The sequence below is a fragment of the Trachypithecus francoisi genome, unplaced genomic scaffold, assembly GCF_009764315.1.
Source record: "Trachypithecus francoisi isolate TF-2019V2 unplaced genomic scaffold, Tfra_2.0 Lachesis_group14, whole genome shotgun sequence".
NCBI lineage: Eukaryota > Metazoa > Chordata > Mammalia > Primates > Cercopithecidae > Trachypithecus > Trachypithecus francoisi.
In genome coordinates, this window is record NW_022681459.1 from 6,326,140 (window position 1) to 6,398,228 (window position 72,089).

Below are 72,089 nucleotides of genomic sequence, written 5' to 3' on the forward strand. Positions count from 1 at the left end.
AAATTTATATGGAAATGCATAAGAGTAAGAATAGCAAACACGATTTTGAAGAAAATATAGTTAAAGAATCCATATTTTCTAATTTCACAACTTGTTATAAAAATACAGTAAACAAAATTTTGTGATAGCAGCATAAAGATAGACAAGTTGGTCAGTGTAACAGAACTGAAAATCAAGAAATAAACCTGCTTTGTATGAGGAATTGTTTTTGACAAAGTATCAAGAGATTACAGCGAGAAAAAACCTTTTTAACAGATGGTGCTGGGACATCTGTACATCCACATGTAAAGCAATGAAGTTGGACATCATACTCCACATTATATGCTAAAAAGGATAACTCAAAATGTATCAAAGACCCAAATATAAGAACTTAAACTATAAAACTCTTAGTAAGGCTGGGTATGGTGGCTCAAGCCTGTAATCCCAGCACTTTGGGAGGCCGAGGTGGGCAAATCATGAGGGCAACAGATCGAGACCATCCTGGCCAACATGGTGAAACCCGTCTCTACTAAAAATACAAAAAATTAGCTGGGCACGGTGGTGCACACCTGTAATCCCAGCTACTCGGGAGTCTGAGGCAGGAGAAACACTTGAACCTGGGAGGCGGAGGTTGCGGTGAGCCAAGATCATGCCACTGCACTCTAGCCTGGTGACAGAGCAAGACTCCAACTGAAAAAACAAACAAACAAACAAAACTCTTAGTAAATAATATGGACGTAACTCTTTGTAATTTTGAATTACACAGCAATTTCTTAGATATGACATAGAAAGTGGAAGCAGCAAAAGAGAAAACAGATAAAGTGGACTCCATCAAATTTTAAAACTTTGTACTCTGAGGAATCTATCAAGAAAATGCAAAAACAACCAACAACATTGGAAAAATTTGGTAAATAATATACAAGATAATGGTCTAATTTTTGAATATGCAAAGAAGTCTTACAAATCAAAGACAACCCAATAAAATTATGCAAAAGATTTGAATAGACATTTGTTCAAAAAATATATACAAATGCTTAACAAGCAAATGAAAAGATGCTCAAAATTATTAACCATTAAATAAATACAAATCAAAATCACAATGTGATACCACTTCACCTCATTAGTGTGACTATTATTTTTTAAGAAGCAGATATATCAATTCCTGGCAAGGTTGTGGAGAATTTGGAACTATCATACCTTGCTGGTGTGAAATGTAAAATAGTGTAGTCTCTTTGGAATATGTTTTCCCAATTCTGCACAATTATACATTATTACAGTGTGATTCCGTCTTTCCAATCCTAAATAAATAGCCAATTGAAAACATATATTCACACAAAAGTCTTTGTATTAGTTTGTTCTCACACTGCTATAAAGAAATACCCAAGGGTGGGTAATTTATAAAGGAAAGAAGTTTAATTGACTTACAGTTCTGCATTGCTGGGGAGGCCTCAGGAAACTTGCAATCATGTGGACGGCACAGGAGAAAAAGCAACCTTCTTCACAGGGTCCCTTATAAAACCATCAGAACTCGTGAGAACTCACTCTCAAGAGAACAGCATGGAGGAAACCATTCCCATGATTCAATTATCTCCACCTGTTCCACAATCAATAAGTGAAGATTATGGGGATTACAAGTCAAGATGAGATTTTGGTGGGGACATAGAACCTAACTATATCAGTCTTATATATGGATATTCATAGCAGCATAATTTATAACAGCTAAATTGTATGAACAAACAAATGTCCATCCACTGATAAATGAATAAACAAAACACTACATTTCCACACAATGGAATATTTTCATTTAGCAAAAGGAATAAAGAACTGATTCCTGCTAAAATATGGAGGCAAGTTAAAAGCACACTGAGTAAAAGAGACCAGCACAAAAGGTTAAATATTGTATGATTCTATTTATATGAAGGGATCAAAATAGTCAAATCCACCAAGTCAGAAAATAGGTTGTCAGGTTTGTGGGTCAACAGGGAGTTACTGCTGATGGGTACATGTTGTCTCTTTGGGGTCAAGGAAATATTCTGAAAAAAGTATTGTTGGTATTTGCACGATTTTATTAGTACACGAAAAACCACTGAATTGCACACTTTAAAAGGAGAAAATTTATGTCATGTGACATATCTCAATTAAAAGCATCATACGTGTAAAGCTGGATTTGGCCCAAAGGCTGTAGTTTTTTAACTCTTTCATCTCCTTACATAAAACATAAAAAAGGATCTAAATTACTAACTTGTTGTCACTAGGTAAATTCCACAAGAACAATGACAAAGATACTAGAAATGTCCTCGTTTCCAAGGTCTTTATTTTGAATCATCACTTGTTTAGATAGAATCAATCAGTTATTCCTTCTACTTGGTTTGAGTTGTCACATGTGGATTTGCTTTTTATTATACTAGAGTCACTCAAGGAAGCATTATTGCCAGGGTTCATTACATTTTGAGAAAAATTTTCAAATTTTATTAATATATAAACCGTTGTCAAAAATGAGTTGGCATCTTGAAAGCTTCACAATTGAGCTAATACTGAGGATATTTTACCACATCGATTCTCTTAATATCCCAAAGCAATCCACAGATTTAATGCCATTCCTATCAAATTACCAATGTCATTTTTTTTGCAAAATTAGAAAAAAAACCTATTCTAAATTTCACGTGGAGCCAAAAAATAGCCTTAATACCCAAAGCAATCCTAAACCAAAAGAACAAAGCCAGAGGCATCACACTAACTGATGTGAAACTATACTATCAAGCTATAGTAACAAAAACAGTATGATACTGGTACAAAAATAGACACTTACACCAATGAAACAGAATAGAGAACTCAGAAATAAAGCACACCTACAGCCATATGATCCTCAATAAACTTGACAAAAATAAGCAACGGGGAAAGGACACCCTATTCAGTAAATGGTTCTGGGATAACTAGCTAGTGGTGTTTAGAAGAATGAAACTGGACACTTGCCTTTCACCATGTATGAAAACCAAGATGATTTAAAGATTTCAAAGTATGACCTTACATTATAAGAAACCTAGAAGAAAACCTAGGAAACAGAATTCTGGACATCAGCCTTGAGAAAGAATGTATTACTAAGTACTCAAAAGCAAGTGCAAGAAAAACAAAAATTGAAGAAGGGGCCCTAATTAAAGAGCTTCCACACAACAAAAGAAGTTATCAACAATGTAAACAGGCAACCTACAGAATGAGAGAAAATTTTTGCAAACTATGCATGTGACAAAGATCTAATATGCAGAATATATAAGGAACTTAAACAATTCAACTAATAACCCTACTAAAAAATTGGCAAAAGGCATGAATACACACTCTCAAAAGAAGACATACGTGTGGCTAACAAACATGAAAACATGCTATTATCACTAATCATCAGAGAAATGCAAATCAAAACCACAATGAGATACTATCTCACACCAGTCAGAATGGCTATTACTAAAAAGCCAAAAAGCAACAGATGTTGGTGAGGCTGAAGAGAAAAGGGAATGCTCATGTACTGTTAATGGGAATGTAAATCAGTTCAGAAACTTGGAAAGAAATTTGGACATTTCTCAAAGAACTGAAAGCAGAGCTATCATCGAACCAGCAATCCCATTATTTGGTATATATCCAAAAGAAAACAAATCATTCTATCAGAAAAACACATGCCCTTTTATGTTTATTGCAGCACTCTTTGCAATAGCAAAGACATGGAAACAACCTGTGTGCCCACCGATGGTGGACTGGATAAAGAAAATGTGGTACCTATACACCATGGAATACTATGCAGCCATCAAGAAGAATGAATTCATGTTTCTTGCAGCAACATGGATGCAACTGCAGGGCATCTTCTAACTGCATTAACACAGGTACAGAAAACCATGTACCACATGTTTTCACTTATATGTGGGAGCTGAACACTGGGTACTCATGCACATAAAGATGGCAACAATAGACACTGGAGACTACTGGGAAAGAAAGAGGGAAGGGAGCAAGGGTTGAAAAACGATCAGATATTATGCTCACTAACTGAATGCTAGGAACTGTGAAGACCAGAAGAAATATTGAGAAGTTATCCTGGACCCTGATACCATCTCAGAAGAAAATATATTTCTGGATAATTGACAACCCTTGAGACACAGGAAAGAAAAGCTTATGGATATATTTATGTAAAAGAAAAACTAAATTTAGGAAATTTTAGTGAAATAATTAGTCCTAGTATTAATGAGAGAGTAGTTTCCTATAAATGAAGTCACTTTCAGTGATGTAATATGATTCTGAATTGTTCAGAGAATGAACAAAGGATTCTAAACTCACTTTTAGATGAGAATATTACTCGCCAGCCAAGAGGACACCTACAGTTTTATTTCTTGTTATTTATGCAAAACTAGGTATGGTATATGTGCTCTTTCAAACTGTATATCTTTGATCTGATATTATACCCTTTTGTCTTCCATGTGCCAGAGACAAATATACCACAAGGTTTGATTTGCTGTAAAAATGCTATTTGTTTTACTTAGTTTGACTTTACACCAATTTGGAGTATTAATAAGTTTGTTTTAGTTCAAATGATCCTGCATTAAGTGTTGATAAGGCAAAGGAAAACATTGACCTATCAACAGGACCAGTAAAATCTGAGAGAAAAGTCTAGCTTCACAAATATAAAAACATATATAGAAAGAACTAAATGTAAGGAGATGGTTGACTTACTGAATCAAGCATAATCTGTTTTAACTATTCTGTGAAGTACTCAAAATCGAAGTGACAAGGACTCAAATTACGGCCTTTGTTATCATTACGATGTTATCATCGTAACTTACGAGTGCAGAGGAGAGATATATCACAGCTATGCCTTTGAGATTTATAAATATTATATGCATACGTATACTTCTACTAAGTCTATAGAATGACTATATCAAGTAATTTTAACATAAATATATTTACTTTAATAATAAATGCACATCCTTTGCATTGATTAAAGATCTCTGACTAATCTGTATCAAAAGTAAGATTCAAATATTTAAATTATGCCTCATTCTAATAACTTAACAATTCATTTGTATATGCATATATATACAAGTACATAAATATATTCCTAAGGGCATACTAAATATCTAATTGTTTCGATCACACATATCATTAGGCCATTTAAATTCTCAGGAAATTACAAGGTGACAATTTAGCAGAAAGTGACAGAGCATAGACTTTGAAAGCAGGTAAGACCAGATACGGACATTGCAATTCATGTCTGGGAGTACCTTTGATAAGTGACTTGGCTTTTATAATCTCCAATTTAATTTATGTAACTTCTATAGCAAAGGCGATAATATTATACATCATTTAAAGTTTGTTGTAAAAATTAAATGAGACCACAATGTAAAATGTGTAGGCTGTCACACAGATTTTAGTATATATTAGCTATTCTATTACTTGTACAATTTTCTATTATTTGTATTTTAATTTTGTATGACAGGTCATATTACCAACATCAAAAAGATGTTAAGGTTTTCCTTTTCTTTTCAGTCAAGGGCAAGTTCATTTTCTTTTTTTTTTCTTTTTTTGAGACGGAGCCTCTCTCTGTCGCCCAGGCTGGAGTGTAATAGCATGATCTTGGCTCACTGCAAGCTCCACCTCCCGGGTTCAAGACATTCTCCTGCCTCAGCCTCCCTCATAGCTGGGACTACAGGCCTCCGCCACCATGCCTGGCTCATTTTTTTGTATTTTTAGTAGAGACAGCGTTTCACTGTGTTAGCCAGGATGGTCTCGATCTCCTGACCTCATGATCCATCCCCCTCGGCCACCCAAAGTGCTGGGATTACAGGCGTGAGCCACCGCACCCGGCCAGTCAAGAGCAAGTTCTACGATAAAAGAAAGAACAACCATTGCATCATTTTTTTAAAACAACTTGAGTTCTGAAATCTTTAATGCCAGTTTTAGGATATCTCTTCACTGCAGTAGCATCATCCAGTTCTCTGTATTGCAGAGACTATGTGTTGCAACTTTCTATGCAAATTGCATTCACATTTACATATTGAATGGACAGATTTGATCATGTAACTTCACTGCTCAAAAAAGGAAAAAAGGAACCCTAGTTTCTTAATGTATAAAACTTGAAATTTAATCCCTGTAGAATCAAATTTAATTATCTTCCCAACTTGGCCCCAATCTAACTTGACTTTGATTTTCTTATATCACTCCTGCCCCCATTCCTGTAACATATGGATAGTTGAATTTTAGTGGGATGATTTGGAAAGATTTAATTGCTTTAATATAAAGATTTCAGGCAAAATACTCAAAAGTACAGGCTGAGAATACATATCTCTGTAATATGCATATCATATTTTGAAAGCTACAGAAACAGCAATTTAATGTTATGAAAAGATGTTTTTATCTTTTTACCTCATAGATATTATCTTTTAAAATTAGAAAAAATCAGTACCCTAAGTCATAATTACACGGTTCTTACTACAACTTGTGATTCTTCTAAATTTATAAATTAAGACTAAATTGTGACTTAAACATAATAGATTTAATGCTTGTATAATATACAAATTTTTAAAAATATACATTAATATTTAAACCTATTAAAGTTAATACTGAACATTAACTTTATTATCTAAAATAAAGTCAATTCTATTATATTTATCTTTTAAAGTGGTTAATTTTGTTCACTAAAGAGAGCAAATTAATGGCATCCTCTACTTTAAAATGGCAATCTTAGTTTGATATTTATGTAACAACCTCTCACTGCAGTTATCTCCTATAAATTATTAAAATCACTAATGACTTTAATATTATCTATTTATTTACGTTATTAGAGAACTGGACACAATGCACACTCCTGAAATTCTGAAAAATATTAACATATGTGACACAATTATATTTATTCATATAAAAGCTCCTATAAGTAAGATAGCATTATAGAAAGGAATATCCAAATTTTGGTTCAATTAATGTTTAAATATGAAATATAAAACAATGAAATATAAAACAATGAAACTTAACTTGCTGGAAAAAAAAGAAAAGTAAAATTAAATAGCAGAATTTAAATAAAGCTCCAGCTTTGATGCAGAAATAGGCTGAAATGAGCAATGTGTAAACGAACAAGGGATGGGAGCAAATAGGGATTTGGTGCTAACCTCTGGGATTTGCATACACAGATGGGTTTCATACTGTGGGAACATGTTGTGGACCCTTCAGGGCACTCCTAGAGTAGACTCTGTGCTGAACAGAATGGGAGTACTCTAGACAGGGCTCCTAGAGATGACAATTATACAAGGTAGAGATAAGAACCTCTTCTTGTGAATAATTTTTGCTAGCACAGTATGTTAGGAGGGAAACTTACGAGTGCAGAGGAGAGATATATCACAGCTATGCCTTTGAGATTTATAAATATTATATGCATACGTATACTTCTACTAAGTCTATAGAATGACTATATCAAGTAATTTTAACATAAATATATTTACTTTAATAATAAATGCACATCCTTTGCATTGATTAAAGATCTCTGACTAATCTGTATCAAAAGTAAGATTCAAATATTTAAATTATGCCTCATTCTAATAACTTAACAATTCATTTGTATATGCATATATATACAAGTACATAAATATATTCCTAAGGGCATACTAAATATCTAATTGTTTCGATCACACATAGCTTTTCTTTTTTTCCAATATCAAAATGTTGATATGTGTTTACTTTGTAAAAGAAAATACCCAGAGGTATATAGTATTGCAAAAACTGGTGAAAAAATATTTAGAGATAAGCTTTATGAATAATCTATTTTATAGAAGTTATTTCTTCCAGAAGTAAGACCCCTTTTTTTTTTATCACAGAAAACCTCCGAGTTAAGTGTGTAAGCACTAGAGTAAGTTATGAATAAATAAAGCGGCACTATCTATAAACAGGTATTTCATTCTTAAGGAGGAAATTTCTGAAATCTCAAAACACATTGTCTAATATCCTTATGAAATAGCCTTAGAAGTAAAAGATAGCCTAACAATAGTTCTTTTTTATTATTTTTAAAACTATGAATGCATTTTTCTTCCTTACATTGTATTTTTATAGTTTAATATTTGCTCAAAGTACTTCAACAAAGATTGGGATTGGTAGGGTAAGGGAAAAGAGTGCCCACTATAATATCCCATCAAAGGTAGAAGAAAGAGAGTGGTTTTGTTAAAAAAATTTGTTTTCATGGTAGAAACTAACACAATCATCCTGCTATTATTATCTGTTGAATTGATGACAATTTTCAAGTGGCAGTTAACACGGACACAAAAGTCATCTATAGCCTTCTCTGGTGTTTACAGGTACTATGGAGTCACTAGGGACTTCATAACTGTCCTTGAGGCTATTACTTCTTTCATTAGGCTTTCCTTTTTTTATTACATTTGGGCTTTGACTGAGTTTTCACCAAAGGTCAAAGTATAACTTTCATGCCTGAAAGCCTTCTTTTTTGAGTACAAAGAACGTGTCAGCTAAAATAAAACATCTTCCACTAACAAACCCATTTCTACTTTCAAGTTTAGCAGGACTTTTACAATGAAACTAGAGATAAATAAATTCCCCAGCTGGGAGAAGAAATACACAGGAATGAGATAGTTGTTATTTTATTTACAATAATATAATAATAGAATAATTGGTTAAAATATTTTAAGCACACTATCATTCATATAAATCACAATGTGAAGAACTTTTCCCTCTGTACTCTCCATAATTTTGGTTATTTCCCTTTTAAAAATAGTAAATTTTATTGTGACATACTGTTCATTCCCCAATTGGGATTAAGCCTGGAGATTTCCAAGCAGGGCTGGTTCAGTTTTGTCAATGTAGCAAGAGCACCATCTTTACTCTTCAAATTGAGGAAATAGTACAAAATTAAGTCCACAAGAAGCGAAGGAGAGAAAAAAGCTAAAATGACCAACAAAATTCCTGTGAATTTCCATACGTTCTCCACTTTTAAACTTCCCACAGTCCTGATAGGTGGGTGGTTTCCCCTACTCTTTCTCTTTTATGTTATGCTACCTCCAAATTTAAATATGCTTTCAGTTAGGGCCAAGATGGGCCTTGACACTTGGAGCGTAAAAAAACTCAATGTCCATACTTCCAAGAGTGTTAGGTCCTAGTTCTAGATGAGACTGGTCATTAAAGTTGTTTGTAAATGATAAAATGTGGTGGAAACAAAGTATAGCCTCATAAAATGGGCCAAAAACACTTTTAAATTGAGTCAGATCACCCAAGTTCACCAAAGCTGAGGTTTAGGGATAGGTTGCTATCTCATGGAAAATTACCATGTGAAATTCTCATGGTGAAATTACCATGTGAAATAGGAAGGACTAGGGTAGAGTCGCCATTGAGCAAAGTGAAGACCATCAGTTTGAGTTAGATAGAGAAGTTCCACCTTGATCATCATAGAAACTTCTCAGTGGCTAAATGTCTCTCAAAGACATATGGGCTATAGTGTGGGGGATGGTAACAACAACAAAAACAATTGTAACAATAGTAGGAACAAACATAAACAGTTCACATTATTCAGACTTCTGGAGATACAGAGAAAACACAAAACTGAAATAAAAAAGACCTAAACTGAAGTCCTGCTCCATCTATTACTAGCAATGCAATATGGATCAAAAGTTTGTAAGTTATAATAATTACACACTATTGTGGCCCATGAGCTAAATTTGCTGACCTGTGTTTTGTAAATTAGTAAACAAATGAAAATCTCTTATTAGGAGAAGTTGGAAAGGCAAGGGATGGAATCCTTCTCAAATAGTTCCAATGCCACTGTATCTTACTGCCTACTTCACATTTCTATTGGTATACACAATAGGCATATCAATCATAATATTCCCAAATTAGAGCTCCGGGACTCCCTACCTTCCAACCCACTTTTTTGATAGTCTTTGTCAACTCAATTTCTGGTAACTCAACATTTCTAGTTACTTAGGCAAGAATCCTAAAGTCTACTATGCCTTCAAAAATTATATCTTTAAATTATTTAAGTCAATGGCAGAAAATATACCTTCTTCTTTTCATAGGAGGGTCCACATAGTCTCATGACAAAAGGAGTGGATACAGGAAAAGGTGAATAAGTAAGGACAAAATGAAATCCACCAAAGGATAATTTAACCTCCCGCTTGCATGCTTATATTTATTCATGAAACAAAAAAATACTGTCTACTCTATGCTAGATTTGTGTATAGGTAGTGGCAAAATATTTTATTTCCTTTTTAATGATTTTTTAAGTGGAAGAGTGAAATAATTGAACAATTTAAAAATCATGTAAGAAATATATAGTTTGTGATAAGTGCTACGAATAGATAAGGAGCATGCTCTGATTTTTTAGAAAACTTTATTTTGCTTAGCCAAGTAGGTGATTAAGTTGAGATATGAAGGATGAAGGGAGAACATATAAGAAAAACTCAAGCAAAAATCACTTAAAGCAGATCAGTGCAAGTAGATGTATACATGTATATTGTAGGAGTGTTTGTGTGTATGTGTCTATGTGTCTCGCATATGTGTGAGATGGGTAAAGCATGAACCATGGCACCAGAAGTACTAAAGTTAAGTCCTCCTCTTTAAGTTCTTGGTGCTGCAGTTACAAGTACTTCATATAATTGCAACAAAAGCAAACATTGACAAATAGGATCTGATCAAACTAAAGAGCTTCTGCATAGCAAAAGAAACTATCAACAGACTAAATAGGCAAGCTACAGAATGGGAGGAAATTTTTGCAAACTATGCATTTGATAAATGTCTAATATCCATCATCTATAAGGAACTTAAACAAATTTACAAAAAAAAAGAAAAAAAAAACCCAGTAAAAAAAGTGGGCAAATGATGTGAACAAACACTTTTCAAAAGAAGACATACTGGTGGCCAACAAACATAGGAAAAATAACTCAAAATCACTGGTCATCCAAAAAATGCAAATCAAAGCCACAATAAGTTAGCATTTCATGCTAATCAGAATGGTTATTATAAAAATAAAATAAAATAAAGGGGTGCTGGTGAGGTTGCAGAGAAAAAGGAACACTTACACACTATTGTTGGAAGTGTAAATTCATTCAACCATCGGGAAGACAGTGTGAGGATTCCTCAAAGACCTAAAGATAGAAATACCATTAGACCCAGCAATCCCATTACTGAATATATACCCAAAGGAATATGAATCCTTCTATTATGAAGACACATGGACACGTATGTTTCTTGCAGCACTATTCACAATAACAAAGATATGGAATAAACCTAAATGACAGACTGTATAAAGAAAATGTGGTATATATACCACATGGAATACTATGCAGCTATGAAAAATAATGGTATAATATCTGTGCAGGAACATGGATGGAGCTGGAGGCCATTATCCTTAGCAAACTAATGCAGGAACAGAAAACTAAATACTGCATCTTCTCACTTATAAGATGGAGCTAAGTGATGAGAACACATGGACACATAGAGAAGAACAACAGATGCTGGGGCTTACTGAAGGTTGGAGGGTGGAATGAGGCAGAGAATCAGGAAAAATAAGTAATGGGTACTAGGTTGAATACCTAGGTGATGAAATAATCTGTACAACAAAACTTCGTGACACAAGTTTACCTGTATAACACACCTGCAACATGTACCCCTGAACCTAAAATAAAAGTTTTTTAAAAGTAATATATTAATACTGAGGGTAGAGTCCTACTTGGATATTGAAGTACAATACTGAAGGATCACTTTTGAATGATCATAGACACAAACATTCAGAATACTACTCTGTACATTATAAAGATTAAGTCAACTGCTTAAGATCAATGTGATCATAATCTGTTTTATAATTCAGAAAATAAAGATTTATAGAAGCTAACCATTTGACTACAGAAACAAGTCTAAGATAGCTGAAATTGGAACTACTTAACTACTGTAGCCTGTATCATTGTATATTACTTTAGAACATTTTAAAACCAGTTTGTATTTGTGTTATGTCACACAAATAAAAGACAAATTTAAAAAGAAACACATTGTTTTTCTACTTTTTTTCCTCACATTTGAGATGTCTTCTGTGGACAGCCTCCACTTGTATTCCTCTAGTCAGAGAACTATGTGGTGCTATGAATTTTACATAGCAGTTCTGGGTACTACACCCTCTTATTTTACTCTAAATTTAATCTAAAAATGTTTCTTCAAGAATTCCATGCTCAGTCTTTTTTTTCTCTAATTCTTTTCCATAGCAATTCCATCTATTCTAACAATTAAATTAATTAAATGCTATTCTGATCCCTTCTACCACTGTACTTCTAGTATCAGTTTATTCACTGAGTTGAGAAGAAATGTGTAATTCTAACAACCTGCCAGATAGTTCCATCTTGAAGGTCTAAAGTCATTTCAACAAGACCAACAGACTGATAATTCTTCTTTTAGCTACCAAAACTTGTTCTTAATAACAACTTAAGAACTTTGTATCCAGTTAAAAATATTAGTGCTGATCTGGCCGGGCGTGGTGGCTCACGCCTGTAATCCCAGCACTTCGGGAGGCTGAGGCCATGGATCACGAGGTCGGGAATTCAAGACCAGCCTGGCCAAGATGATGGAACACCGTTTCTACTGAAAACTACAAAAAAATTAGCCTGGCACCATGGCAGGCACCTGTAATCCCAGCTACTTGGGAGACTGAGGCAGGAGAATCACTTGAACCTGGGCTGGAAATGTTGCAGTGAGCCGAGATCGCATCACTGCACTCCAGCCTGGGTGACAGAGCAAGACTCTGTCTCAAAAAATAAATAAATAAATAAATAAATAAAATAACAATTACTGCTGATCAAATTCAATTTCAGAGTTATCATCAACTTACAATTTTCCTTTCAATATACAATGCCATTTTTGGACTAATAATTTCCTGTTGAAGCCAATAGAAATATTGATATTTATTTTCTTGAAAATTTATTAAAATTGCCATATTTACAAGGCCTTTCTTTATTTTTCCCCTATTTCCATTTTTTCCCACAGATAGTACCCACACCATCTAAAACACAGATGTGATTTTCTTTTTAAAAAAATTTTATTTCTTTTATTTATTATACTTTAAATTCTACGGTACTTGTACACAAAGTGCAGGGTTGTTACATAGGTATACATGTGCCATGTTGGTGCGCTGCACCCATTAACTCGACATTTACATTAGGTATTTCTCCTAATGCTATCCCTCCCCTCTCCCCCCACTCCATGAGAGGCCCTGGTGGGTGATGTTCCCCTTCCTGTGTCCAAGTGTTCTCATTGTTCAATTCCCACCTATGAGTGAGAACATGCGGTGTTCGATTTTCCGTCCTTGCGATAGTTTGCTCAGAATGATGGTTTCCAGCTGCATCCATGTCCCTACAAAGGACATGAACTCATCCTTTTTTATGACTGCATAGTATTCCATGCTGTATATGTGCCACATTTTCTTAATCAAGTCTATCATTGATGGACATTTGGGTTGGGTCCAAGTCTTTGTTATTGTGAATAATGCTGCAATAAACATACATATGCATGTGTCTTTATAGTAACATGATTTATAATCCTTTGGGTATATACCCAGTGAAGGGATCGCTGGGTCAAACGGTATTTCTAGTTCTAGATCCTTGAGGAATCTCCACACTGTATTCCACCATGGTTGAATTAGTTTACACTCCCACCAACAGTGTAAAAGTGTTCCTATTCACATCCTCTTCAGCACCTGTTGTTTCCTGACTTTTAATGATCGTCATTCTAAATTGTGTGAGATGATATCTCATTGTGGTTTTGATTTGCATTTCTCTGATAGCCAGTGATGATGAGCAGTTTTTCTTGTGTCTGTTGGCTGCATAAATGTCTTCTTTAGAGAAGGGTCTGTTCATATCCTTTGCTCACTTTTTGATGGGGTTGTTTGATTCTTTCTTGTAAATTTGTTTAAGTTCTTTGTAGATTTTGGATATTAGCCCTTTGTCAGATGGGTAGATTGCAAAAATTTTCTCCCATTCTGTAGGTTGCCTGTTCACTCTGAAGGTAGTTTCTTTTGCTGTGCAGAAGCTCTTTAGTTTAGTTAGATCCCATTTGTCTATTTTGGCTTTTCTTGTCATTGCTTTTGGTGTTTTAATCATGAAGTCCTTGCCCCTGCCTATGTCCTGAATGGTATTGCCTAGGTTTTCTTCTAGGGTTTTTATGGTTTTAGGTGTAACATTTAAGCCTTTAATCCATCTTGAATTAATTTTTGTATAAGGTGTCAGGAAGAGATCCAGTTTCAGCTTTCTACATATGGCTAGCCAGTTTTCCAGCAACATTTATTGAATAGGGAATCCTTTCCTCATTTCTTATTTTTGTCAGGTTTGTCAAAGATCAGATGGTTGTAGATGTGTGGTATTATTTTTGAGGGCTCTGTTCTGTTCCATTGATCTACATCTCTGTTTTGGTACCAGTACAATGCTGTTTTGGTTACTGTAGCCTTGCAGTATAGTTTGATGTCAGGTAGCATGAGGCCTCCAGCTTTGTTCTTTCTGCTGAGGATTGTCTTGGCAATGCAGGCTCTTTTTTAGTTCCATATGAACTTTAAAGTAGTTTTTTTCCAATTCTGTGAAGAAAGTCATTGGTAGCTTGATGGGGATGGTATTAAATCTATAAATTAACTTGGGCACCATGGCCATTTTCACGATATTGATTCTTCCTATCCATGAGCATGAAATGTTCTTCCATGTGTTTGTGTCGTCTTTCATTTCATTGAGCAGTGGTTTGTAGGTCTCTTTGAAGAGGTCCTTCACATCCCTTGTAAATTGGATACCTAGGTATTTTATTCTCTTTGAAGCAATTGTGAATGGGAGTTCACTCATGATTTGGCTCTCTGTTTGTCTGTTATTGGTGTTTAAGAATGCTTGTGATTTTTGCACATTGATTTTGTATCCTGAGATTTTGCTGAAGTTGCTTATCAGCCTAAGGAGATTTTGGGCTGAGACGATGGGGTTTTCTAAACATACAATCATGTTATCTGCAAACAGGGACAACTTGACTTTCTCTTTTCCTAATTGAATACCCTTTATTTCTTTCTCTTGCCTGATTGCCCTGGCCAGAACTTCCAACACTAAGTTGAATAGGAGTGGTGAGAGAGGGCATCCCTGTCCTGTACCAGTTTTCAAAGGGAATGCTTCCAGTTTTTGCCCATTCAGTATGATATTGGCTGTGGGTTTGTCATAAATAGCTCCTATTATTTTGAGATACGTCCCATCATACCTAGTTTATAGAGACTTTTTAGCATGAAGGGCTGTTGAATTTTGTCAAAGGCCTTTTCTGCATCTATTGAGATAATCACGTGGTTTTTGTCTTTGGTTCTGTTTATCTGATGGATTACATTTATTGATGTGTGTATGTGGAACCAGCGTCACATCCCAGGGATGAAGCTGACTCGATCGTGGTGGACAAGCTTTTTGATGTGCTGCTGGATTCGGTTTGCTAGTTTTTTATTGAGGATTTTTGCATCGATGTTCATCAGGGATATTGGTCTAAAATTATCTTTTTTGTTGTTGTGTCTCTGCCAGGCTTTGGTATCAGGTTGATTCTAGCTTCATAAAATGAGTTAGGGAGGATTCCCTCTTTTTCTATTGATTGGAATAATTTCAGAAGGAATGGTACCACCTCCTCTTTGTACCTCTGGTAGAATTCGGCTGTGAATCTGTCTGGTCCTGGACGTTTTTTACTTGGTAGGCTATTAATTATTGCCTCAATTTCAGAGCCTGTTATTGGTCTATTCAGGGATTCAACTTCTCCCTGGTTTAGTCTTGGGAGGGTGTATGTGTCCAGGAATGTATCCATTTCTTCTAGATTTTCTAGTTTATTTGCATAGAGGTGTTTATAGTATTCTCTGATGGTAGTTTGTATTTCTGTGGGTTCTGTGGTGATATCCCCTTTATCGTTTTTATTTTGTCTATTTGATTCTTCTCTCTTTTCTTCTTTATTAGTCTTGCTAGCAGTCTATCTATTTTGTTGATCTTTTCAAAAAACCAGCTCCTGAATCCACTGATTTTTTGAAGGGTCCTCTGTGTCTCTATCTCCTTCAGTTCTACTCTGATCTTAGTTATTTCTTGCCTTCTGCTAGCTTTTGAATGTGTTTCCTCTTGCTTATCTAGTTCTTTTAATTGTGATGTTAGGGTGTCAATTTTAGATCTTTCCTGCTTTCTCTTGTGGGCATTTAGTGCTATAAATTTCCCTCTACACACTGCTTTAAATGTGTCCCAGAGATTCTGGTATGTTGTGTCTTTGTTCTCATTGGTTTCAAAGAACATCTTTATTTCTGCCTTCATTTCGTTGTGTACCCAGTAGTCATTCAGGAGCAGGTTGTTCAGTTTCCATGTAGTTGTGCAGTTTTGAGTGAGTTTCTTAATCCTGAGTTCTAATTTGGTTGCACTGTGGTCTGAGAGACAGTTTGTTATGATTTCTGTTCTTTTACATTTGCTGAGGAGTGCTTTACTGTAACTATGTGGTCAATTTTGGAATAAGTGTGATGTGGTGCTGAGAAGAATGTATATTCTGTTGATTTGGGGTGAAGAGTTCTGCAGATGTCTATTAGGTCCACTTGGTGCAGAGCTGTGTTCAAGTCCTGGATATCCTTGTTAACTTTCTGTCTCACTGATCTGTCTAATGTTGACAGTGGGATGTTAGAGTCTCCCATTATTATAGTGTGAGAGTCTAAGTCTCTTTGTAGGTCTCTAAGGATTTGCTTTCTGAATCTGGGTGCTCCTGTATTGGGTGCATATATATTTAGGATACTTAACTCTTCTTGTTGAATTGATCACTTTACCATTATGTAATGGTCTTGTCTCTTTTGATCTTTGTTGGTCTAAAGTCTGTTTTATCAGAGACTAGGATTGGAAACCCTGCCTTTTTTTGTTTTCCATTTGCTTGGTAGATCTTCCTCCATCCCTTTCTTTTGAGCCTATGTGTGTCTCTGCAATAAGCACACTGTCTCCTGAAAAAGCACACTGATGGGTCTTGACTCTGTATCCAATTTGCCAGTCTGCGTCTTTTAACTGGGGCATTTAGTCCTTTTACATTTAAGGTTAATATTGTTATGTGTGAATTTGATCCTGGCATGATGATGTTAGCTGGTTATTTTGCTCATTAGTTGATGCAGTTTCTTCCTAGCATTGGTGGTCTTTACAATTTGGCATGTTTTTCCAGTGGCTAGTACCGGTTGTTCCTTTCCATGTTTAGTACTTTCTTCAGGAGCTCTTGTAAGGCAGGCCTGGTGGTGACAACATCTCTCAACATCTGTAAAGGATTTTACTTCTTCACTTATGAAGCCTGGTTTGGCTGGATACGAAATTCTGGGTTGAAATTCTTTTCTTTAAGAATGTTGAATATTGGTCCCCACTCTCTTCTGGCTTGTCGAGTTTCTGCTGAGATATCCGCTGTTAGTCTGATGGGCTTCCCATTGTGGGTAACCCGACTTTTCTCTCTGGATACCCTTAACATTTTTTCCTTCATTTCAACCTTGGTGAAACTGACAATTATGTGTCTTAGGGTTGCTCTTCTTGAAGAGTATCTTTATGGCATTCTCTGTATTTCCTGAATTTGAAAGTTGGCCTGCCTTGTTAGGTTGGAGAAATTCTCCTGGATAATATCCTGAAGAGTGTTTTCCAACTTGGTTCCATTCTCCCCATCACTTTCAGGTACACCAGCCAAACGTAGATTTGGTCTTTTCACATAGTCCCATATTTCTTGGAGGCTTTGTTTGTTTATTTTTACTTTTTAAACTTCTCTTCTCACTTCATTTCATTCATTTTATTTTCAATCACTGATACTTTCTTCCACTTGATCGAATCAGCTACTGAAGCTTGTGCATGCATCACACAGTTCTTGTGCCATGGTTTTCAGCTCCATCAGCTCATTTAAGGTCATCTCTATGATGTTTACTCTAGTTAGCCATTCGTCTAATCTTTTTTCAAGGTTTTTAGCTTCCTTGCAATGGGTTCGAACATCCTCCTTTAGTTCAGAGAAGTTTGTTATTACCAATCTTCTGAAGATCCTTCTGTCACCTCATCAAAGTCATTCTCCGTCCGGCTTTGTTCAGTTGCTGGCAAGGAGCTGCGATCCTTAGGAGGAGAACAGGCACTGTGGTTTTTAGGATTTTCAGCTTTTCTGCTCTGGTTTCTCCCCTTCTTTGTGGTTTTACCTACCTTTGGTTTTTGATGATGGTGACCTACAGATGGGGTTTTGGTGTGGATGTCTTTTTTGTTGTCGTTGATGCTATTCTTTTCTGTTTGTTAGTTTTCCTTCTAATAGTCAGGTCCCTCAGCAGCAGGTCTGTTGGAGTTTGCTGGAGGTCCACTCCAGACCCTGTTTGCCTGGGTATCACCAGTGGAGGCTGCAGAACAGCAAATGTTGCTGCCTGATCTTTCCTCTGGAAGCTACATCTCAGAGGGACACCTGGCTGTATGAGGTGTCAGTAGGCCCCTGCTGGGAGGTGTCTCTCAGTTAGGCTACTCAGGGGTAAGGGACCCACTTGAGGGGGCAGTCTGTCCGTTTTCAGAGCTCAAATGCCATGCTAGGAGAACCACTGTTCTCTTCAAAGCTGTCAGACAGGGATGTCTGAAGAAGTTTCTGCTGCCTTTTGTTCAGCTATGCCCTGCCTCCAGAGGTGGAGTCTACAGAGGCAGGCAAGCCTCCTTGACCTGCAGTGGGCTCCACCCAGTTCAAGCTTCATGGCCACTTTGCTTACCCAGTTAAGCCTCAGCAGTGGTCGACACCTCTCCTCCAGCCTTGCTGCTGCCTGTGGCAGTTTGATCTCAGACTGATGTGCTAGCAGTGATCAAGGCTCCTTGGGCATGGGACCCACCAAGCCAGGCACTGGATATAATCTCCTGGTGTGCTGTTTGCTAAGACCATTGGAAAAGTGCAGTATTAGGGTGGGAGTGTCTCATTTTTCCAGGTACCCTCTGTCACAGCTTCCCTTGGTTAGGAAAGGGAATTCCCCAACCCCTTGTCTTCCTGGGTGAGGTGAGGCCCCACCCTGCTTCGGCTCACACCCTATGGGCTACACCCACTGTCCAATCAGTCCCAGTGAGATGAACCCAGTACCTTAGTTGGAAATGCAGAAATCACCCATCTTCTGCATCACTCATGCTGGGAGCTGTAGACTGGAGCTGTTCCTATTTGGCCATCTTGGAATCATCTCTGCCGGCCCGGGCACTGGGCACCTACGGCTCCCTACAGGAGATAGGCCCCCCAAGTCCTCCAGGTTTCAGCATGCCCCCTGGCAGGCAGCACAGGTGGCTGAACCCCACTATAGCAGCCTCACACCGGCCACTTGGTGCAGCTCCCCAGGCTGCACACTGGGTAAGGATCAAAAACGAAATCGATGTGATTTTATTTCTATGTTTAACCGTTGTGTTAGACTAAATGTGTCCCCACAAAATTCAAACGTTGAAATGACAACCTTCAATGTGATGGTCTTAGGAGATGGGGTCTTTAGGAGATTATTTGATAATGAAGATGGAGCCTTCATGAACACGATTATTGCCCATACAAAAGGGACACCAGAGTTCTCTAGACCTCTTTCTTCTATGTGAGGATACAACAATTCTATGGCTACCTATAGGAACCAAAAAGTGGGCCCTCACCAGAATCAAGCCATGCTGACATCTAAAATATCCAGCTTCCAGAACTGTGAAAAATAAATTTATGTTATTTATAAGCCACCCAGCCTATGAAATTTTCTTACAGTGCTAGGACTAAGATGATGTTTTTCAATGATACCCACTTGTTAATGCTCACTGTTTAACAAGTAAATAAGCAAAGAAAACAAGCTTAACATATAATATATGATTCTCTATATTTTGCTCCCAAACTTTTCTGAAGTTTCACACGGTGTTTCTTCTAGTATGGGAAGACTAAAACCCTTTGCTATTAATGGTTCCAGTAAATTTCCTTAGACTCATCAAATTCCTTTAAAATGATCACTTATACATCGTGTTATAAAGTCAACTTTTCAAACGGTGAGTATTTGTATACTTAATTTTATTCACTGGTCATCACAATTCTTTTATTTATAACATATCTTTTATAAATATATTTTTTCCTAATAATCATGTTTACATTCTTCAGTATAGTTCACAAAACACCTACCTGTTTACATTTCAAGGCATGTTTTGTTATTTGTTTGCTTTTGATTTGTGTATTTTCTCAATTTTACATGTATTTAAATTTAGTGTTATGGCATTAACTAAATAATATTTTATTGAAACTCTCTGAATGGATATATTAATATTGACACATGTATAATGATATATTTTAGTTATCACTGTGCAGATACAAATATTCCTGTGTGTGTGTATTAGTCTATCAGAGTGAACCACTTTGTTTCATATACAAGACAGTAGTCTAATGGCAAATGTTTGTTCTGGTACAAGTCCTTTGCTGGACAATTTTACTTCAGCTTTAATATATCAGTATGAATATTCATAATATGTAGTAATTTTACAAATGTGCTTGAGTAGGCAGCAATAATTGCTGCAATATGTTGAGAATTAAATTAACTGAAGATAACAAAAGTAGCAGGAAGTAATTAAAAAACTGGAAAAGGAATGAATGGAGATCTTTTTAAAGTACCTTATAAAATGTTTAGTAGCCAGTTCATTTCTGAGAGAAAAACATAATTAAGAGATTATTCTGTTTCAGATGTATTAAATATTTGTTGCCTTTACTAATTATTTTGGTGTTAACAAATATATAAAAATAATTAGTTGAAACAAATATATCTCTGGTATGCCTGCGAAATTCTGGTTCTAGGGAGGAATAATTAATAATTAACAAATTCAATAAATATTTTTATATCTACTACATGTAAATAAATAGAGTAAATGATCTGAGGAATTAAAGACTGGCAATACTTTACCTAAGGAATAATGCTATTTACTAGGGAAGATAAAAGGCACTCAAAGATAAGCTTGATGAAAATGATCAAGTAGGGTGTTGAATGATACCAAAATATCAAGAGAGGATTAAAGAAGGGTATTTCATGGAAAGCAAATAGGAACATGGCATTGTGATTTAAAAAAAGAAAAAAAAAGTAATGTGTTCACAGATACCGCATTCTTTTTCTTCCTTGGTACCCAGCAAAAGTATACTCCAGCCTCCGTGGCAGTTGGATGTGTCCATATTACTGGGTTTTAGACTGGGGCCATTTCCAGCCCCTTGTGTAAAGCTTCCTTCCTACTCCTCTCCATGGTCTTTCTGGAATAGAAAGACTCTGAAGCCATATAAAATAGCAGAACTCCACTATGGAAGGATCTTGATTGCATGATGCCTCTGTTTAGTAAACATGGTGTGATAAATACCCATTATAGTTATATGAGTCAGAAATAAACTGTGTGTTAAAACACTAATATTGGAAAGGTAATTTGTTACAACATCAGCTGATTTCTAATAAAGGAAATGTATTCGATTTCACACAAATTCATACAGATCATCGGTAAGATGAAGGAGTATAGTGAAAAGTAAAAATGGAAAAATGGGAAAGCAGACTGAAAGCTGATATGAAGAGAACCATATTCAGGAAAAAATAATTTTTAAATTTATTTTCCAGACAAAAAGACAATGTGAGACAAGTTAGGATGAAATATGATGAATAGAACTTGTGTAACCAAGCACACTCTGGCAGCAAAAGAAATGATGGAGGATATAGAGAAGATTCCAGGAACAAGAAATCAGCAAGTGGTCCATGTTTAGAAGAACTAAATTACTTCAGTTCCACAAAATAGAAGTGTAGGTTTGAAATATGGTTAGGGATAAAGTTAACAGGCTTTGTTAAAGGTATTTGATAAGTCAGATAAAACATGAGCACCAAAGAGTTGGTCAATGATTCAAGGCAGAGCTTAGAAAAAGATAATGAGAAAGCTTAACAGAATAAACCCCCAGCAGGGTTGAATCTGGTTTTGCTCAGGGATGGCCTGACAAAGATATTGACCTTTGATTCTCCCAGGCACACAGTAAATTTTCAGTACTGTGTCAGGATTATTTTACTTATGCCAGTTACTTATGTGTGATGAGTAGGAAACATGGTCAGAATCTCAAGTGTGCAGTGACTGAGGGACAGGCCAAAGTGAGATCATCATGCACGGTGCAAGCCTCATAGTAAAAACTGCATTTTCTTGTGGGAAACTGGAATCTGGATAGCTCCAGGAAATTGAATTCTTATTATCTTGAATCTACTGTGAGTGAAAATCTTTGAATATAAGTATAATTTGTCATTAAAAATATATCATATAACTGTATCTTTTATAAAAAATATTTTTATCATATCTTTGGAAATCTACATAGCAAAAGGAGTAAACAACAAATCATTAGAAAGATGATGTTTGTAGAGAATAATGGAGAGGTTACATTGTTTATTTATTTATTTATTATTTTCTTTTAAGTTCAGGGGTACATGTGCAGGTCTGTTACATAGGTAAACTTGAGTCATAGGGGTTTGTTGTGCAGATTATTTCATCACCCAGTGATATGGTTTGGCTCTGTGTCCCCACCCAAATTTCATCTTGAATTGTAATTCCCATGTGTCAATGGAGGGACCTGTAATTCCCACATCTTGAGGGAAAGAGGCCATTGGATCATGGGGGTGGTTTTCTCCATGCTGTTCTTGTGATAATGAGTGAGTTCTCAAGATAAATAATGGTTTTATAAGCATCTGTCATTTCCCCTGCTTACACTTTTCTCTCCCGCCACCATGTGAAGAAGGTCCTTGCTTGCTCTTCACCTTCCACCGTGATTAAGTTTCCTGAGGCCTCCCCAGCCATGTGGAACTGTGAGTCAATTAAACATCTTTCTTTTATAAATTATCCAGTCTTAGGTATTTCTTTATATTAAATATCAGTGTGAAAACAGACTGTTACACCCAGCTATTAAGCCTAGTATCCATTACTTATTTTTCCCGATCCTCTCCCTCCTCCCATCTTTTGCCCTCCACCCTCCGAGAGACTCCAGCGTTGTCTTGTTTTGTTTTTGAGATTGAGTCTCCCTCTAGTGCCTAGGCTGGAGTGCAGTGGCGCGATCTCAGCTCACTGCAACCTCCGCTAACTGGGTTCAAGCGATTCTCTTGCCTCAGCCTCCTGAGTAGCTGGGACTACAGGTGCATGCCATTACACCTGGCTAGTTTTTTTCATTTTTAGTAGAGATGGGTTTCACCATATTGGCCAGGCTGGTCTCGATCTCCTGACCTCGTGATCCACTTGCCTCGGACTCCCAAAATGCTGGGATTACAGGCTCTGTCTCAGCTCAGAAGCTTGGCCTTTAAAAATATATATAATTTTTTTTTTCTGTGAAGTTTCCTCCGATACGAGAAGTTTCTTGTACCTCTTTATATATATACCTGCAACATTTCTCTTCTCATTTCTAGCAGATCCTTTCTCCACATGTGAATCTATTTTTGCCTTTAATTTCACTCTGCCTATGGACACTTTAGTCTAAGCATAGGAATTATGCAAAGAGTATCACTTTTCAAAATACAGAAAAACAAATAAGCTATCCTCCCCTTGGTCTGGCAACTTTTCTACTTCCCTGCTAATCCTCTCATGTGCACTTCTAGAAAGATTGCTTTATGCTTGCCTCCTTTACTTCTGCAGATACAGTAACTTTTGAATGGATTGTTTTTGGCCTTTTTATTCTCTTCTAACTGTTCTTGCACATATATCTGATATGGTTTGGCTCTGTGTCCCCATCCAAATCTCATGTTGAAATGTGTCTCCCAATGTTGGGGGAGGGACCTGGTGGGAAGCGACTGCATTATGAGGGCAGATTTCGCCATGCTGTTCTCACGATAGTGAGTTCAATCTCATGAGATATGATGGTTTAAAACCGTGTGGAACTTCCCCTTCATTCTCTCTCTCTCCTGCCACCATGTGAAGAATGTGCTTGCTTCCCCTCTGCCTTCCACCATGATTGTAAGTTTCCTGAGGACTCTCAGTCATGCTTCTTGTTAAGGCTGTGGAACTGTGAGTCAATTAAACCTCTTTCTTCATAAATTACTCAGTTTCAGGTAGTTCTTTATAGCAGTGTGAAAACAGACTAATACAATATCCAATATCATACAAATTTCAAAAACGGAAATTTTCCTGTCATATAATTTTACTTTGCTGATAATATTTAACACTTTTAGTTGTTTTTTAAACTTTGTTTAAATCTCTACCTCTTTCCAGCTTTCCTGCCCTGTCCCCTTCAGTTACCATGTGTGTGTTTTTAAATTGAAGTTAAAAGTAGAAAAGACAATTTTTGCCTTTTAATTGAAATATTTTGTTTGTTGGCATACATTGTTTCCTTTCTTATATTTGAGTTTATGTATACTATTTTCCTTTACTGTTTCTCTCAACTCTTTTATTTTCTTTACTATATTACCTCCTTTGAGATTAACCAAGATTTTTTAAATTCCAATTTTTCCTGTTACTACCAATATACATTTTTTAACTACTCTATTATCCCAGCAACATGAATCTTTGACATATTATACCCATGTATAAATAAGAAAATTTACAACTTGTCATATAATATTATGACCTTAAAACAGTTTACTTCTCTCACCATTTATGTGATTTTAAAAATTAATTTTATTTCTCTATACATTTAACACTTATGGGCGCTCATCTGGTTCTTTTCTTCTTAAGTTAATATTAATTTACTTGTATTGTTACCATCCCTATTGTTCTTTATTTCTGTCTGCGTACTTATGCTTCCCTCCAGGATCATGTTCCTTCTGCCTAAAGTGGCACATTAATATTTTTTAAAAAACAGGTCTACTAGGACATTTTCCAGCCTTGTATTGTACCATGCTATAAATTTTATAAAGAGCAGGGTCCTTTCCTCTTTTAGGGAGAGGATAACATTTAACATATTTGAGGAAAACATTACAAATTAAACAGGACACGTACTTGTTGATAGCTTACTTTAATTTCCTTAATATTCTTTGCTTTGATGAAACAGCCAACAGCTCTTCTCTTATCCTACTTATAACAACTCTCTATTTAGTACTACCCACTCATAGAGATCAAAATTTGACGTTTCAACATCACCTTTTTGACCTTGGCGTTACTTAGGGAATGTTTTGGTCCACTTTGGATTGCTACCAAATAGAGCAGTGACTTTAAGTTTCAGCACATTTTGGATCTTGATGGTGACCTGGTGTAGTGGTGATGACCTACTCCCCAGCGGACCAGACTTGAAGTCCAGATGAATGACTGTGGTAGATGGCGGCTATGTGGAGTATAAAGAGCAAACATTTTTGGTATACTTCTCTTGCAGAGAAAATTTTTCAGAGAAAATACATTCTCCTGATTCTTTCAGAAAAATTTTACCACTGAAGGAAGTGGAGGTTGGGGAGTGAAGAGTTTGAAGTCCTCCCAAATCTGGTGTTGTCTTTTCTATTGGTAAATATCTTTCTCCTGGAGTAAAATATATACACAAGTTAGACAATACCTATCACTAATAAGAATAATACCTTACATTATTTCTACAATGTAGGCTACAAAGCATTGAAGGATCAAGCAGTTTTCACATTTTAAAAAATTTTACTTTTAATTAACAAGAAATTATTTTACTGATTTACGGTGCAGCATGTGATACTTCAATAATTGGATGCACTAGGGAATGACCATGTCAGGCTAACAAATTTAGCATATTCATTATCTCACATGCTTATCATTTCTTTGCAGTGAGGAAACTTTAAAATCTACTCTCAGCAACTTTGAAATATATAATACATAATTATTAACTCTAGTCAATTGATTGTGTAATAGATACCGGAAGTTATTCCTCTCATTTAACTGAAATTTGTGAATTTTGAACAAAATTTCCCCTTTTCCCATCAGTGTCCTCCCCATCCCTCAGGCTCTGGTAAACACAAATCTACTCTGTGAATTTATGAGTTCAAATTTGTGATAATTGTTTTTCTGTGTCTGGCTTATTTTACTTAGTCTAATATCCTCCAGATTTACTTATTTTGTTGCAAATCTTAAAAGTTTAATAGTATTCCATTCTCTCTATGTCTCTCTCCCTCTCTCTCTCTCCTTCTCTCTCTCTCTCTCTGTGTGTTTCTGTGTGTATCACATTTTTAAATGTATTTATCTGCTGATGGATATTTACATTTCTTCCAAATATTGCCTACTGTGAATAATACTGGAGTGAATATAGGAGTGCAAACATCTCTTCACCATAGTTATTTCAATGCATTTGAATATACCCAAAAATGGGGTTGCTGGATTAGCTGGTAATTTTATTTTATTTTTTGTGGAACTTCCATAATATTTTTCCAAAATATTTTTCAAAATGTAGATAGTTATATATACCAAAATATATACATATATCAGTAGATATAAACAGCATTGCGAAAGAACAAATATGGAGCGGGTTCTATCTTACTGGATATGTTACCAAAAAGAAGAAGGATTTTTCTGAGAAAATAATGCCTGTTTCTATTTTATGTAGTAAATAAAAGTTCTTCAGGAGAAAAAATTGAAAAAGGGTAAATACAAAGGAATTATTTCCAAAGAAATAAAAATACAAAATAGCCTCCCCTATGTGTTAGTCCATTTGTGTCACTATAAACAAATACTGAGAATGGGAAATTCATAAAGAAAAGCCATTTAATTGACTCACATTCTACAGGCTTCTACAAGAATAGGGCTGGCATCTGCTTAGTTTTGGGTGAGGGTGTCAGGGAGCTTATAATTATGACAGAAAGTAAAGAGAGAGCCACTGTGTCATGTGGCAAGAAGGGGAGCAAGAGTAAGAGCGGGGAGGTGCCACACTCTTTTAAATAGTGAGATCTCATGTGAACTCCGAGTGAGAACTCCCTCATTATTTTGAGGATAGTGTCAAGACTCATGAGTGATGCATCCCCATGACCCACACACCTCCCACCAGGTCCCATCTCTAACACTGGGGATGACATTTCAACATGAGGCGTGGAGGGGATAAATATTCAAACCATATTGCAGCCCTACGTGAAGTTTGGCATGCTCTCTGTATTTCTGGGCAGGCACACCTTTCTGTCTGTCAGAGTGTCATTTTCTATTTCCATTCTGAACTCAGAAAAGTGTGGACTTTAAAATATATATAATTTTTTTCTGTGAAGTTTCCTCCGATACGAGAAGTTTCTTGCACCTCTTTATATATACACCTGCAACATTTCTCTTCTCATTTCTAGCAGGTCCTTTTCCACATGCGAATCTATTTTTGCCTTTAATTTCACTCTGCCTATGGACACTTTGGTCTAAGCACAGGAATTATGCAAGAGTATCACTTTTCAAAATACAGAAAAACAAATAAGCTATCCTCCCCTTGGTCTGGCACCTTTTCTACTTCCCTGCTAATCCTCTCATGCGCACTTCTAGAAAGACTGCTTTATGCTTGCCTCCTTTACTTCTGCAGGTACAGCAACTTTTCAATGCATTGTTCTTGGCCTTTTAATTCTCTTCAAACTGTTCTTGCACATCTCTGATATGGTTTGGCTCTGTGTCCCCATCCAAATCTCATGTTGAATTGTAACTCCCAATGTTGGGGGAGGGATCTCGTGGGAAGTGATTGCACTATGTGGGCAGATTTCGCCATGCTGTTCTCATGATAGTGAGTTCAGTCTCATGAGATCTGATGGTTTAAAACTGTGTGGAACTTCCCGCTGGTTCTCTCTCCCTCTCCTGCTACCATGTGAAGAAAGTGCTTGCTTCCCCTCTGCCTTCCATCATGATTGTAAGTTTCCTGAGGCCTCTCAGTCATGCTTCCTGTTAAGCCTGTGGAACAGTGAGCCAATTAAACCTCTTTCTTCATAAATTACCCAGTTTCTGGTAGTTCTTTATAGCAGTGTGAAAACAGACTAATACAATATCCAATATCTTACAAATTTCAAAAATGGAAATTTTCCTGTCATATAATTGTACTTTGCTGATAATTTTTAACACTATTAGTTGTTTTTAAACTTTGTTTAAATCTCTACCTCTTTTTCCAGGTTTCCTGCCCTTTCTCCTTCCCTTACCGTGTTTAATATTTGCAGTTTTCTTAGTCAATATATATCCACAATACTCTTTACTTTAATCAATTGTAACTATAGTATCAAGTTCATAAATTAAAAATAAATTTTTTAAGCCTTTTTTCTCTCATGAATTTTATATTCATGAAACTTAATTCAAGTTCATGCAGGCATTTTCACTTGGATGTGTTGGGCACATATCCAAAAGTAAGTTCATTGTCCCCCTGACTTGTTATTTTTTAAACTTCTATATCTGTAAATGGCACAATTCTTTTTAATTGTTGTGACTTCATTCAAATATATGTGGGTATGTATACACACAACCACATACACACACACATATATGCTTTTATATATATATATACTGCTATGGTCTGAATGTTCCTTTCATAGGGTGGAGCCCTCATGTATGTATTAACGCCACAATTGTGGAAGTGAGTTGGGTATTACTGGAGTGGTTGCCTAATGAAAAGACTGAGTTTCACCCAACTTCCACTCTTTGTCTCACATACTCACTTCCAACATCCCATCTTCTACCATGGCTTGACCCTTGACAGATGCCAGTGTTATGTTCTTGGATTTCCCAGACTTCAAAATCAGGACCCAAATAAACTTCTATTTTTTATAAATTACACAGTCTGTGGTATTGTCATACCAGTAGAAGCTGGAATAAGACGTGCACACATTTACACACATATATGCATACATTTATATACACATACATATGCATATTCAGTAATACTCTGGGGCATACCTAAGTCTATATATATAACTAACATACTAGAACAGGTTTAGAATTGCTTTGGTAGATACATGAATAAATTAATATAAGGTAGACATTTGTCTTTTTTTTTTGGTGAACTTTATATTTTGGGCATATCCAACATTGCAATACAATTTACTAAAGAAACAAGTCATGGTAGATATTCACTTTACCAATTTTACTTGTAATTCAACAACAAACCTATGATATTTACTTTGTCAATCAAATAAACCCACCCCAAATTGAGCTATTTGAAGGAGAATGAATCATGCAGATGAATAGTGTGTCGTATGTGTCATGAGCTAAATCTCATTTTCAGAGATAACACTGGCAATGAATCTAGGGCAGTCTCTAAAATCCATTGTCTGTTGGCAGTGCTAGCTTTGAGTTCTTAAGGTGGCGGAGGTTAAATTTCCTTTGGACCATGAATTCTTTGCACTATGATAAAAGGATAAATTAAATCCTAATTTGGGGAGACGATTTTGATGATATCTATTCAAATTAATGTCTTTTGATTCAACAAGTACACACCTATTTGACTGTATTATAGCTATTCTTGCTCATTAGCCACAAATAAGAATAGTTTTGTTTATGTGTTTAGCAGGATTCTAAAAACAGTGAATTGGTGAAGCAGTGGTAACTATATATTCATAATACAGAAAAATACTGTGAGTATCACAATCTGCTATCAAGGGTGCTATCAAGGGAGACTCCAGATAAGTTCTGGAGTCTCAAATGGCAAAATAATTCACTTCCAAGCTCATGTAGGCTGTTGGTAGAATTTATTTTCTTGAAGCTCTATGGCTGAGGGAGGGCTCTAGATCCATGAAAGTTGTCAAATGGATGCCACCTTTAGTGCTTAGCCATTTATCTTTTCTGCCACATAACCTTTTTCATAAGCAGACCCTCACCAAAACATCTCAATTTGCCTCTTAAAGACCAACAGGATAGTGAGAGCTAGCAGAACAGTTTTACACAGTATAATGTAATCACAGGTGTGACATTGCTTTATGTGTGTCATATTCTATTGTTTAGAAGAAAGTCACAAGTCTAGCTCACATTCTAAAGTAGGGGATTACACAAAAGCTTTTAACACCAAGAGATTGAAAACCTTAAGGTCTGTCTACCACAATAGAATCAAATATTAAGAGAGAAAAATATGTTCCATTTGCATATAGCACAGAGTGCCTAAAGAACATACAGAAATGTGGATGGTGATATATATATATATATATATATATATATATATAACTTAGCAAAACTCTGTAGCAAATGCATTGCATTTTTAAGGGAGTCTTAAATTACAAAAACCATTTGATGACTAAGTACTAATGAAGTAGTATTCCTCGACTGTGTAGATGACTCTGTGACAATAATAAAATATTCCTTTCTGTAGGATAATTTATTATCTATTTTTATAATAAAATATATTCTGTGTAATGAAATTGAAAACACATAGTTTCAAACTAGTGATATGAGTGGATATGGTGACATTTTTATGGAGGTTACCATGTTTTATATAATTTAACTGAGGATATAATCTTATTATTTGCATTACAACACCAATCTCAGTTCAATAATTATGGAGTGGCATTATTTGTACACCTCAGGATTGTCACTGTTTAATGCTTCTGGTGAAGTAATCAAGTGTGTGGTTATTCAACTTTGTGCAAAATAGTCTTAATGTCTCTAAATAGTGGAAATGAGGTTAAGCTGAAGTATCTTAAATCTTCACAGCACCAAATAGATAAATGAAGTATGATCAGGACATAGTGGTTCATTTCCACCCTATTTCCTCTTACTTTTCACGAACTCCATTCAAACATAAGCATGTTGCTGAGACATAGGATGGTGCTTAATACCACTAGGGAAAAAGAAATAGAAAAATAATAACTACATCATATTGAATATGTGCAAGTAATAGTGTTCTAATAAAGGCATAATATATTTTGTTGAATATAGAAAAATTGTGTATGTAAAACATTTTCCAAATTTTATATCTCATTATATTATATTCATAAGATTTAAACTGATGCTCCTTAGGCTGAAAAACAAATACTGCCTTTAGAAAATAACTAAAATAATTAGATTTTTGAAAAGGCCCAAACAAGATGGCCGAATAGGAACAGCTCCAGCCTCCAGCTCCCAGCGTGAGCGACACAGAAGACAGGTGATTTCTGCATTTTCAACTGAGGTACTGGGTTCATCTCACAGGGGCATGTCGGACAGTAGGCACTGGTCCGCGGGTGCAGCCCGACCAGTGAGAGCTGAAGCAGGGCGAGGCATCGACTCACCTGGGAAGCACAAGGGGGAAGGGAATTCCTTTTCCGAGCCAAAGGAAATTGAGACACACAACACCTGGAAAATCGGGTAACTCCCACCCTAATACTGTGCTTTACCAAGGGTCTTAGCAAATGGCACACCAGGAGATTATATCCCACACCTGGCCCGGAGGGTCCCAAGTCCAAGGAGCCTCCCTTATTGCTAGCACAGCAGTCTGAGATCTAACTGCAAGGCAGCAGCAAGGCTGGGGGAGGGGCACCCGCCATTGCTGGGGCTTAAGTAGGTAAACAAAGCCACCGTGAAGCTCGAATTGGGTGGAGCCCACCACAACTCAAGGAGGCTGGCCTGCCTCTGTAGATTCCTCCTCTGGGGACAGGGCATAGCTAAACAAAAAGCAGCAGAAACCTCGGCAGAGGTAAATGCCCCTGTCTGAGAGCTTTGAAGAGAGCAGTGGATCTCCCAGCATGGACGCTGAGATCTGAGAAGGGACAGACTGCCTGCTCAAGTGGGTCCCTGACCCCTGAGTAGCCTAACTGGGAGACATGCCCCACTAGGTGCAGACCGACACCTCACACCTCACACGGCAGGGTACACCCCTGAGACGAAGCTTCCAGAGCAAGAATCAGACAGCAACACTCGCTGTTCAGCAATATTCTATCTTCTGCAGCCTCCGCTGCTGATACCCAGGCAAACAGGGTCTGGAGTGGACCTCAAGCAAACTCCAACAGACCTATAGCTGAGGGTCCTGACTGTTAGAAGGAAAACAAACAAACAGGAAGGACACCCACACCAAAACCCCATCAGTACGTCACCATGATCAAAGACCAAAGGCAGATAAAACCACAAAGATGGGGAAAAAGTAGTGCAGAAAAGCTGGAAATTCAAAAAATCAGAGTGCATCTTCCCCTCCAAAGGAACGCAGCTCATCGCCAGCAACAGAACAAAGCTGGATGGACAATGACTTTGACAAGTTGAGAGAAGAAGGCTTCAGTTGATCAAACTTATCAGAGTTAAAGGAGGAACTACGTAACCAGCGCAAAGAAACTAAAAACCTTGAAAAAAGAATGGATGAATGGATAACTAGAATAATCAATGCAGAGAAGACCTTAAAAGAACTGATAGAGATGAAAACCATAATACGAGAACTACGTGACAAATGCACAAGCTTCAGTAACCAACTTGATGAACTGGAAGAATATCAGCGATTGAAGATCAATTGAATGAAATGAAATGAGAAGAGAAGTGTAGAGAAAAAAGAGTAAAAAGAAATGAACAAAGCCTTCAAGAAATACGGGATTATGTGAAAAGACCAATCTATGTCTGATTGGTGTGCCTGAAAGTGATGGGGAAAATGGAACCAAGTTGGAAAACACTCTGCAGCATATCATCCAGGAGAACTTCCCCAACCTAGTAGGGCAGGCCAACATTCAAATTCAGGAAATACAGAGAACACCACAAAGATACTCCTCGAGAAGAGCAACCCCAAGACACATAATTGTCAGATTCACCAAAGTTGAAATGAAGGAAAAAATGTTAAGGGCAGTCAGAGAGAAAGGTCGGGTTACACACAAAGGGAAGCCCATCAGACTAACAGCAGATCTCTCGGCAGAAACTCTCCAAGCCAGAAGAGAGTGGGGGCCAATATTCAACATTCTTAAAGAAAATAATTTTCAACCCAGAATTTCATATCCAGCCAAACTAAGTTTCATAGTGAAAGAGAAATAAAATCCTTTACAGACAAGCAAATGCTTAGAGATTTTGTAACCACCAGGCCTGCCCTACAAGAGATCCTGAAGGAAGCACTAAACATGGAAAGGAATAACAGGTACTAGCCATTGCAAAAACATGTCAAAATGTAAAGTCCATCGATGCTAGGAAGAAACTGCATCCAAGAGTGAGCAAAATAACCAGCTAATATCATAATGAGAGGATCAAGTTCACACATAACAATATTAACCTTAAATGTAAATGAACTAAATGGTCCAATAAGAAGACACAGACTGGCAAACTGGATAAAGAGTCAAGACCCATCAGTTTGCTGTATTCAGGAGATCCATCTCACATGCAGAGACATACACAAGCTCAAAAGAAAGGGATGGAGGAAGATCTACCAAGCAAATGGAAAACAAAAAAAAAAGCAGCGGTTGCAATCCTAGTCTCTGATAAAACAGACTTTAAACCATCAAAGATTAAAAGAGACAAAAAGCCATGACATAATGGTAAAGGGATCAATTCATCAGGAAGAGCTAAGTATCCTAAATATATATGCACCCAATACAGGAGCACCCAGATTCAGAAAGTCCTTAGAGACTTACGAAGAGACTTAGACTCCCATACAATAATAATGGGAGACTTTAACACCCCACTGTCAACATTAGACAGATCAATGAGACAGAAAGTTAACAAGGATATTCAGGAAGTGAACTCAGCTCTGCACCAAGCGGACCTAATAGACATCTACAGAATTCTCCACCCCAAATCAACACAATACATATTATTCTCAGCACCACATCGCACTCATTCCAAAACGGACCACATAGTTGGAAGTAAAGCACTCCTCAGCAAATGTAAAAGAACAGAAATTATAACAAACTGTCTCTCAGACCACAGTGCAATCAAATTAGAACTCAGGACTAAGAAACTCAATCAAAACCACTCAACTACATGGAAACTGAACAACCTGCTCCTGAATGACTACTGGGTACACAACGAAATGAAGGCAGAAATAAAGATTTTCTTTGAAACCAATGAGAACAAAGATACAACATACCAGAATCTCTGGGACACATTTAAAGCAGTGTGTAGAGGGAAATTTATAGCACTAAATGCCCACAAAAGAAAGCAGGAAAGATCTAAAATTGACACCCTAATATCACAATTAAAAGAACTAGAGAAGCAAGAACAGACACATTCAAAAGCTAGCAGAAGGCAAGAAATAACTAAGATCAGAGCAGAACTGAAGGAGATAGAGACACAAAAAACCCTCCAAAAAAATCAATGAATCTAGGAGCTGGTTTTTTGAAAAGATCAACAAAATAGATAGACTGCTAGCAAGACTAATAAAGAAGAAAAGAGAGAAGAGAGGAGAAGAATCAAATAGACACAATGAAAAATGATAAAGGGGATATCACCACCGACCTCACAGAAATACAAACTACCATCAGAGAACACTATAAACACCTCTATGCAAATAAACCAGAAAACCGAGAAGAAATGGATAATTTCCTGGACACTTACATTTTCCCAAGACTAAACCAGGAAAAAGTTGAATCCCTGAATAGACCAATAGCGGGCTCTGAAATTGAGGCAATAATTAATAGCCTACCAACCAAAAAAATTCCAGGACCAGATGGATTCACAGTCGAATTCTACCAGAGGTACAAGGAGGAGTTGGTACCATTCCTTCTGAAACTATTCCAATCAATAGAAAAAGAGGGAATCCTCCCTAACTCATTTTACGAGGCCAACATCATCCTGATACCAAAGCCTGACAGAGATACAAGAAAAAAAGAGAATTTTAGACCAATATCCCTGATGAACATCGATGCAAAAATCCTCAATAAAATACTGGCAAACCGAATCCAGCAGCACATCAAAAAGCTTATCTACCATGATCAAGTGGGCTTCATCCCTGGGATGCAAGGCTGGTTCAACATACACAAATCAATAAATGTAATCCAGCATATAAACAGAACCAAAGACAAAAACCACATGATTATCTCAATAGATGCAGAAAAGGCCTTTGACAAAATTCAACAGCACATCATGCTAAAAACGCTCAATAAATTCGGTATTGATGGAATGTATCTCAAAATATTAAGAGCTATTTATGAGAAACCCATAGCCAATATCATACTGAATGGGCAAAAACTGGAAGCATTCCCTTTGAAAACTGGCACAAGACAGGAATGACCTCTCTCACCACTCCTATTCAACATAGTGTTGGAAGTTCTGGCTAGGGCAATCAGGCAAGAGAAAGAAATCAAGGGTATTCAGTTAGGAAAAGAAGAAGTCAATTTGTCCCTGTTTGCAGATGACATGATTTATATTTAGAAAACCCCATTGTCTCAGCCCAAAATCTCCTTAAGCTGATAAGCAACTTCAGCAAAATCTCAGGATACAAAATCAATGTGCAAAAATCACAAGCATTCTTATACACCAGTAACAGACAAACAGAGAGCCAAATCATGAGGGAACTCCCATTCACAATTGCTTCCAAGAGAATCAAATACCTAGGAATCCAGCTTACAAGGGATGTAAAGGACCTCTTCAAGGAGAACTACAAACCACTGCTCAGTGAAATCAAAGAGGACACAAACAAATGGAAGAACATATCATGCTCATGGATATGAAGAATCAATATCGTGAAAATGGCCATACTGCCCAAGGTAATTTATAGATTCAATGCCATCCCCATTAAGCTACCAATGACTTTCTTCACAGAATTGGAACAAACTGCTTTAAAGTTCATATGGAACCAAAAAAGAGCCCGCATTGCCAAGACAATCCTCAGCAAAAAGAACAAAGCTGGAGGCATCATGCTGCCTGACTTCAAACTGTAATACAAGGCTACAGTAACCAAAACAGCATTGTACTGGTACCAAAACAGAGATATAGACCAATGGAACAGAATAGAGCCCTGAGAAATAATACCACACATCTACAGCCATCTGATCTTTGACAAACCTGACAAAAACAAGAAATGGGGAAAGGATTCCCTATTTAATAAATGGTGTTGAGAAAATTGGCTAGCCATAAGTAGAAAGCTGAAACTGGATCCTTTCCTTACTCCTTATAAGAAAATTAATTCAAGATGGATTAGAGACTTAAATGTTAGACCTAAAACCATAAAAACCCTAGAAGAAAACCTAGGCAATACCATTCAGGAGATAGGCATGGGCAAGGACTTCATGTCTAAAACACCAAGAGCAATGGCAACAAAAGCCAAAATTGACAAATGGGATCTAATTAAGGAGCTTCTGCACAGCAAAAGAAACTACCATCAGAGTGAACAGGCAACCTAGAGAATGGGAGAAAATTTCTGCAATCTACTCATCTGACAAAGGGCTAATATCCAGAACCTATAAAGAACTCAATCAAATGTACAAGAAATAAACAAACAACCCCATCAAAAAGTGGGCAAAGGATATGAACAGACACTTCTCAAAAGAAGGCATTCATACAGCCAACAGACACATGAAAAAATGCTCATCATCACTTGCCATCAGAGAAATGCAAATCAAAACCACAATGAGATACCATCTCACACCATTTAGAATGGCAATCATTAAAAAATCAGGAAACAACAGGTGCTGGAGAGGATGTGGAGAAACAGGAACACTTTTACACTGTTGGTGGGACTGTAAAGTAGTTCAACCATTGTGGAAGACAGTGTGGCAATTCTCAAGGATGTAGAACTAGAAATACCATTTGACCCAGCCATCCCCATTACTGGGTATATACCCAAAGGATTAAGTGTCATGCTGCTATAAAGACACATGCACACCTATGTTTATTGTGGCACTATTCACAATAGCAAAGACTTGGAATCAACCCAAATGTCCATCAGTGACAGACTGGATTAAGAAAATGTGGCACATATACATCATGGAATACTATGCAGCCATTAAAAAAAGGATGAGTTCATGTCCTTTGTAGGGACATGGATGCAGCTGGAAACCATCGTTCTCAGCAAACTATCACAAGAACAGAAAACCAAATACCGCATGTTCTCACTCATAGGTGGGAACTGAACAATGAGATCACTCGGACACAGGAAGGGGACCATCACACACCCGGACTTATTGTGGTGGAGGGGAGGGATAGCATTAGGAGATATACCTAATATAAATGACAAGTTAATGGGTGCAGCACACCAACATGGCACATGTATACATATGTAACAAACCTGCACGTTGTGCACAGGTACCCTAGATCTTAAAGTATAATAAAATATATAATAATTAGATTGTGCTTTCAGATGAATTTTCTGTTGCTCATATAATTAAAAAATAGTCCAACAGAATAAGAACTTCCAACTGAAAAAGAATAAAGGCATCGCCCATTGGAGTAACATATATACAGCTGTCTCTTGAGTAAAATACTGGAAAATAAAGATGCAAGTACTTCAACGACATAACACTTAACATTTTCTAGCACATTATAAAGTATAGTCAACAATTATGTGTATTATTATTTATCTTCTGCAATAATGTCAGCTGTGTAAATGTAGAAATTTCCGTCTATATTGTTTTCTGATATAAAACTACTGTTTAGAGTAGTGCTGAATACAGGGTATATATATGTATCTTTTCCTAAAATTTCTAGATAGTTGCAAACTTTACTGTTTTAATAGTTTGTTTTTTAAAAAGCATAATTTACAAAGCATACATGTATGCCTGCCCTTCCTTCCTTCCCTCCCTGTTTTTTCTTTTTTCTTTCTTTTCGGTTTTTTTGAGACAGGGTCTCATTCTGACACCCAGGCTAGAGTGCAGTGGTGCCACCTTTGTTCACGGTAACCTCCACCTCCCAGGCTCAAGCAGTCCTCACACCTCAGCCTCCTGAGTAGCCAGGACTAGAGGCATGTGTCATCATGCTGGCTAATTCTTGTAATTTTTGTAGAGACAGGGTCTTGCCATTTTGTCCAGGCTGGTCTCAAACTCCCGGGCTCAAGCAATCCACCCGCCTCTGCCTCCCAAAGTGCTGGGATAACATGTCTGAACCATTGCACCCAGCCCAACATGTATTCCTTTTAAATACAGCCCAGGTTTTTCCCTTTACAGTTATTTGATGTTATGATTTGTTCAGATAAATCAAGTTATTCTTAAATGTTTTTTTTCATCTAAGCAAAAGTTTATGGATGCTATATTAACTACATTTGATGTGCTGCATGCTTCCCTGGTATATACATTTATTGGCAATTGGGCGACAGAGAGATACTCCATCACACAAAAAAGAAATCTAAATCTTTAGTAATTTAAAAACAAGAATTTTTTTTTTCTATACCAGCTTGAAGTCTGTGGTTTTAAAATAATTTCTTTTCAAGGTTTGCTTTACCTCAAAACCAGGAGGGTCTGTCTTTTATCTCAAACAAAACTACATGGAGAAAAGGTAATAAAGGAAAGACAAATGCATTGTATAAATATTTTACCGTATAGTTGTCAGTAAACCAACTTAGAATTATCCTTCAGGGATTACATAAATAAATAAATAAATAAAATAAACACTTTTATAAACACTCCGACTGAGCAGAATACGTCTGTATTCTTATAACTGCTTTAGTTCTAAAAGCCGGAGACACAGGAAGAGTGATTGAGAGGGGTTCAGTCAAGATGGCGGACTAGAAGCAGCTCCTGCGCGCTGCTCTCACAGAGAGGAGACAAAGGCCTGGCGGACACTGACCCTACAAGCTGATGTCTAAGAAACCATGTCGGACTCCATCAAGGCAGCAAGCAGACAAAGAGAGCAGAGAGGAGTGCAGCTGGGCAGCAGCCTGTCTGGGATAAACGCGGAGCCGCGAGAAGCTTCCCAACACAGGAAAGGGTGAGTGAGTAAGCGGCTCGTGAGGGATTCACGCTCTCCGCAGGATACTGTGTGAGGCTGCGAACGGAAGACCCCCACCGCCTCCCCCCTTCCCCCGCTGGCCTCCCTGCACCCTCCCACCAGCTTCTAAACTGAGGCAGAGAGCCGCCGGAAATGTTGTGGAGGCAGCTCTCGAGTCCAAGGGGACCTCCACAAGCCTTGGACCCGGGAACAGAGGCACCAGTGCCATCTCCCCAGTAGAGACTGCAGTCACAGTGCCCAGGAGCAGTCGCATTGCTCCCCTCCCTCCAGCCCCCAGCCACCCCTCCACCCTACACATGCACAGGGTTCAGCGCCAGCGTCCAGCCCAGCAGCCCCACGTATGCCTGAATTTAGCTGGTGGGCGCAACCACTTGTTGTTCCAGGAAACACCTGGCCAGAGAGCAGATAGTGAGGTCGTCAGGCAACGCCCGCAGGAGCTTCCAGCTCCTCTTTCCTGCTCCTGAGTGAGTTCAACCGGCAAGTGTAGCCACTTGTCCCAGGAAACCCCTGGATAGCAGGAAGGGGTGACTCTGACCAACCCCACCTCTCCCAGCCAAGCAGGCCACGCCTTCTAGAGCTTCCAGCACAAGGGCCTTAATTCTCCCTGAAATCTGCTGAGCAGCACAGCCTCCTATTGCCCTGGGAAATACCCAGAGGGCAGAGGCGGGGGGTGGACACACCCCCGCCTCTAGCAGCCAAATGGACCACACTCACTGGAGCTTCCAGCCCAGCAGTCTCGCTTCTGCCTCAATTCTATTTGCATGTGCAACCCTGGGTTCTCCTGGGAAGCACCCGGACAGCAGATTAGGTGATCCCCACCCACAACACCCCTGCAGATCCCAGCCAATCAGGACTTGTTGGCTTGGGCAGTACTCAGGCAGAGAGGAGCCCTAACTCTCAGGTCACTGAGAGGTGAGGTGCCCAGTTTTGCAGGCTGGTTGAGGAGCAGGCATGTGTCTCCCTCCCAGCACCCAACGGGTAAGGATATGTTCTTGTCTGCCAACCAGCCTCTGCCTTAGTGAACCCCGTGGACCAGAAAACCTGGCAAAATAAACCCAGGCACGGAGTCAGTAATCGGAGGAGGTTCCTCCAAGGCACAGAAGCAGACTATGTGAGGGAGTCATCACTCTTTTCCCCTGTACCACAGAACACTACTGACCAACTGCGTCAAAACACACAGAACTAGGCAGCAAGGAAGAGCCTCTCTGCTGGCTAACATCCCCATGTCTTTGGCTTGTGTTTTCATTCCCTTGACAATTTTCTTTTTTTTTTTTTTTAATTTTTTTTTGTCATTATACTTTAAGTTCTGAGACACCTGTGCAGAACGTGCAGGTTTGTTACATAGGTAAACATGTCCCATGGTGGCTCCTGCACCCATCAACCCGTCATTTATATTAGGTATTTCTTCTAATGCTATCCTTCCCCTAGCGCTCAACTCCGTGACAGGCCCTGGTGTGTGATGTTTCCCTCCCTGTGTCCATGTGTTCTCATTGTTCAGCTCCCACTTGTGAGTGAGAACATGCAGTGTTTGGTTTTCTGCTACCATGTTAGTTTGTTGAGCTTCATCCATGTTCCTGCAAAGGACATGAACTCACCCTTTTTTAAGGCTATATAGTATTCCATGGTGTGGCATATATGTGGGAAATATGTCCCACATTTTCTTCATCCGGTCTATCATTAGTGGGCATTTGGGTTGGTTCTAAGTCTCTGCTATTGTGAACAGAGCTGCAATAAACATACGTGTACATGTGTCTTCACAATAGAGTGATTTAAAATCCTTTGGGTATATACCCAGTAATGGGATTGTGGGTCAAATGGTAATTCTGTTTCTAGATCCTTGAGGAATGTCCACACAGTCTTCCACAATGGTTGAACTAATTTACACTCCCACCGACAGTGTAAAAGTGTTATTTCTCCATATCCTCTCCAGCATCTGTTGTTTTCTGACTTTTTAGTGATCACCATTCTAACTGGCATGAGATGATATGTCATTGTGCTTTTAATTTGCATTTCTCTAATGACCAGTGATGAGCTTTTTTTCATCTGCTTGTTGCCCACATAAATGTCTTCTTTTGAGAAGTGTCTGTTCATATCCTTAGCCCACTTTTTGATGGTGTTGTTTGTTTCTTCTTGTAAATTTAAGTTCTTTGCAGATTCTGGATACTAGCCCTTTGTCAGATGGATAGATTGCAAAAATTTTCTCCTATTCCATAGGTTGCCTGTTTACTCTGATGGTAGTTTCTTTTGCTGTGCAGAAACTCTTTAGCTTTATTAGATCCCATTCGTCAATTTTGGCTTGTGATGATGCCATTGCTTTTGGTGTTTTAGTCATGAAGTCTTTGCCCATACCTATGTCCTGAATGGTATTGCCTAGGTTTTCTTCTAGGGTTTTTATCGTTTTAGGTCTTACATGTAAGTCTTTAATCTATCATGAGTTAATTTTTGTATAAGGCATAAGGAAGAGGTCCAGTTTCAGTTATCTGCATATGGCTAGAGAGTTTTCCCAACACCATTTATTAAATAGGGAATCCTTTCCCTATTGCTTGTTTTTGTCAGGTTAGTCAAAGATCAGATGGTTGTAGATGTGTGGCATTGTTTCTGAGGCCTCTGTTCTGTTCCATTGTCTATATATCTGTTTTTGTGGTTACTGTAGCCTTGTAGTATGGTTTGAAGCCACGATCAAGTTGGCTTCATCCCTGGGATGCAGGGCTGGTTCAACATATGCAAATCAATAAATGTAATCCATCACATAAACAAAACCAATGACAAAAACCACATGATTATCTAAATAGGTGCAGAAAAGGCTTTCGACAAAATTCAACATCCCTTCATGCTAAAAACTTTCAATAAACTAGGTATTGATAGAATGTATCTCAAAATAATAAGAGCTATTTATAACAAATCCACAGCCAATATCATACTGAACAGGCAAAAGCTGGAAGCATTCCCTTTGAAAACCGGCACAAGACAAAGATGCCCTTTCTCACCACTCCTATTCAACATAGTGTTGGAAGTTCTGGCCACGGCAATCAGGCAAGAGAAAGAAAGAAAGCGTACAAATAGGAAGGGAGGAAGTCAAATTGTCTGTTTGCAGATGACGTGATTATATATTTAGAACACTCCATCGCCTCAGCCCCAGATATCCTTAAGCTGATAAGCAACTTCAGCAAAGTCTGAGGATACAAAATCAATGTGCAAAAATCACAAGCGTTCCTATACACCAATAATAGACAAACAGAGAGCCAAATCATGAGTGAACTCCCATTCACAATTGCTACAAAGAGAATAAAATACCTAGGAATCCAACTTACAAGGAATGCGAAGGACTTCTTCAAGGAGAACTACAAACCACTGCTCAAGGAAATAAGAGGACACAAACAAATGGAAAAACATTCCATGCTTATGGATAGGAAGAATCAATATTGTGAAAATGACCATACTGCCCAAAGTAACTTATAGATTCAGTGCTATCCCCATCAAGCTACCATGGACTTTCTTCACATAATTAGAAAAAACTACTTTAAATTTCATATAAACCCAAAAAAGAGCCTGTATGGCCAAGACAATCCTAAGCAAAAAGAACAAAGCTAGAGGCATCCCTTGACATTTTTAATTGCAGAGCATAAGTGTTTAATTTTAATGAAATCTAAATAATTGATTTTTTTTCATGGAGCGTGCTTTTGGAGTAGTTTCTAAAAAGTCGCTGCCGTGCCACAACTGATAGAGTTTCTCTGTGCTATCCTCTAGGAGTTTTATTGTCTTGTGTTTTACATTTGGGTGTATGAAAGATGCATCTAGAGGTAATTTTTGTGAAAGGTATATGGTCTGTGTCTAGATTACTATTTTTGTGTTTGAAGGTCTAGTTTTTCCATCACCATTTATTGAAAAGATTACCCTTTCATCACTTTTATTACTTTTGCTCCATTGTCAGAGATCAGTTGATGATATTTATATGGTTTCATTTCTGGGATATTATGTTCCATTGATATATTTGTCCATTCTTTCACCAACTCCACACTGTCATGATTACTTTAGTTTAATAATTAATCTTAAAGTTAGGTATTGCCAGTCTTCCAACTTTGTGCTCCTTTAATAATCTGCCATCTATTTTTCCTCTTTTGTTTCTCAATACAAGCTGAAGAACCAGTTTGTGATACCCACAAAGAGCCTACTATGATTTCTATTGGTATGGCACTCAATCAAGTTGAGAAGTACTGACATCTTAACAATATTGAGTTGTCCTATCCATTCACATGGAATAGCTCTCCACTTATTTAGTTTTTCTGTAATGTATTTTATCAGAGTTATGTAGTTTTCTTCGTATAGATATTGTACATTTCTTTAAACTTATATATACAGAAGTATTTATTTTGGGGAGGTACAAAAGTAAATGGTATTTTATTTTTATTCTTAAATTGCACTTGTTCATTTCCAGTAAATAGGAAAGCAGTTGGTTTTGTATATTAATCATGTACCCTGCAACCTTGCTATAATCACTTACTAGTTTCAGGAGTCTTTTGACTATTCTTTTATATTTTCTACATAGATAATAATGTCTACATCTGAAGACAGTTTTCTTTCTTTCCAGTCTCTGTAACTATACGTCTTGTCTTGTCTTACCGGATTAGTGAGGGCTTCCAGTATGATGTTGAAAAGAAGCAGTTAAGTGGACATCCTTGCCTTGTTATTGACCTTAACAGCAAGTCTGTGTGTAGTTTTCAAAATTCTTTGTGTCTGAATTTTGGAAGAAAAAACTTTGAAGCTTCCACATAAGTTTTAGTCACTGAATAAAGTTGTATTTTGTACTGCAATAAATTAAATAGGTTACTAAAAGCTTGCAATTTATATCAAATCTAGTGATAGCTAATTTTTACATAGTGTTTAAAGTATGCCAAAAAGTAAAGATTCACATGTACTGATTCATTTAATATTGCGTTATTATTTTTCTAGTTATCAGCTAAGAAACCAGGAGCAGGGAGAGGTTTAATAAGTTGCACAGCCACTTTGCTGCAGAGCCAGCTTGCAGAATCAGGGAGTCCGGAAACAAAGTCTATGTGCTTGACTATGAGATTGTAGAATATCTCATCAAAATTTCTGCCTTCCGATGTTTTATAATGTATTCATGAAGTTAATATATATGTAAAAATTAAAGGATTTTAATATGATTTTGTTAATAAATAACAATATTTAATGCTGTAAGAATTTCAACATGGATAAAACATACTTTATACCATTCAATAGAAGGATGTACATTGGTCATTACATTAGAGGAACGGGAAAAGAAGAAGAGAAAGTGTTGATGAGCAGGCTCTATGTTATGAGCTAAGAAGAGTTACATGGGTAATGGGGTGAATCATTAGAAAACAGATGAATTGTTCAAATGGCGTAAGGATGAGGTAATATTAACTGTATCGTTGTTACTGAGATAAATAGAGCTAAGTATCCATATGCTTTGGGATCGTGATTGGTATTTTTAAAACACAAAATAAAAGACACAAAAGTCAATAGCAAAAGTTTATCCCTCTGACTTCATTACGAATACTTTATGTGTATTAATTAAAATTATAAATAGCAAAATTATAAATCAAGGAAAATACTAGCAGCATATGTTCCAAATGGTTAATATCATTTATTTATACATAATTAAAATAATAAGCCAATAAAAATGAAGATCAACATAGCAATGGAAAAATAATCAAAACCTACCAACATTATGTATTGTTGAATTACATAGAATTTAAAAAGAAAAAAATGAAATTTACTTTTCAGTTAAATCTAAACTTGTTTCTTAGAATATAGGAAAATAACTTTGTTTTACACCATAACTGAAAGTATAAATATAAAGCAGTAATATCAATGCAAGTTTCACAGAATAATTATCTGTTCAGATAAATAAATGCCTCCAGTATAACCTAACAGATATTTAAGATTAAAGTTATTCAGAATTTTTGTTGAATATAGATGTTTTAAAATATACTTAGCATGCGTAAGATTTCCAAAGAGGTAGCATTCTTAAGAATTACGTAAACACCTAAAATCATTACATAATTCCAGTTCATAGTTATGCGACCTAGAACAAGATACTTAAACTTTGTGCTTCAATTTCAACTGCAAAATAAGTATATAGTAATTATATAAGTATGCAGTAATTCCCATTTCAAATATTTGTTGTAAGAATTATGTTTTAAAATGTATGGTTTTTAGGACAATGGTTAGCACTAGTTACATATTCAAGAATTACCTGTTATTTTATGGCATATTTGTTACATTTAAAAATGATCAGTATTGTAATTAGTTATTTTGTCAGAACAGCCAATATAGAGTGAGATGAAAGGAATAAGTCTTTTTGTGTTTCAGTTTGTCCACATACTCAACAAAGTTTTTCCTACAAATCATACATGAATTTGTCCTTTCCTATTTAAACTTGCATTAACTTCTAGGCTGCAATCCAAGCCCCTTCCCTTGGCCTCCTCCAAATAGCTTCAATATTTCAATATCACTTTGTCGCCTATCATTTATTTCTCCTTACCTTGGCAATATCCGTAGGACATTTCTCTTGTTCCCCAGATTTATCACATTCTTTAAAACTCTATGCTTCTCCAATATTATTTATTCTATTTGTAATACTTTTTTTTCTAGATCGTATTTTCCACTTAAAAGTCTATTTGCCCTTAAAGACATAGATTTTATGCCATCTCTTCTGAGAAGTCACATTCTGCTTCCATTCAGGTTAAATCTCTTCTTCCATTGGTTGTGAACACCATAAGAACCTGTGATGGCCTGATTTGCATTTTCACTTTGTGTCTGCATTATCCTTTGAACATAATGAAAAATAAACATTTTTTTTTTTTTTTTGTTGAGACGGAGTCTCGCTGTGTCGCCCAGGCTGGAGTGCAGTGGCCGGATCTCAGCTCACTGCAAGCTCCGCCTCCCGGGTTTTACGCCATTCTCTCGCCTCAGCCTCCCGAGTAGCTGGGACTACAGGCGCCCGCCATCTCGCCCGGCTAATTTTTTGTATTTTTTTAGTAGAGACGGGGTTTCACCGTGTTAGCCAGGATGGTCTCGATCTCCTGACCTCGTGATCCGCCCGTCTCGGCCTCCCAAAGTGCTGGGATTACAGGCTTGAGCCACCGCGCCCGGCCAAATAAACATTTTTTGAAGGAATCAGTAAGTCATAGAGCTATTGATAGACAAAAATATGCACTATTTTTGTAAAATGGAGCATTTTAAGTAACGACTGACGCTACCTAAGCTAAAGATTCTTTCCAAACTAAACGGACCTGATGAGCTTAGCAAGAGGGAGAGGACAGAAGACTACATCTGCCCACGTCATATATGTACTTTACAAATAGTTATATTTGACTGTCACAAAATTCCACTTAAGTATATATAATCTCATTTTACAGATGTAGAAGTTGAATCTTACGCCTTATTCCAAAACACAGAATTCTCCAATCTTGATTTGTTTCAAAATGTTTGATTTTAAAATTTTATTTCCTTAATTTTTCATCACAATAAAATAAAATTATGATCAGTAATATAATTTCTAAATGAATAATATTAAAATTAAAACTGATTCATTTAGCCAGGCGCCGTGACTCACACCTTTAATTCTAGCACTTTGGGAGGCTGAGGTGGGTGGATTGCCTGAGTTCAGGAGTTCAAGACCAGCCTGGGCAAAATGGTGAAACCCCATCTCTACTAAAAATACAAAAAATTAGCTGAAAATGTGGTGCATGCCTGTAATCCCAGCTGCTCGGGAAGCTGAGGCATGAGAATTGCTTGGACCCAGGAGGCAGAGGTTGCAGTGAGCCGAGATCATGCCACTGCACTCCAGCCTGGGCGACAGAGTGAGACTCTGTCTCAAAAAAAAAAAAATATATATATATAGATTCATTTATCAAGATGGGTAATTTAAGAATTTTATAATTTAAATAAACATTTTTGTGGTATGATAATTAAAATAACTTCTTATAAGAATATTTATCATTCAGGTAATGTAACTATGAAATTTTAGTCTAACATTCTTCAGTATTCTTTAGTTTTTTGGAGATTTTATTACCATACTACAGCTATCTATGCAATAAGAAAAAGATGGAGAAAGGTTAAGTTTTATTACAAGATTATTGCTGTGGAGATTTAAAACCATGATGGACAAAAATATACACAATTTTTGTAATACAGAGCATTTAAAATAATAACTGAGGCCACTCATATGTTGTAACACATTTTCCTTCCCTATGGCCCTCAAAGTAACAACATTAATAACTAAATTTATCTTCCATTTGAATGTGGAATATAGATATTACCTCCAAGGTAATGTGCTTCATGACAGTGTTAAGAGAACAAAGATGATACAACAGTGCATAACCCAAAACAAGTCAGAATTTGTTTAAGTGTGAAGGAATTAAATTATAGCTAAAGAAAAACCAGTTAGGTACCAAATATCGTAATCCGGAATTGGATTGCTTTGTGAAATGAAAATGTCTTTGTGTAATGCTTGAGATCATAGGGCAATAAAGCAAAATCATAAGCTTCTCAGTTAATTATGTAATAAATGTGAATGATTGCTAATCCCTAGAATATAGAATTTTGGGGATATATTTCATGACACATGTGGAAGGTTTGTTTTTTTAACTGCAATACTCAAATAAGTTTGAAAGCTATAAATGCAATAAATAATGTTTAGAGAAAGAAAACATGGTGTAACCGTGTGAAATTTTAAGCATATGACAAAAGTAATTTTTGTGATCTTGATTAGGAACTATACTGAAGCTGCTAAATAACATGATCACTTAGAAAATTACAAATATGAGATGATAAAGTAGACATGATGTATTAGTTTTCAGATTATACTATAAAAAACCCTTATGTTTTATTTGTATAATAATAAATCCCGAGACTGCAAAGCTGTAAGGATTATTTAAAAATAAAATAAAATCTGTGATAGAGAGCCCAGCATGGATCCAAAAGCATCTGAACTGGACCTTTTTAAATATATAAATATATAGGTTGTTTTTCTTTTGACAAGAGCATATTGGTGTCATAATAAATAAGATCAAGGTTAGAAACCAGTATGGGCTCCCAGCTGAATGACTTTCACTGCTAATATTTTCAGAATGAGAACAGTTGGTGCCTGAGCTTAAATAGTGTGTTTCTTTCTTGCCATTGCTTGAAGTGTCATAAATAGCTGTGGTGGCAAACAGCACAAAGGAAGCTGAGAGGAAGCTGTTAAAGCTTCATTATTGGAGGAGGTGGTAAAAAGGGAGTAGGGGAATGGAACTCTATGTTTCAGCCTAGTGAAATTAACAGATTTTAAACAAAATAAAATATATTCTGCTTAATATATTAACAGAATTAATAAATAGTTTTATATAATAATAAGCTTTTACTGTATCACTAAAGGGAAAAATCAATCCTAACATTAAAGAAAATCAAGGCATTCTGCACATTGCTCCACACCTATAGAAAACTTGGAAAAATTATGCATAGGATTGTTAATGAAGGACCACAAAAATGAAATGAGATTTTTGACTCTTTTTGAAAGAATTCAGATCTTCAGTCTGTAGTAAAATATGGAAATTCTGGAACGAAATACAATGAACACTGAGAGACAGTTATATTGAGAATTTTCAAGGAACTACTTCTTAATGTATAGCATGTTATGATTTCAAAATCATGATTCTTTTTATTCATAATGAATGGTTTAAGCTTTCATTTTCTTTCCAGATTCTCTTTAGAAAGCCTAAATTAGATAGAAAAAAAATATTGAAACCTGAAGAACTGTTATACTTTCTAGGAGTAGATACTTTTGTCCCATTAAAATCTTTGAGTTTGTGGCTCTTCAAGAAAGTGGAAGGTCTCTTCATGTGCTACAAAGCCTATTTTTGTGTCTGTTCTTTTTCTGTTTCCTTTGACATTCTTTTAAAATACAATGTAATCGCTAATGCTCTTTTTTTTTTATTTGTAAAGATTTTATTTTATTTATTTATTTTTTTTAACTTTAAGTTCTAGGGTACATGTGCATAACGTGCAGGTTTGTTACATATGTATACTTGTGCCATGTTGGTGTGCTGCACCCATCAACTCGTCAGCACCCATCAATTCATCATTTATATCATGTATAACTCCCAATGCAATCCCTCCCTCCTCCCCCCTCCCCATGATAGGCCCCAGTCGATTGAGTGGTTAGAAGACATACTAGATCTATTAATTGTATTATTTTAAAATTAAAAATAAAGTCATCAACCTTTATTGATATTTACTATAAAAAATAAAAAATAAAAAATAAAATAAAATACAATGTAAGACACATAATTAATATATGGACATTTGATTATCTACATAAATGAAATTACAGCATTAATACATATTAAAATGCCATACAGAGTTTATTTAAATTTTTTACTGCCATGGGAGTGTATAGGACAAGTTTTCAGTAATTTAGCAAGGTCCAGGAACAACTCTGTAAGTGGAGCTGACCTTTTTTCAGTGTTGCCATATCAATAATTGAATAGAATTACACTTAAAACTATAAAAATGCTTAGACACACTCATAACCAAATGATCATAATCTGGATGCTTTGTTGAAATTATGTGATGAATGGGAGAAACTGAAGTATTCTGTCAGACATATTTCAAAAAGTGTAATTGCTGGAACAAAGGAAATATAAATATTTCAAGGCTGACACTGCCAAATTAATCTCCAAAAGTTTATACTAATGCAGGGCAGGTGAACCCCAAAGTGGAGCTTAACCCATGGAGGTTCTAGGCTTTGCCCAGTAAATAATTCAAGAGTGAGCCAGTGGTAAAAGGAAACAGTTTTTTTGAAGCAGCAGTGTTAAGCTTCAGGGGTGTTACAGCTCTGGCCATGTTACAGCTCCATGACTGCTCCTGCAGAGTAGGGCTACCCCATAGCAAGTTTGCTGCACGTGGCAGTCTAGGGCAACTTTGCAGTCATACTTATACCTACTTTTAATTACATGTAGAATAAGAGGCAGTTTATGCAGAAATCACTAGGGAAAGGGTGGATAAACTTCTGGTCATAGGACCGTTGCCATGGAAAGGGGCAGTAACTCGGCATTGCCATGGCAATGGTAAACTGATGTGGCACACTGGTGGGTGTGTCTTATAGAAAGCTGCTTACAACCTGGCACTGTTTTAGCTAGTCCTCAATTTGTTCCAGTGTTTGAGTCCCGCCTCCCCTCAATATAACCTTACAACTGAAACAATCATACATGAAAATATTGATTCTTTCCTTTATGGCCAGTTCTGGATTTTATGGGAGCCCATGATGCTCCCAAAAGACACAATCCTCAATACTGTAATTCCCAATGTTGAAATTCCAAAAGATCAAAATTCTGAAAATATCATGGTAGACAAATTAATAAGAATTATTTAAAATATCTTTATTTTAATTTTTAAAAGGGATTTATTTGGGAAACATAAAACATGACAGAACTCTTCATAGGCCATTTTACACAATAAAATAGGCAACAATAACTATATTTTTGTAAGCATAGAGATTCAGTTATGCAAATGAAAGTCACATGGGTATAAGTTATGAGCAGACAAATCATATTCATAAAGAAATAGGTCGAAAAGCAAATTATATAAATGTACATCACTATGGTTGGTAATCATGTGCATCCAGCTATATTTGGATGACTGATCTGAAATGTGATAAACAACGTAAAGATCTTTTGATGGCATCATCAATAACCATGATGGATCACAATCACATACGCCATCATCTGAAGAGTCTAGATCTTGAGAAGTTTTATCTTTCAAAAATGCACATGTACAAAAAGGACATATCTTCATTTATTGAGAATGTTTCAACGTTTTTATGTACACACACACAATGCTTACACACAAAGTCACTATTGTGATAAGATACTTTTCCAGAGTCAAATTTGAGAAAATTGCATAAAACTAGTTAAAACTCTCTAAAAGCCTCTACATAATTTATACCTCCAGTATTGGAAATGATGCAAAGATGAAATACATAGCATTGTGAATTGCTAAAAAAAAAATTAAAAATAATAAAAAACGGGTTCATGCTTGCAATTTCCAATGCTTTGGGCGGCCAAGGCAGGAGGATCGTTTGAGCCCAGGAGTTAGAGACCAGCCTAGGCAACATAACAAGACCTTGTCTCTAAAACAATAAAATTAATGAAAAATTAGCCAGATGTGGTAATGTGTACCTGTAGTTCCAGCTACTTGGGAGGCTGAGGTGGGAAGATTGCTTAAACACAGGAGGTCAAGGCTGCAGTGGGAACTTGGTGGTGCCACTGTACTCCAGTCTGGGTGACAGAATGAAATCCTGTCTCAGAGAACAAACAAACAAACAAAAATGCTAACCATTTAAAATAGTGGGAGAAAAACTTAAACCTTAAAAACTGAAAAGAAAATTCTACATATGAAAATAAGTGTATTACAGGGATAGATCACGGGCAATTCCACAAAATCCCTAAGACCTGAACAACTTTCATGATCATCAATTCTATTTTGAAGTTTTGCATCATGATGAATAGCTGCTTTTATTTTTTAGTCTTTTAGAACAGTGCTCTCCTTACAGAATACATTTACATTCATTTTCTAGTTGGCATTGCTTTTTTTGAAATTCTATTATGATTTTATGTACACCAACATATACATTCTCTATGAAATTTTTCTGTGGCTCTGTGTTGTTTGGGGACACACAGAAATCCATTCTGCTTTGCACTCATACAGAGCACAGGTTTGACAGAAACAATACTGGTGATTGGATAGCAATGCCATTGCATGAGCATCTTTTTATTTTGCCAAGCACATAAATAGTTTAAACCAGTCAGTAAGTTGTCTGGCTTCTTCAGGCAAATGAAGCTTTGAAAGTTCCTAGAATGTCATCAGCTGGAAGAATTCCAGTGCAGGCAAATGACACAATTTTAAGCTAAGGTTTTCATTGTTTTGGTATTTATGTGGCTCATACACCCATCTACATTTTCTGCCAAATGCATTGGGCTGAATGGAATAAAAACTAATGTTATTGGTAACACTTTGAAATCCACTTTAAATATCCTTGACCATGCCCAATTCCAAATCTGTCATGATGGTGTTGGATTCAAATGAAATCCATTTTCTTCTGTAAAATCCACCAGATTTTCAAATAATCATGTATAAAGTGCTGCATTTGTTCCAGTCATTAATACATAAACGAGCAAATAAGTTACAGAATTTGTGGATCCAACAGGGCATGACTTGTATACAGTTGATTAAAAAAACAGTGGGGACAATTTAGAAAGTGCTATCCATTAGCCAGAGTGAAGCATTTGCCAGTTTTTCTATGTTAGATTTAATGTTAAGTATAAAAACTCTATCTTCGACCAGGCACGGTGGCTCCCACCTGTAATCCCAGCACTTTGGAAGGCCGAGGCAGGCAGATCACCTGTGGTCAGGAGTTCTAGACCAGCCTGGTCAACATGGCGAAACCCTGTCTCTACTAAAAATACAAAAATTAGCTGGGCGTGGTGCTGCACGTCAGTAATCCCAGCTGCCAGGGAGGTTGAGGCAGGAGAATCACTTGAACCCAGATGGCGGATGTTGCAGTGACCCGAGATCAAGCCACTATACTCCAGCCTAGGTGACAGAGCAAGACTCTGTCTCAAGAAAAAAAAAAAAAAAAAAAAGAAAAAAGAAAAAAAACACCTCTTTCTTTTTTAACAGTCAAATCTCTAATCGAGAATGGTTCACTGTTCCTCTGTTAGTATGCTAAGGATACTGGTTTCCAGCGCCATCCATGTGCCTGCAAAGGACATGATCTTGTTCTTTTTATGGATACATAGTGTTCCACGGTGCACACGTACCACATTTTCTTTTGATGAGAACTCATGGACACATAGAGAAGAACAATACACACCAGGACCTTTCAGAAGCTGGAGGGTGGGAGGAAGGAGAAGATTAGGAAAAGTAACTAATGGGTTCTAGGCTTACTATCTGAATGATGAAATAAGCTGTACAACAAGCCCTCATGACACACCTTTTACATATGTAACAAATGTGGACTTGTACCCCTGAACTTAAAAGTTAAAAAAAAAAAAAAAAAGAATAGTTCATGGCTATGCAAAGTGGCTCATGCCTTTTATCCCAACCCTGGGAGGCTAAGGTGGGAGAATCCCTTGAGCCCAGGAGTCTCAGACCATGCTGGGCAACATGGCAAAACCCCAACTCCACAAAATATTAAAATAGTAGCCATGCATGGTGGCTTGCGCCTGTAGTCTCAGCTAATTCGGAGCCTGAGGTGGGAGGATCCCTTGATCCTGAGAGGTCAAGGCTGCTGTGAGATGTGATCACGCCACTGCGCTATGGCCTGTTTTACAGAGTGAGACTCTGCCTCAAAGAAAGAATAGTTCTCCATTTAATGTGTTTTGTAACACTGAAGGAACCTCGATATCTGTAAGTGTCTTCAGTTCACAAGGTCACTGAGCTTGTTAAATTCTTTTTATTCTCTGACAAAGAGCGTTTTTGGAAGGCAAGCATGGTGCTGTGTTAAGAGGCAGAAGGTGTACACGATTGAATAATTTGGCAGGGGAGCTTTCTTGTATTTTTCACTGGTGTTTTTACTTTTATGATCTTCAAAGCACTTTGCACTTGGATTGAAGAGTGGTTGTGGTCTACACAGTTTGTAAGTAATTTGATGTCCATCTGCAAGTCTGGTTATTGGCCACTGCATTAAGCCATTTTCTGCTTTCGCAGTACCAATAATAATCCGCTTTTAGACTTTTTCATCATTAAGTAACCTGGTATACTTACTTATCACAGCCTTTTTGTGCGGTAACAATTTCACAGTTCTATTGTGTGGTAAGGAATACAGTAAGGAGAAATGATAGTTAATTCCTCCAATGCCAAGTATGTATTAATCAGGGTGTACCAAAGAGATAGAACAAATAGGGTATGTATCTAGATATGTGAAAGAAGACTCCACAAGTTGGACACCCTAGGATGCTGGTAGTGTGACTCCGCATAAAATCCTTGAGACCTGAGGGGCCACTGGTGTAAGTCCTAGAGTCCAAAGACCAGTGAGCCTGGAGTTCAGACTTGCAGGCAGAAAAAGGAAAGCCTGTCCCAGCTCTCAGACAGAGATGTGTTCAGCTTCTGTATTTGTTCTCCCGGGGGCCCCCGCTGGTTGGATTTTCCCCACCCAATCAACTCAGACTCACCCACTAATCTCCTCTGGAAACATCCTCACAGACACTCAAAATAATGCTTTATCAGGTCTTTAGCTATTCCTCAAGCCAGTCAAGTTGACACCTAAAATCAAATCCACCCCTTGTCAATTTGGTACCTATATGCATCTCCTTGAAACATACTTAATTCCCAAATAAAGACAGTAACAAGGGAATCATCTGCCTAACATGATGCAACAATCCTGTGATTGTGATTTTCAGAATTTCAGACCCTAGGAATTTTAGAGCTTAGGAATTTTAGACTTTAGAGCTTTAAACTTTAGGGATTTTAATCTTAAAATATTTCAGCATTCAAGTTTGTGACATTTGGAATTGTGTCCTTTGGAATTATGATTCAAACCTAGATTTTTATAGACTTTTATAGGTCAGAATTTTATTTTTGTCAAAAATAATGAAAAGGCATATCACAATATTGTTTTAATTTGCATTACTTTTGGAAAAACATAGCATCCTTGAAATTTTAGACAATTTTTAAAAACTGTGAAATGCCTATTTATATATTTTGCCTATATTTCCTTTGGTGGTTTGTTATTATAGATAATAGAAGGCAGCCATTGTATTTTAATAATATTAACACATTTGTTTTATGAATCACAAGAGGACTTCATCAGTAATTTATTTGATTTTTAACTTTTTTAAGTGAAAAAATTCATTACTTTTTAGTCTACTATACTATCCTCTGCATCTTCAAAAATTAAAATTTAACAAACCATTTTATCTTAAAGTTAGATCTAGTTTATTCACTTTCTACAAAAAAGTTGGCAAAATGTCAATCTAGCAATGAAAAGGTTTTGAAGAAAATATAACAAAGAAACTCTGTGAATTTGATGTTTTAAAAGCCTGTACTTTTTAGCTTAACTATTTTTGCGGCAGTTTCAAAATAAGCCATACCTTTTTAGCTGATAAGTTAGAAAATCACATAGATGATAACATATTTCAATAGCATATAAGATACACTCACCCTACTTTACTGAAGTGATGCAACCTGTCATTCTATGTATTTTTCCTGATAACTTCTTAAAGAATGTTACGTTTTTTCCCCCACGGTACATACCAGGATTTATTTTGCACAGAATACTGAAAAAAATGTTTTCAGCTCTGTTCAATGTTTATTTTTTGTGTAGGCAGTTCTTGGCATTTAGAGTCTGATTTTTAAGGTGGGATTGAGTTTTAAAAGTACATGGAAAGGCTTGAAAGACTAAAAATAGATATCTGTGAATTCTAAATCCTGAAATATGAGTAATTAATTTGAAGTCATGAAAATGCTGTACATGGAAATTTTTGATAAAAGCTTTAGTGTGAAACAGATACACAATCAGGTAAAATGATCCAATATTTGGTGGTAAAACATCTCCTACATGAACAGCATTACAAGTACGATAATGTCTATATATGTGCATTAAGGGGTATATTGAGTTGAGACATAAATCAGAAACCAAACTCCCAGACAAAATATATCTCAATCTAATACCTGACCTTATATTGGTGACTAGGCATTTCTGTCCCACCACGACATATGGATGTTGCAAATGCAGTCACTAGCACAAATGTGGTCTTTCTTGGAACCTTGGTTACTTGGCTCTTTGAGTGTCCTCGAGTTGTCTCTAAATATAAGCTTAAGTTTCAGGCTGAAGTCCCACACAGTTCGACCACAACACTGTATCTTGTTTTTTTAATGTGTTGAAATATAGATTTTGCTGATTTTTCAAAGGTTTGCATGCAGGAAGAAAACATGGCAACAATTCCAAACTTGAGTTTTGAACACGTCTAGTGCTCTATTTATACATGTATACAGTTCAAGATATCCTACCAATCCAAGAATTGTTCTTATATTAAAACAAACTTCAGAAAAGCAATAATATACGTTTAGAAAACAAATCCACTACATACTTTAAAACCAGAAGAGTTAGTAACAAAATAAGGTGTACGTATGAAAGGAGATGGCACATAAACATTTGAAATGAAGAGGAGGCACACTATTCATTTTGAAGAACAATGAGACTATGACATTGAGGCAGTAAATTAAATTTTTTTGCTAGTTAATTATTTAAATTTTAGAATGTATTATGTGAAGCTATGTGGATTATGCTAGCTGCTCTCATGATAGCACTCTTTCTGTGTCTGTACAAATCTAAACTTTCGTACCTATGTATTTATGAGGCTGAATGTATACCTTTCCAAATATTCCCTTTTAAAAACATTTCTTACCATCATTGTAAGAGACACTTGAAAGAAATGAACATGATGAGAGCCAGGTAAGAAGCAGTAAACTACAAATAAAAACAAGAGAAAGCTTTATGAATCCTCTTGCCAATGTTAGGTCAGTAGTTTTCTAACTCATGCCAGATGACCTTCAGCTATGTGTCTTGGGTACCCTCATTATTTTTTATGACTTCACTGTGGTGTTTACTCAAGCAGGAATAGTTGCTACAAGCTAAACCATTTTGAAATTTCTGAATAAAAGTTATAGAGTGATGAAAATTTGGGGGCTTTCCTCCCAACTTTTGATTATAAGTGGTATGTATGATTTGTGGAAAATTCAGACCCACCTTATTTTGATGTGGTTATCGTTTTCTCTATGGATGTCTGATGGATTGTAGAACAATTTGTAATAAGATGCATGTATGTGCATGAAAGTCATTCAGAAATTTCCACAAGGCACTAGGTAATAAACAGTGCTTTCTCTATAATCCCTTTCCATAGATCCTGTCTTCCAAATGGATAGAGCCTAGGGGATATCAAGTTCAGTATGGACCCAGAAGCCACTGTTAAGCTAACAAGGAAACTTAGAATAGAGGTGAATATTTGACAGTGTCAGCAAAATATTCTCCAGGTGTTGAAATCTTCTTGAGCCATCTCATGCTTCTTTCCTATAACCTGTACACCACAATTCTGTAAGAATTGGAAGGGTCTCAGGTCACCTATTTTTGTGGCAATTTGATGTCAAAGTGTTTGTTAGTTCAAGGAGGAATTAGCCAAATTTTCCCAATTTGAGTTACCCACTACACCTGACTCTTCTGTGGAGGATTAGAAGTCCGCAATTAACATTTAAGTTGATAAATTCTAAAATATGTAATGTATTTTACACATCTTTGTATTTGAGGATATACTAAGAAATGCAGTTTTTGAAACATTGCAACCAAGTGAATTGCGCATTTATTGATGCTCAAAGTTACATAAAATTTTATATAATTAAATTTGGATATTTAATATGTCTTTGAGAAAATTCCTACTAAATGATATGTTTAATTTATTGTTTTCCAAGTTGATAAAATAAATGAGTAAATAATATCAAGAAGACTGAATAACAAAACTCAACAGAAACATTCTGTTATGTTCACAATGACTATACGTTAACTTTTCCTCTTTATATCATTATGGACTCATGACTTTTTAGAATTACTGTATAGCATTGATCTCAGCCAATACTCCCCTTTTGATGCTCATGTCTCTCAGCTTATCCAGTGAGAGCCCACTTTAGATTGCCTTCTTTGTCCTTTTGATGCAGTTCCATCAAGTCTTGGAAGTTGCTTTCTTTCTGATACAACAGAATGTTCAAAAATCAATCTGTCTCAACCCCAGACATGAAATCAGCCATTTTTTCCAAGGAGAACCAGTTTCTTTTAATAGAACTTGTATTAGAGATATAAATCTGAGATTTAATGTAGTTTGTGATAAAAGTATTAGTATACTTTCCATTTCAGTGACACATATACAGAAAGTATATGTTTACAGTTTCTACAATTTTATTTAAATGTGCATTTATAGTTAATATCACTTTTTGTGATTTTCACTGTGATTGTAGTAGAAAATTTGTTTTATTGAAGTAATTTTTTCTTACACTGAAATTCTAAATTTTTAATGAAATATAATTACTTATTTGCACTAGCAGATTTTACAAGTAAATTGTTGCAAAGTAACAATACATTATTAATAATATTATACAATTACTGAATTTCAAAATATTCTAGTGGTTTATTTAGTTTATAGAGTTTATGCTATTAAATATCTGAAGTCAAATTTCTTCCTTCTAGAATCACTTATATTTTCTCAGTCTTTGTGGCTATTTAAATATTTATTGATGAATCTTGTTAGTTATTTTAGATTAGGTCACTTGTTTCAATTAGATTTTCATATGAGAGTTCTAGCATTCTACATCTCACATTTCTAAATTTTTAGAAGGTTGAGGTTTTTCTTGTGACAATTTTTATTTACTGGAAGACAGAAAAGTTTGTTCAAACCTGAGAAAAGAGAAAAGAACATTTTAAATAGGCCATTCTCCAACATTTTAAGACTCCATTTAATTTATCTTAACACTAAATACAATGACTTACTACTATAAGTACCCCTTTGTAATCATGCTTTCTGTAAGAATAAACAAATTTTGCCTACTACTGTTCAATTTCATGTAATATCAGAATTCATACATTTAATTATTGACAATTATTGCTCTGATTTTCTAGCATGTAAGTAAAACATTTATTTTTAAAAATTATGATACACTGATCATGTTTTTAAAATCTCACTGTATATTTCTAAATATAGTATTTGAATTTTAAAAGGCATTTAATTAAAAAATTGGAATAAATAGTTTTTCTAGGTTGAAAAAAGCACTGGCATTCTAAATTTAGTCTTAAACAAAAAAAATACAGATTTTTCCTTTGCTCCACCTTCACCATAATTCCCCTGCAAACTGTCTAGAAACTGGAATTTAACATTCAAAGAAATTCTTAACCCGTAAATTTAGAGCCAAGCTTCATATAAATTCCTTATTATGTATCACATTCTTATTATCCAGTTTGTTTTTTGAGCTTAACACTACAAAAAAGGAATTATTGGTTGGAAATATGTTTAATTATATGTATCTTATATTTTCATATCCAGATATAAACACTTACTCTGTATTTCTGTAAACTGCAATACATAATTGAAATTTAGAGGCAAAAATCCAAAATTGCCAATGCAATGTTGAATTAGAACAAAGTGGAAAGATTGACACTACCCAAATTCAAGATTAATTATAGAACTACAGAAATTAATGATCTGTGGTATTGGTGAAAGAACAGTCAGAGCAATGAACTATTTAGACAGTCCTGAAAACAAACATATAAATCTAGTCAACTTATCTTTGGCAAAGGCACAAATGCAGTCCAATAGAGCAATGATAATCTTGAAACAAATAGTGCTGGAACAACTGAACATCAGCATGTGAAATATGAATGTAGACACAGATTTAATACTTTTCACAAAATTTAACCCAAAATGCAGCCATTTTGAAGACAGCTTGGTGGTTTATAATGACTAAAATCCAGAACGCTGGAAGACAAAATGCTAATGAGGATGTGGAACATCGATTCTTATTTATTTCTTCTGGAAATGCACAATGGTACAGGCACTTTAGAAGATAGTTCGGCAGTTTCTTACAAAGCTAAGCATACTCTTTCGATATGATCCTGCAATATCACTATTATTTACAAAATAAGTTGAAAGTTTATGTCTACACAAAAATCAACATGCTGGATATTTATAGCAACTTTATTCATAATTGCCAAAACTTGAATATAACCAAGATGTCCTTCTGTAAGTGAATTAATAAATAAACTGTGGCACATCCAGACAATGAAATATTATTTGGCGCTAAAATGAAATAAGCTATCAAGTCATAAGAAGGCATGGCGAAAACTCAAATGCATATTCCTAGGTGAAAAAGCCAATCTAAAAATGCTATATACTGTGTGATTCCAACTACATGACATGCTGGATAAAGCAAAGCTATGAAGATAGTCAAAAAGATCAATGGTTGCCAGGGGTGTAGGGGATGGAATGAAGAAGTGAAGCACAGGGAAAATATTTTGTAAAATACCATAATGATAGACACACATAGTTACACACTTGCCCCCAAATCATATAAAATATACAGTGACGAGAGTGAACCTAATGTATCTGTGAACTTTAGGTGGTTATAATGCATCAGTGTAGATTCGTCAGTTTTAACAAATGTACCACTCTGATAGAGGATGTTCATAATGGGGAAGCTATCTATGAGTGAGGGCAGGAGTATACTGTAAATCTTTCCTCCTTTCTCTGAATTTTGCTGTGAAGCTAAAACTGCTCTAAAAAAAAAAAAAAAAAACTCTTAAAAATGTTAGCCCATACTCTCTCTATATATATACACTATTTATATATTACAATATATAAACAAAATTCATTATATTTTGCACAATTACCGTGTTATTCTTAATATTTTGTGGAGGTAATGGGAAGTCCCCCCTTTTCAGCAGATAATTCTCAAGGTCTTAATATCTTTGGAGAATAAACTTTTTAAAAGAAAAAGAGACAAAAAATTTACATGACAATGCTCAAGGCCTTTTGTTTTTAATGATAGGTTTAAATTTGTTATGTGAAAATGTCAGAATTTACTTAGTCCTTCCACCTCATCATTCTTTTGTTACTGGAGTTGATCTGAGGAGAGTTAATCCATCATAACTCATTTCCAACCTTCCTTATTGTTTATATGGTACAGAAGTTACTTTCAGCAAAATAAGCTTCTTTGTTGGAAGTCTTGAGTTCATCCATGCATATGGGCAGAAACTTCTGCCCATGATTTCTAAGGGTGTGCTGTTAAGGCTTAGAGACTTTAAGCAATGATGATTCTAGGGCCTAGCATGTGTTGAAGCTAGTTAGTAAGAGATTCCCTGGCAACCCCAGGGAAGAGGAATCTGGATGCTTATGTTTGTAAGAGCAAATATATAGGTTACTACTATTTATTCAAACCCTCAATTTTCCTGGGAGAGGAGACCACAAAGTTTTTAAAGCCAAAACCAAAAATGGGCTCTGAGCCAAACCTGGCTGGAAACACTATTAAGATCCATAAAAGGTTGAATCCAGATTGTAGAACTGAGTCACAAACTGCAGACAATCACAAATTTATTAGATTACTTTTCTCCTGGGTCTGGCCATTTTTTTTTTTGTAAACAGTTTCTGTGTTCTTAATCTGGGGTATTGGCTGATTGAGGCCTTTCAACACAACATTCCATTCCTGATTATGAGTGTCCCATAGGTCCATCCTCTGTTGCTAACCCTTGGTATCTATGAAGGTATACTGATAAATAGTCAAAATGATTCCAACAAAAAAGACATAAACATTCCCAAACCAAAAAGTCCCTTATACTATGGCAGCTTCATGCGTGAGATGAGATAAGAAATTGAAGAGACAACAATGGATCTACCTGTAATCATACTGAATATTGCCTTTAGACATTTCCTCTAACATATAGGCATGTATTTTTTCAGATCCTGACAAGATTGGACCAAAATGTTGTGGATATTAAAATATACAACACTCTTCCTCATTCTCTGTCTTTTTTTAGAAAATGAGATTAACCATTGATTTAAAGACCAATCAAAATAAACAAAGCCTGCATGAAGAAAAAAAATAAGAAAGTAAGGCAGAAGTTAGGAAAATACTCCACCACAGTTCTCTGTGTCTGATTGCTTAGAGTTTTAGATATACAAAAATTTTTGCTTGTATGTTTTAATAATAATTATAGTTTTAAAACAGTGTGAGATCTAAATACATAAACTTTTTTTTTTGAGATGGAGTTTCACTTTTGTTGCTCGGACTGGAGTGGTCACCTCCACCTCCGCCTCCTGGGTTCAAGCAATTCTGCTTCAGCCTCCTGAATAGCTGGGATTATAGGTGTGCACCACCACACTCGGCTGATTTTTGTATTTTTTTTTTTTTTTTTTTTTAGTAGAGACGGGATTTCTCCATGTTGGTCAGACTGGTCTCGAACTCCCAACCTCAAGTGATTGCCCACCTCTGCCTCCCAAAATACTGGGATTACAGGCGTGAGTCACGGTGCCCTGCAAATTTTTAATGTACTTTTGGATGTAATTTCTGCCTTATTTGTTGAGAAACAAAATGTAAAAGCAATACAAACTCAAAGGAGAAAAATTATTCTATATAAAAATGTGATACTAGCTTATAGACCCAAGGTGAGATCTGGGAGCAGAGGAAACTCAACTGTAACAAAGAGTATTACAGGGGAGGGACAAAGATCAAATCTCTTTCACCCTACTCTCCACAATTCCAATTCAGATGTGACCAGAAAATGAATGCAAGAAGCAATTATGCTTTTCACAACAGCTTTATGCTGTTGTGTCTTATGAAGAATACGGTGTAACCCCCTCTCCTCATTCTGTAGAAATCCTCCAACACTTAACCAAAACTCTCTGAATCTTGTTTTATTAAGTTGGACTTAAAATTTTAAAAAAAGTTGAATCCTGCTTCAAGGTTAGATCAGACTGAAAAGGAAAACAGCCCCAGAGAAGAATAGACTGCCAGGGTTTGTCAGAACTTTCTAGAGAAATTCATCTTCAACAGTTCTGGAATAAAGATAATTTGATGGTTCTAAGAATGATGACCAAAATCACACTGATATTTGTATTAATGGTTTAGTGGAGGTAGTTTTTCTATTCTATGTGAATGTGCATAAAAATATATGAACGGAAAATGTTAAGTTCTTACTTTTTCATGACCTTGATTATGAAAATAAATACAACTTGATATAACTCATTTGAAACCTTATTGTCTGTTTAATGTTCATGCTTAGAGCCTTTTCCAATAATGATACAAATGATAATGAGAAACCCCACAAAAGCTGCCTTGCAATCTTTCTTTCAACTAATCCATTGGGTACTTCTAGACTACTCTGCTTTACTCTGCTTTAGCTCTCCCACTCTTCTTTTAGAGACATTCATGGAACTTGTTTTTGGGTAAGCTTGTTTTATCTTGGATTAGGCCAATAAATACACCCTTGACATAGGTGACTTTGGTTCTTCTAGATTAGTTTTTATTATCTCTAACACAAAGTACTAACAACTTCCAACAAAGACTTTGGAATAAAATGGAATGTGATGGAGAGAAGAGGGATAAAATATGAAGATTAATGTAAACTTTGCATTTTATTTCAATGGATAAAGTTATCTCTTCTTCATAAAAATCAAATAAAAACTAAAGCACAATACTGTGAAAAAAATGGAATGGAAAGAGAAAAAACAACATATAATAACTAAGTAAAAGCAGGCACCTAAGATGATTCACCACTGATAGTAAATATTGAACTTCTCTACTGTGTGTGGTAAATTTATTAATATTTGGAAACAAAAATACATTTTAGCAATACACTTGAGGGAGAATATATCACAAAGGCTTTTAAGAATAATTAATATAATACAAATGATCTTTGATAAGTCTTCTCCAAAAATATTTCCTTGATGTTTTTTGCATAAATCTCCCAAGTTAAATAACAATAAAATAATCCATACAATTGTTTTTTAATTGTGCATTATTTTTGTCTTTTCTGACATCCTTTCCTTTGCCTTCCTTTTCTATTTTACTTATTACCTCATATTTACTGTGTCATATCTTATATACTTTTGTATTTTTAAGGATACATTTATACAACGTCCATCACAAAGTGATAGATTCATCAAAAAATCTTCATTTCTCTATTTGAAGCCTGGTTTAATCATGAATATTATCAATGAGAACTTGTCACTTAAAAACAATTTAAAATCAATATAAGTGTTCCTCAGTTAGTTTTGGCATTCAGAGTATTCTTCACTTGAAGGATCAAAAAACTGGATACATTTTAATTGTGGCTTTGAAAAAACTTTACTTATAAATTTATTGCAGCTTGATGAATTTTATTGTCATTTGTTGCATCCTTTCTTTGTGAATCTTGACTATATCAGTCACTAGATTTCTGATGTTTGTATTGCAGTAGTGAAAGCTTAAAGCACTATGATGTTTTTCTTATAAAATATAGTTTACTATTTAAATCTTAACTATTCCTTCTATATTTCTGATGTATTTTCTTAGAATTAAAAAGTTCTTTTTTTAAAAAATTAATATTTCCTAATATTTGTATACATTCTTTTATCATTTATTATATTTTATCTACTAAACCTTATCCAGCTTGATTCACCCAGCATTTGTGGTTCAGATATGGTCAAACAGAAGTACCTTGAATCCAATATGAATATAATTTACTGGAATTGTACACCCTGAGTAAGGATTTAGAGTTCAGTGTTCTTATCTTGACTGAATCCAGTGAAAACATCAAGGGTTCTATCCTGGTGTTTTTAGTGAAAGGTTCACTTTTATAACTCCCTATTATTGTAGAAGTTTTTTTTTTTTTTTTTTTTTTTGAGACAGAGTCTCGCTCTGTCGCCCAGGCTGGAGTGCAGTGGCCGGATATCAGTTCACTGCAAGCTCCACCTCCCGGGTTCCCGCCATTCTCCTGCCTCAGCCTCCCGAGGAGCTGGGACTACAGGCACCAGCCACCTCGCCTGGCTAGTTTTTTGTATTTTTAGTAGAGACGGGGTTTCACCGTGTTAGCCAGGATGGTCTCGTTCTCCTGACCTCGTGATCCGCCCGTCTCGGCCTCCCAAAGTGCTGGGATTACAGGCTTGAGCCACCACGCCCGGCCTAGAAGATTGTTAAAGCTCATACTGAATTGGAAATGTTCTGATATCCTATTGCAGTTTTAGTTGTTTTAATTAAAATAACTAAAATTTAATTTAATTTAATTTAATTTAAATAATGCATGCTGCAATATCAAACAACAATGTTTCAGTGACTTAATAGGTGGAGAGACCAAAGGAAAACTTCCCCTTTGCCCTCTGGACAGTCCCTAAAAATCAAGTGACAAAAGGTGAAAGGGAAATAAGGAAGTACTTTAGAGGAGTAATAGAAGATTTTTAGGGGAATTCAGTCGGCTTGGAGAGCACACAGTGGCCTGAGACAAAGTCTGCGGGCCCACAGAACAGACGATGGTTTGTGAAAAATGTCTTTCTGGGTGTGTTGAAAGACTTCAGTCTTTCTTCCTGTGATTTGAGTTTTTTTTTTTTTTTTTTTTGGGACGGAGTCTTGCTCTGCCGCCCAGGCTGGAGTGCAGTGGCCGGATATCAGCTCACTGCAAGCTCCGCCTCCCGGGTTTACGCCATTCTCCTGCCTCAGCCTCCCGAGTAGCTGGGACTACAGGCGCCCGCCACCTCGCCCAGCTAGTTTTTTGTATTTTTTTTGGTAGAGACGGGGTTTCACCGTGTTAGCCAGGATGGTCTCGATCTCCTGACCTCGTGATCCACCCGTCTCGGCCTCCCAAAGTGCTGGGATTACAGGCTTGAGCCACCGCGCCCGGCCGATTTGAGTTTTAATCTTCTCTGGTTAATACATTTCAAAGAAGACCATTGTGTTCCTCCTCAGCAGGATTGGTTTCTTCATAAATCTTCATTCTGTGCTTTGAGAAAGACAGATAATTTAGTCAGGAGGAGACAAAGGTCAGAGAGACCTTGATTTGCTTCTTTAGTTCAGTTATATTTTGGGGTTAAATAGTCTGGTTTAGTCCGTAGGCAAACTTTTAATTTCTGCTCATATTCTCTGTCTTTGATAGGTCAGGAGACTGTCTTAGTTTGTTTGAACTGCTTTGACAAAAATACCATATACTAAGTAGCTGATTAAAAAAACTGAAATTTACGTCTGAGTGTTAGAGGCTGGGAAGTCTAAGATCAAGGAAGATTAGGTTTCTGGTGAGGGTCTGCAGTCTGGCTCATAGAGGGCGCCTTTTCTGTCCCCTCACATGGTGAAAAGATTAAATGAACTCACTCAAGTTTCTTTTATAAAGGCTCAAACACATTCATGATGGCCTTGCCCGTATGATCTACTTACCTGCTGAAGATCCCACCTCCTAATACTATCACCTAGCGGGTGAGGATTTCATCATACTAGTTTTTGGGGAGCATGTAAACATGCAGACCATAGCAAAGACTTTCCAAGTAATGGCTCAAATACCAGAACCCATTTCATCGTCTAGCTTCACCGTATCAAAGGAAAGAAAGGGAGGAAGAGAGATGTCAGGCTATTCAAGAGCATTTTATATTTAATTATATGTAAAAGTTACTTTTGTATTTTAGCTTGACTGGGCCATGTACTACCCAGATATTTTGCCAAACGTTATCATAGTGTTTCTGTAAACATGTTTTTGGATGAGAAAAACATTTAAATCTGTAGGGTGAGTAAAGCAAGTTACTCTCTGCAATATAGGTAGGCTTCATTCACTCAGTTGAAGTCCTGAATAGAACAAAATGGCTGACTCTCTTCTAACTGAGACATCAGCTAGTTTCTGGCTTTTAAACAGAACAGAAATGGTGGCTTTTTCTGTGTGTCAAGTCTGCTGGTTTTTGGGCTGGCTTTTGAACCATCGGTTCTCCTAGGTCTCTAACTTGTCAAATCACCCAGAAGATCATGAGATGTGTCAGCCTCCATAATCTTATGAGCAGATTCCTTCTTTATAACCAATTTCTCCTTATGTATGTAGATATTTATTATAAGGAACTGGCTTATAATCAATGTTAATATTTAAATAGTAAAATACTATATATGTGTATGTGTGTGTGTATATATATATATGCAATGAGTGTGTGTGTTTGTGTATGTGTATTCTATTGGTTCTCTTTCTCTAGAGAACTATAATACAGTATGGATGTGTTGAACACAACCTTTCCCCCCATTACATTGACCACAACCATATTTATGGTCTTGTCTAAAAGAAAGGGTGGTGAGTAGTATAGTTTTTCATACATCCAGAAAGAAAATTTAAATGGCTTTATAATTAATAGTAATATTTCTGCCTCAGTCTATCCCTCTACTGACCAGTTATGCAACTCATTCAATCTTTGTCCCTTAAAGCACCATCATTTTTTGCGAGGGAATCAAACCCGAGTTCCATTCCAACATTGAATTCAGTTTGAAATATAGGATCTCTAGCTGATATGTAATCTTTTTATCATACCTAGATTAAGTTATTCTTGGAGAATGTGAGCAAGAGTGAGAGGTGTCTCCCTAGCTCCAAATATACAATTATGGATCTCAAATAAAATAACATTAATAAAATTGTTTAAAATTCCAAATATTACAAGGCAGGCCTTGTAACATTCTTGACTGAGAGAGGAGGTAAGGTTCCTTTATTAATTCATTCATCTGCTCTTGGGGATAGGAGAATACTTTTTCCAAGATTCTTGACTCTGCAATCTGGGAGGTTTTTCATTTACTCTTTATGGTCATGTCTAAAATAGACGTTTTGGAATATGTACTTGTTGGATTCAGTTAGCATTTACAGCTCCCTTCCTGAATATGTAAGGAAGAAACAGAAGTTTGTTTTATGTCGTATTTACTCAAAGCATTTTTAGTACAAGCTGGTGATTTCTTAGCAATAGAATTCTATCAGTATTTCAGTAGAGTTCTTTCTGCTTTCAATCAATTTCATGTGCCAGTAAATTCAAAATTCTTTCTTAGATATTACTCTCGATGCTAGTTTAACAGACTTTCTCAACCCATTTCTCTCAATTCACTGGTGATTATTTTTAGACTATCCAGAAAAAGAGAAAGGAGGATCATTCCCTTAATCTTATCTTTCTCTTGAGTTGCTGTATTTAGTTGAGAAGTTTCGTTGGTCATTTGTCACTCAAAGTATTTATTAAATCCTATTTCTTATTCTTTGGGATCAAAAAGAAGGCCGTGTTTTCAATCATATGAGAACGAAGAAATAAATATCCCATTCTCACTCATCTCCAAACTTCTGATCTCCTGCTGCTGCTCTCCAGTGGCCAAATACATCAGGGAGCAAATGAGACTTTTGGTGCAGGTCAGTGTCCCAGGGCAAGGCAGAGAAGAATGGAGAGTGTATTGGAGAGACAAAAAGCAGATAGCGCAGCACTTATGATTTTTCTGTGGATGTGGAAACTCTTTTGGTTCCAGTTTATATTTTTAAGCCCTCCATCATTAAAGGAACACAGAAATCTTTAGTAACAATTCTAAGATATATTAATACATATTTAAAACCTAGACATATGCAATTGAATTTTTCTTTAAATCATTTATAAGTTAGCTAGCAATCACATAATAGGGAAATCACAAGATGTGTCTACTTGAAATTCTGAAGGTGATACCAAGTGTTATGTCCAAAAATAATGTGATTTGGGAAAAAAATTAGAAAGAGAATATACTAGTATTTCTGCCAATCATGGAAACAATTTAAAAATATTACAGTTGCTCAACTTGTTCTATAATATAGAAGATTCCATTAATGTTAAAATAAATCTTAAACAATATATTAAAAGGACTTAAACTTTTGCTTTTAATGTTTTTAATTTTTATAATGGTTTGTTGACATTTCGATATTGTAAAGAAAACACCGAGAATACACACCATTAATTTCAGTAATTTTTGGATATTTTACATAATATATTGCTAATGTAAAAATAATTTGAATTAATTCTTATGACTCCTAAGGGGATTCATATGAACTCATTTCAAGATTATAATGGGGGAACCAAGAATGTTTTTTCTTGGTTTGAACTATGACAAATATATGAATAAATCATTATTTGATCCTGTTGTCTTAGGAAATTCAAAAGATGCTTATGGGTAAAGAAAAATAAAAAGGAAAAAGCATGACTTAAGACATATCAAAACAAATGTGTATTCAGACTTTTTTAAGTTATAGCATTCTTATAGAAAATATAGAAAAAATGTATTATGCAGATCAAACGTAACTTCTTTTTAAATGAAAAAAGTCTGTATATTTTTAATGCTTTGCTACTACATGTTTGTGCTTTGTTTCAAATGCCATCGAACTATTAAAACAGCAAATAACTGGGTACAAAAGGATTGACTCAGAATAGTTAATGGAACAGCAGTGACAATCATGAAAAATGTTTAACATTTTCTGCACTGGCTTGATGGTATTATTTTGAGCTCATCTAGTATATTGCTGAGGATTGCTAAAAAATGTTAGCAATTTGTGAAAATGCCATCATGTTAATGTATACAACTTTCTGTTCACATTTAATAAAATAGCATACTTTATTTTGCTTTTGTAGATTGCCAAAATAAAATATTTCAGAAAGTTTTCTGAGTAAAAGCTTGGGATTATTATTTTACCCTTGTAATTTTGTTGGTAATTCATCTTAAAAAGCTGGCAATAGTAAAGTTTACTAAAGTTTAAACTTAAAAGCAAAAAATGATTTGAACAGAATTTGATGTTCACTTGAATGAGCAATTGCAATTTATTTTTCATGAATAGTTTAAAATTTGCCTGGATATTTTTCTTTCAAGAAACACCTTTGTTTTGTAGTATTGTATTTTTTTTTTTTTTATGACAGCCTGTCAAAATGATTGAGATGTTATTCTTGAAGGATAGTCATTCAACAATTATCATCAATTGCATTACAGAAATTTTGCCCCACACTTTGTTCCTAGGGCCTTAGTGTAATAGATACCTTGTACTCAGAATATAATTAGAATTCTTACCTTATGAATAACATTTTATTTTTGCCTTTCGATAATATACTATAATATGAAAGACAAAAATAAGAAGCAAACGAATTAATGTCATTGATTTTGTTGAGGTAGAAATAAAGTTTCATGCAGCTAATTAAATGATACAGACTATACTTAATGAAATGCTTTGCTCAACATAATGTGAGATAGAGAAAAAAGTATGTGAACTTTCTGAAGTTGGAGATTGTCAAATAAAATAAAAATCAAGACTAAAAGAGAGAGGACCAGTAATATGCTGCAAACTGCTTGCCAAAGTTTCCCAATTTTTATTACTGGTAACAATTCTCAATAGGTGTTAAATGGTTACTCAATCAAGAAAAGTGTATTTTGTAAATGATTACAGAATTTAGGTATTAATAATGGAGTGAATGCATGAAGTTTATCATATTTTTATAGCATATTGTGATTTTAGCCATATAGTTTATTTATAATACATGAAAAACTTTAGTGTTTTGGCACATAAATGCTCAAAAAATAATTGAAAATTTACTTAGTATATGCACAACTTTCAGCACCCCTAAAGCACATGAATAGAAGTTAATCAACATAATTTTTCAAAAGTGTAAATCAGAGTTTTGAGAGTCTGAGGTGGGAGGATTGCTTGAGGTCAACTTTGGCAACATAGTGAGACCCCATCTATAAAAAACAAAAGAAAGAAAAGAAAAGAAAGAAAAATAAGCGGAGAGGAGAGGGGAGGGGAGAGGAGGGGAGGAGAGGAGAGGGAAAGAGAAGAGAAAGAAAAAAGAAAAAAAAGCAAGGAAGTAAGGAGGGAAGGAGGGAGGGAGGAAGGGAAGGAAGGAAAGGAAGGAAGGAAGGAGGGAAGGAGGGAGGGAGGGAAGGAAGGAAGGAAGGAAGGAAGGAAGGAAGGAAGGAAGGAGAAAAAAATTCAGTAGTCTTAGTTGCAAGGGAGGCTAGGCCAGAGGATTACTTGAATCCAGGAAGGAAGGAAAGGAAGGAAAGGAAGGAAGGAAAAATTCAGTAGTCTTAGCTGCAAGGGAGGCTAGGCCAGAGGATTACCTGAGTCCAGGAGTTTGAGGCTTCAGGGAGCTATGATTGCACCACTGTACTCCAGCCTGGGCAACAGAGTGAGACCCTATCTCTAGAAAAAATAAATGTATTCTAGACTCCGATTTGGACACATATAATATCAGACCAAAAGTTTAAACTTTACTTAATGTGTAATAGAAACCTACAGAAAACCAGTGGATATGGAGTAACCTGATCAGAAGTAAGAATAAAGTAATTCAATGCTATAAAAACACGGAAAGGAAAAGATGAAAACAGCATAATATTTGCTCTTATGAAGCTAACAGAAATTGGAGACCAAAGTAAAACAAACAGTTAAAACAGTTAAAATTCTACAGGAAACATTACAATAGGTTTACTTATATGTCCTATTTCAGGCACAAAATGTTAGACATTATCTCTATCCTGGAGAAACCAAAGAAACATTTGTGACATATCATTTGACCCAAGTCATTAAGAATTACTGCAGAATTTTTAATTCTGTATATCCTTCAAATTCAAGTTCATATTTCTTCATTACAGCATTTTAGATGCAGGAACGCATAAGTAATTTCTTTTGAATGTCCCTAAAACTATATTTATGCTTTGGAGCTAAACTTCTGTTCTAGTTTATTCTGAGTGTGTATACATTTATTATCTACATTAATAATTCAATTTGTGAGAATTTTATTGCACTTTGATTATATTTATATCTCCCCAAGTACCAACCTACTGCACTAAATGATTGTAACCTACTTAGGAGAGGAAATATCAAGAGTTATTTTGATTATGTAATGCTTAAATTCAATAGCTGCAATATATGAAGACTCTATTTAGTACCTTGAATCTCAGTAGCAACTTTCAGTTACCAGAAAGTTTCTATAACCTAAAGTTATAAGTATTGTTAATGTGTGTGCCTGTGTCTGTGTGTGTGAAGAGAGAACAAATGACTGAAAGCACTATATTTTCATAGACACAGATTATTTAGTTCTTATTAATACATAAAAGGCATTTTTTAAAGTTGGTTTGTTTTGTTTGAGCTCAAGATCTGGCAGCATTGCATAATACTTGAATAAAAATGTTAAAATAATTGTTATGCCCTAAATACACATTTAAATTAATAGATACTTAAGTACATTTAAAGGTGAACTTGAACCTTAGATTATTATAAAACTGTTAGTGTAGTCATTTTTTGTTCTAAAGCTCCCTATCAAAATTACATCTCTCTTGCTTCCTAGATTTTGTTTTAGAGATTTATCTTCAATACAAATTACTCCTTATCATATAATTGGAATTTTGGAAGAGAGGAGTATCTACATTCTGTATTAGAATGTAATGAGGTACAAGGTTTGAAATGTACAAGGTATAAACTAGCAAAGAAAAAAAAATGATCAGAATATGGGGATTGCCTCCTGAGATGAATATGTGAACTTACCAAGAATAAGACACAGCTATGATTACAAAATTAATAGTTTTGGATACTCTTAAGGAACTAGAGAGATGAAGAAACAAAGGGATGGGAAAGTTTTCTGAAATTGCCATGAAGAAACTGGCATGTTTTTTATTGGAATTACAACTGCCAATATGAAAATAGTCGAATATAAAAATATAAAAGTTGGAAATAAATATCCGTCAAAAAATGATGAAAAATCTCTTGGATTTAAATGTGCATTGTGTACATATAAAGAAGAAAACACAGTATTGCTGCTAAAAAATGTACAGGGAGAAGTTGAAAGTTAATTTGACTCAGCCTAAGAGGACTTTAATAGATAGTAGTATGTTTCCATTCTTGCATATTTATTTTTTGTTGTTTCGTGTAAACCTAGCTTTGTAAAGTATAACACATCATTGTAATTAGTA

General features: G+C 36.0%; 1 long non-coding RNA gene across 1 annotated transcript; it reads right to left on the bottom strand.

The window, feature by feature from the left end:
* Positions 1 to 24,915: 24,915 nt before the first annotated feature.
* On the bottom strand, positions 24,916 to 38,309 carry LOC117096668. Its single transcript, XR_004442577.1, has 3 exons — positions 38,255 to 38,309; positions 30,548 to 30,609; positions 24,916 to 25,212 (listed from the first exon to the last, which is right to left on the bottom strand). It is a non-coding gene; the product is annotated as an uncharacterized LOC117096668 (long non-coding RNA).
* Positions 38,310 to 72,089: the final 33,780 nt, after the last annotated feature.